The 66,534-nt window shown below is 34.7% G+C and overlaps 8 protein-coding genes across 17 annotated transcripts in view; 5 read left to right on the forward strand and 3 right to left on the reverse strand.

The window, feature by feature from the left end:
* The first annotated feature begins 333 nt into the window (after positions 1–333).
* Positions 334–10,432, forward strand: LOC18046070 (signal peptide peptidase-like 5). 5 transcript variants are annotated; one of them, XM_006443083.2, is made up of 14 exons: positions 335–660; positions 2,119–2,274; positions 2,668–2,779; positions 2,871–2,990; positions 3,603–3,757; positions 4,875–5,054; positions 5,770–5,804; positions 5,942–6,098; positions 7,180–7,233; positions 7,309–7,401; positions 8,215–8,357; positions 8,872–8,942; positions 9,687–9,770; positions 9,876–10,432. In XM_006443083.2, exons 1-14 carry the CDS (start codon positions 523–525, stop codon positions 9,974–9,976), a joined length of 1,599 nt encoding a protein of 532 aa, XP_006443146.1. In that variant the 5' UTR covers positions 335–522; the 3' UTR covers positions 9,977–10,432. The 5 variants fall into 5 exon arrangements, with proteins under 5 accessions (XP_024044232.1, XP_006443146.1, XP_024044229.1 ...); XM_024188461.1 differs by lacking the exon at positions 7,309–7,401 and having other exon boundaries at positions 336–660; XM_024188462.1 differs by lacking the exons at positions 5,770–5,804; positions 5,942–6,098 and having other exon boundaries at positions 337–660.
* A 7,824-nt stretch (positions 10,433–18,256) lies between these two features.
* LOC18046073 (chitinase-like protein 1) lies at positions 18,257–20,768 on the forward strand. The gene is made up of 3 exons (XM_006443085.2): positions 18,257–18,825; positions 19,399–19,558; positions 20,006–20,768. The coding sequence occupies exons 1-3, from the start codon at positions 18,438–18,440 to the stop codon at positions 20,421–20,423; spliced, it is 966 nt and encodes a 321-aa protein (XP_006443148.1). The 5' UTR covers positions 18,257–18,437; the 3' UTR covers positions 20,424–20,768.
* A 718-nt stretch (positions 20,769–21,486) lies between these two features.
* On the forward strand, positions 21,487–26,742 carry LOC18046074 (pentatricopeptide repeat-containing protein At4g18975, chloroplastic). Of its 3 annotated transcripts, XM_024189435.1 has the most exons (8): positions 21,488–21,832; positions 22,002–22,097; positions 22,218–22,337; positions 22,691–22,834; positions 23,416–23,628; positions 24,815–25,009; positions 25,108–25,112; positions 25,479–25,974. In XM_024189435.1, exons 1-8 carry the CDS (start codon positions 21,803–21,805, stop codon positions 25,540–25,542), a joined length of 867 nt encoding a protein of 288 aa, XP_024045203.1. In that variant the 5' UTR covers positions 21,488–21,802; the 3' UTR covers positions 25,543–25,974. The 3 variants fall into 3 exon arrangements, with proteins under 3 accessions (XP_024045204.1, XP_024045203.1, XP_006443149.1); XM_024189436.1 differs by lacking the exons at positions 25,108–25,112; positions 25,479–25,974 and adding an exon at positions 26,686–26,742 and having other exon boundaries at positions 21,487–21,832; positions 24,815–25,013; XM_006443086.2 differs by lacking the exon at positions 25,108–25,112 and having other exon boundaries at positions 24,815–25,013; positions 25,481–25,973.
* Positions 26,743–26,915: 173 nt separating this feature from the next.
* Positions 26,916–27,617, forward strand: LOC18046075 (uncharacterized protein At1g05835). Its single transcript, XM_006443087.2, has 2 exons — positions 26,916–27,037; positions 27,139–27,617. Exons 1-2 carry the CDS (start codon positions 26,932–26,934, stop codon positions 27,444–27,446), a joined length of 414 nt encoding a protein of 137 aa, XP_006443150.1. The 5' UTR covers positions 26,916–26,931; the 3' UTR covers positions 27,447–27,617.
* An 838-nt stretch (positions 27,618–28,455) lies between these two features.
* LOC18046076 (aspartic proteinase-like protein 2) lies at positions 28,456–34,831 on the reverse strand. 3 transcript variants are annotated; one of them, XM_024188431.1, is made up of 9 exons: positions 34,481–34,831; positions 33,973–34,350; positions 33,107–33,334; positions 32,017–32,170; positions 31,854–31,927; positions 30,843–30,930; positions 29,845–29,920; positions 29,097–29,168; positions 28,456–28,933 (listed from the first exon to the last, which is right to left on the reverse strand). In XM_024188431.1, exons 1-9 carry the CDS (start codon positions 34,699–34,701, stop codon positions 28,779–28,781), a joined length of 1,446 nt encoding a protein of 481 aa, XP_024044199.1. In that variant the 5' UTR covers positions 34,702–34,831; the 3' UTR covers positions 28,456–28,778. The 3 variants fall into 3 exon arrangements, with proteins under 3 accessions (XP_024044199.1, XP_006443152.1, XP_024044200.1); XM_006443089.2 differs by having other exon boundaries at positions 32,008–32,170; XM_024188432.1 differs by lacking the exons at positions 31,854–31,927; positions 32,017–32,170.
* Positions 34,832–38,897: 4,066 nt separating this feature from the next.
* LOC18046077 (histone-lysine N-methyltransferase ATX2) lies at positions 38,898–49,419 on the forward strand. 2 transcript variants are annotated; one of them, XM_006443092.2, is made up of 24 exons: positions 38,898–39,827; positions 39,934–39,985; positions 40,074–40,148; positions 40,260–40,479; positions 41,175–41,298; positions 41,411–41,515; positions 41,984–42,189; positions 42,370–42,462; positions 42,564–42,661; positions 42,919–43,089; positions 43,316–43,456; positions 43,639–43,686; positions 43,896–44,013; positions 44,094–44,159; positions 44,246–44,307; positions 44,505–44,561; positions 44,889–44,957; positions 45,069–45,267; positions 45,880–46,143; positions 47,506–47,567; positions 47,647–47,724; positions 47,866–47,961; positions 48,957–49,060; positions 49,133–49,419. In XM_006443092.2, exons 1-24 carry the CDS (start codon positions 39,139–39,141, stop codon positions 49,272–49,274), a joined length of 3,339 nt encoding a protein of 1,112 aa, XP_006443155.1. In that variant the 5' UTR covers positions 38,898–39,138; the 3' UTR covers positions 49,275–49,419. The 2 variants fall into 2 exon arrangements, with proteins under 2 accessions (XP_006443155.1, XP_024043801.1); XM_024188033.1 differs by lacking the exon at positions 48,957–49,060 and having other exon boundaries at positions 49,133–49,238.
* A 3,741-nt stretch (positions 49,420–53,160) lies between these two features.
* LOC18046078 (15-cis-zeta-carotene isomerase, chloroplastic) lies at positions 53,161–56,823 on the reverse strand. Its single transcript, XM_006443093.2, has 4 exons — positions 56,051–56,823; positions 54,786–54,932; positions 54,419–54,628; positions 53,161–53,622 (listed from the first exon to the last, which is right to left on the reverse strand). Exons 1-4 carry the CDS (start codon positions 56,480–56,482, stop codon positions 53,287–53,289), a joined length of 1,125 nt encoding a protein of 374 aa, XP_006443156.1. The 5' UTR covers positions 56,483–56,823; the 3' UTR covers positions 53,161–53,286.
* Positions 56,824–57,415: 592 nt separating this feature from the next.
* The window catches only part of LOC18050271 (importin beta-like SAD2), a 10,563-nt gene continuing 1,444 nt past the window's right edge, over positions 57,416–66,534 (reverse strand). Inside the window, exons 5-22 of the mRNA XM_006443095.2 lie at positions 65,591–65,753; positions 64,725–64,909; positions 64,440–64,613; positions 63,155–63,300; positions 62,949–63,072; positions 62,660–62,840; positions 62,368–62,527; positions 62,233–62,274; positions 61,975–62,093; positions 61,691–61,889; positions 61,257–61,388; positions 60,486–60,589; positions 60,130–60,309; positions 59,346–59,485; positions 59,101–59,240; positions 58,830–58,990; positions 58,371–58,497; positions 57,416–58,282 (exon numbers count right to left, since the gene is read on the reverse strand). Of these exons, the coding sequence (XP_006443158.2) occupies positions 58,122–58,282; positions 58,371–58,497; positions 58,830–58,990; positions 59,101–59,240; positions 59,346–59,485; positions 60,130–60,309; positions 60,486–60,589; positions 61,257–61,388; positions 61,691–61,889; positions 61,975–62,093; positions 62,233–62,274; positions 62,368–62,527; positions 62,660–62,840; positions 62,949–63,072; positions 63,155–63,300; positions 64,440–64,613; positions 64,725–64,909; positions 65,591–65,753 (2,638 nt within the window). The 3' untranslated portion in view covers positions 57,416–58,121. The remainder of the gene's footprint in view (positions 58,283–58,370; positions 58,498–58,829; positions 58,991–59,100; positions 59,241–59,345; positions 59,486–60,129; positions 60,310–60,485; positions 60,590–61,256; positions 61,389–61,690; positions 61,890–61,974; positions 62,094–62,232; positions 62,275–62,367; positions 62,528–62,659; positions 62,841–62,948; positions 63,073–63,154; positions 63,301–64,439; positions 64,614–64,724; positions 64,910–65,590; positions 65,754–66,534) is intronic.

Here is a 66,534-nt window from a genome sequence, read left to right on the forward strand (position 1 = left end):
GTGTATTCAAATCATTTGGACAATTGAGATGGAGTTATGATTACACTTCGAAACATCCCGCCCTAAACTTTTGCCATGTCCCCACGTGTCATTAAGTAGTACTAACCCCTGCCATCCCTACACTCTAACAGAGTTTAAATTTGTCTATTCAATGATCAAGTGGATTGAAATTGACCTGCGTGTCACCCAAAAGTTGGAAATATTGTAGATACTGCATTTCATCCGGAGTAAAATGAAATTAACCTAATTTTTTAAGATCAACTAAATTAAAATAAAATTGTTTTCTTTGAAATTAATAAAATAAAATTATTATTCTGAAAAATAAAATAAAATTATTGACAACGTCGAAGCAGCCAAGCCACTGAAGCCAGCATCTCGCTCTATCCAATCGCAGTCTTTTAACTTTTTTATTTTTTGTTCAGTTCCAACTTCCGACGTGTCCTGACGAATTAAATTAGATCACTCATCGAGTATTTATCAGATTTGTTCGTCGGCAAAAGAAAAAATAATCATTTGATCGGGATGGCGATGGCGCGTCGCATGGCGACTTTCATTTGCTTGTTTGTGGTTGGTCTGTCGTTTGCGGCCGCCGGCGATGTGACACTTGACGATGACGATTCCTCTCCTAATATCCCTGGCTGTAACAATAAGCTCCAATTGGTAACCTTCCTTTTCCTCAAATCAGGGCAGTCAATTTCAATTGTGCTTAATGAATTGCCGATCTGATTGTTAATTACAAAATTTGTTCAAATTGAGTTGAAAAACTGCTCTTGTTTACTGTGATGTTTGGTACAAAGGGACCGTATTATTAGTTTTTTATGCACCAATTTGATGATTGACTTCGAGAATAACAAAAAGGCAAAATGCTTGCTTAAACAGTCTCTCACTGATTGAAAAATACTAAGAAGTTAGCTTAACAACTCAAGTCTGTGTTTGATGACTACTGCATTGTTGAAATATCAACAAGCGTGTTGAGAGTTCTGTTTTCTTTCTTCTTGTCAATGAATAGAAGATGTATATTTCGAATTGAATCTTGAGTTCAAACATAGAAATTATTTACTTTTTAAATTGTAAATATGGGAAATGCATATAAAATAATGGTAACTTGGAGCATTTTTCAAAAAGTTACTATTTATATTAGAGTTCGGCAATGATGCATATAAGACTTTAAGGTTTCTTTTCTTTCCCTTTTTTTTTTAAACCAATCAATAATACATCTATCCACAGACAACAGTTGTAAACTAGCAAAGCACTTCATCAGATATCTTGAGAATTCATATTTCTTGGTTTGTAGTAAATTAAAGGGGGGGGGACATGAGAGTAGAATAAAGTTACAGTATCATGATTGTGTTTATTAGAGCTCAAATCCTATTTGAGGAGGGAGTTTAAACCATATTGTTGGTACTTACCTATGAGATTAAAACTTTTCAGTGAAGTGATTACCCAACGTGGTAATAGAGCTTATTTGACCAAGTGGTCATGTGCCAGAATTCCCTTTTTGTATTACTTAGTTCACAATTAGTTGTATGTGATTTTTTTGATATGTTTGTGGTTATGGATCTTAAATACTTTTGGTTAAATGCTAACCAAGATGTTAAACTTTGGGCTAAAGATGTAACGCCAATAAGATAATAAACATGTAAAAGCAAAAATCTCTAAATCTTTCTCTTTGATTTCTTCCATTAATGTGGTGGAGTTTTTATCAAAATCAAGCCAATCAAAATTGAGATAGGGAAATAAATTAATGAGGAAATAAAAAAGTGACTTTTAGAGAGACAAGGATTAATGAGGAAATAAAAAGGTGAATTTTAGAAAGACAATGACAAATATAAATAAATCAAGGTAATGAAGTATTAACAGGCGAGGAGTGTGGGTGTGCGTGCATGTGTGAAGCAATTTAAAGGGTCATTCAGTGACTCCCTCTCAATCGCGTATGTGAGGAAACATTATATTTACTTGAGAAAATAAAATTATGTCCACTTTTGTGCTTTACATATAGTTTGTCATGCATTTTACATCTGAACTTCCAGCACAAACTCCTTTTCCCAGTTTCTTTATTTTGTTTTTGAAATAAAACATCCGTTTGGTTGGACAGAATCTAAATTTCCTAATTGACAGGTCAAGGTTAAGAATTGGGTTGATAATGTTGAAGGTGAAAGCTTTGCAGGGTTAACTGCAAGATTTGGATTGCCTTTGCCTTCTGATGCTGCAAAGGCTTTTAAACTGCCTGCTGTTTTATCAAATCCTTTAAACTGCTGTTCCACTGCTTCGAAGGTTTGGCTTGGCATTTGTTTTACTTGATTGAACTTGCCACATTTACTCAGCATATAACAATCCAACATTAAGTTTTCTTCTATAGCTTCTCTCCTTCTCTCTGTTTTCTTGTTTCAAAGAATCTTTTTCCCTCCTTTCAGAAAAAAAGAGACTCTTATCCGTTGTCTGGAATTTGGATTATAAAGCATTGTTTTAAAATTTAAAGTTGGTGGAGACTGAAAGACCATTTCCTTCCTCAGTTTCCTGAACTTGGTGGATAATTTTGAGAACGTGGAAAATTATGAGAAACATCGTACTTCGAATTTCTGTTTAAAAAATGGACAACAAGAAAATTCACCTTAATAGTATTTCAAATTCAATTTCTGAATCATGTGCTCTCTTGCCGTTGTGTAGCTATCTGGCTCTATTGCTTTGTCTATGCGTGGTGATTGTGCCTTCACGACTAAGGCAGAAGTAGCTCAAGCTGCAGGTGCTGCAGCTCTGGTTGTGATAAATGACGAAGAAGGTTTAAACTTTTAGTTATCATGTGAATATGAATAAATTTTTTGATAAAACTAAATTGTTGACTTTTCTGGCTTTTTTCTGCACTTTTTCAGATCTTTACAAGATGGTTTGTTCTGAAAATGATACTTCTTTAAACATCTCGATACCTGTATTGATGATTCCAAAGTCAAGAGGAGATGCTCTTAACAAATCTATTGCAGATAAACAGAGAGGTGAGGTCCTCGATTTTTTCTACAATGTCAAACTTTGATTTCATTTTTTTTCAAACAAATCTACTGTATCATTTTTCAGATCACATTTCCTTCTTCTTAAATTTAAAACAATTGAAGAATTTTGTAAATGTCTTATCAGTAATATCTTGCTGTATGCAGTCAATATATTAGTTATTAAAGGTGAAAAAATGTTATCATTTTGTTCAAAGGGCAGGATCACGTAATAGAAAATCTGGTATGAATTCAAACTTTTACAAACTATAGTTCTGCTTTATATTTTAAGCTCGGGACTCTTAGTTGTTATCTTAGTCTTAGAAGTTTCATAGATGTCTGGTATTTCTGCATTTTCAGCGGTAGAAATCAGGCAGTCAGATAAGCCAAATTTCAGCTAGTATGCATCCCGTACATACTTGATCATGAGTATGTCTGATACAAAGGTTATCAAATAGTGTCTGCGTATGTGCACTTTGTAAATCATGCTCATAGTTGTCATAATAAACTTGGTTTCTAACGACATTTGCATTTATCCCTAGCGTGATTGTACTCTTAAATTGTTGGGTTTATTTTTCTTTTATGATCTTTTATGGCTGAGCATATAATTTTCCAATGCAGTGGAACTTTTACTATATGCGCCAAATCGTCCAGATGTGGACTTTGCAGTTATATTCCTCTGGATGATGGCTGTCGGAACAATTATCGCTGCTGCACTTTGGTCACTTTTAACTAGTGAGCAGACTGATGAGCGCTATAATGAATTATCACCAAAGGTTTATAACACATCTCTCCACCTTCCTTCTATTTTTTCTTACTTTCTTATTTATTTCTTCTTGTTGTTGTTGTTGGGGGGTGTGTGTGTGCATGTGGATAATCCAGTTCTTTGGTTGGATTGCCTATCTCATTGATATGTTGACATAAGCTACAGCGATATTTCTTGTGTGCAAAACACTTATTTGGTTGTGCAGTAGTTAGATCTGACCTGCAAATGAGAGCAAATGGACCCAGGCTAACCTTTGCCTAGTACACTTCACCAGCTCCTAAAGAGCTTTAGAGCACCGCCCAGTGAATAATGGCAGCCTAAAATGACGTGGCGGGGATGAAAGAGGGCAACTATATCTTGATATGAATGAATAACCTGTAGGGGCTTCAGTATAAATGAAATTGTTGATTGCACCGTTCGTATTTGGTTTCAAACTGCCCTGATGAACATTGCCTCACCTACCATTTCCTTACTTGACACTTTTGTTGATGCACTGTCTAATTGCTCTCTTGATTCAACCAAGAGCTCAGGGTTAAAACCCTTTGAATCACCTACCTGGTAGTATCCAACCAATTTCTATCAAGGTTGTAGGGTCTTGCAGTAGGAAACTGTAGGGGTTATAACCATATTTCACATCAAGATCAACATTATAATTTGAGGAACCACTTAGGACTTGTTTAGGTAAAAGGATTGAAGACGTGGTGCCACCTCCTGAAATCAGTTTAGGCATGTTGTAGATGGTAATGTTGCATTCTAGATTTTGCCAGAATTGAGACTTAGTTGACCTTGCTCTAAGATTTGTTCAACCATGCCCAGAGCTTTGAGGGCATTGATACCATTTATGTTCGTGATATCAGGAATCAGTAATGGTTCACTAAGAAATAAGGGCTGCTATCACTGGACTATTGTTGGAAATATATAGATGTCCATAACCTGTAAAACCACCTGTGCTTGTATTTACATTTCATTTTGATATGCTTGCTTTCTTAGGTGTCACATGCTGACTCTTTTCATTTACTGATTAACTTGGAATTTATTTGAATTCCCCCCCCCCTTCAATTGTTATATATGCACTTTGATCATAAGAAGCAATTTCTAAGTTTAGGCTTTCTTTTTTCTTTGTCTAGGAATCTTCCAATCTTGAAGCAGTCAAAGATGATTCTGAGAAGGAAGTCCTTGATATCACTGCAAAGGGTGCTATAGTTTTTGTTATAGTAGCATCCACTTTTCTGGTGCTGCTTTACTTCTTCATGTCATCTTGGTTTGTGTGGCTACTGGTTGTTCTCTTCTGTATTGGCGGCATTGAGGTAGAACACTTGTTTTGTAGTATATCTTTTTTACTTTTGTGCTGCCAGAATAAGATAATGACTGCATGATATTCTGAATGAACATTATTAAATGCATGATCTCATCTGTAGTCAAAAACATGTGTTATTTTGTTTTTAGCATGTGGAATAGCTTATTTGAGGAGAAGTGATAAAATAATCTTGTCCTGCAGCCTTTTGTTTTTTGATCATTGGTACAGTTCTTGACCTTTCAGGTTTTTGAATGTTATCATTCATTTCTTTTTCCTTGGTTCTAGAATAGCTAATTCAAAATTTTTGTTAGCAACGCTAAATTTATATGAAAAGATAACTTTCTTCATTGGTATATGTACTTGTCAAACAAGCTGTGTGGATTTTGGATATTCAGTTTGTGGCAGGCCTACAAATTATTTTAAATTTCTTTCCAAAGTATGATATGAGTGTGCTACATTTTTTTTTATGTGTATTGTTGAAAATGTGAGTACCTTTATTTGAAAATTTACTGGTGGGATGTAATTATTTTCTAGACGATAATTATATTAGGGCACTAGCAAGCATTTTTTGCTGTTGTAATATCTAGCTTGTGGTCCATTTTTGTGAAACGCGCATCTAAACATTATAGAATAACATTGTTTATTTTTTCTCATTGTTGCAATTTTCTTTTTGCTGATGATATGTTGTACCAATTAACTTGTTATGCTTATTAATTACTTTTCAGGGAATGCATAATATTATTGTAACACTAGTGTTGAGGTATGTGCAGTTTTTTTGCTTTTGATCCATCAAGTTGCTGATTTGTATTAGTAGTTCTCCTTTGCTCCGACCATTGAAAAGAAAACAAGTTTTCTGGTCATTCTTATTTATACGTAAACATTTTATTTGCTGTTCAGTAAATGTAGAAATTGTGGGCGGAAGACTGTGCATTTGCCTCTCTTGGATGAGGTTTCTGTTCTTTCGCTTGTGGTGTTGCTCTTCTGTGTTGTGTTTGCTGTTGTCTGGGCTGTACGGAGGCAGGCATCATATTCTTGGGTTGGTCAAGATATTCTTGTAAGTCTTAGCTATGTGTCTGCTCATTAGATTTTTAGGTATTGTCTATTGTTGCAGAGATATATGCCAATTAACCATATAATAGCTTTATTTAAAACATCTTTGAATATAATTTTTCCTTTTTAAAAAGCTAGCTTTTTAAATGATGCTCATCAACTTTGGAAATTGACAGGAGTTTGAAAACAAGTTGTTTTCCCCTCTAGTGGTCTCATTTGAGTCATAGCAATACAGTATCAAACCATAATGTTCATGTTTACACATCTTTCCCGAAACATGAGAGCAATTTCTTTAGTGATCATGGTCCAATCTGAAATGATATAGGTCATTAAAAAGGTTTTCTTCTGTTTTTTGATGTATTTGCTGAGGTATATATGCAGAAGGGGTGGAGGAGAAGATTTTAACATTGTCACATTCTAATTATACCACTGTGTTATTACACTAAAAACACGAATGGTTTTGGTTGGCAATCATACTCATTGTGATACTAGAGTTGAATTAAAAACTTAGTATCTTCATGCATTATGAGGTATTTGGTACTTCAAGCACGTTTTTCTTACAATGAAAGCACAAAAATGGATTCACAAAATTACGCGGGTCTTTTTCTCCTGTAGAGGGAATTTCTTGTCCATTTTCCCTTTCGAACTTTTCAGGTTTTTAAGTCTGTCCCTTCTAAACTGTCCCTTCTTGATTTCCTTTGGGGGTAAGGTTGTCCGTTAAGACCCGTGTTCTTGAGCTTTTGCCCTTCTAAGCAAGAAAAAAGTTTTAATCTAGGGAGACCCTTGAAGTGAAAAGTCAAAAAAATTCTATCATCTTCTTTCTCTTTTAATGTGTCACTTGTACATGCATCTGCAGGGATGCAGGGAAACAGTCCTGAAACTGTCTTGTCTCATAGTTTGGATCATTCAGTTTGTCTTCCATAACCTTAATTTGAAATGATTATTAAAATTAATACTTTTACTGCTAGTGTTGCTTTTATTACATTTTCTTTCTATTGGCTGTCTCATGGCCTGGTTGAAATATTATCAAAAATCTTCCACTTCCCTCCCATTGACTACCCTAATAATGGAACTTTTGTTGACAGGGCATCTGTTTGATGATAACAGTTTTGCAAATGGCTCGATTACCTAATATCAAGGTACCTTAGTACTGTTGGTTTTCTAATAAGGACTCATCTCCTGTACCTATGCTCTGATTGAGAATCATAATTCAGGTTGCTTCGGTGCTTTTGTGCTGCGCATTTGTTTATGACATCTTTTGGGTCTTCGTCTCACCACTAATTTTCCATGAAAGCGTTATGATTGCAGTAAGTTTTAACGTTAATTTTGTTTCTCCTTTTTTTCCCCCTTCACAAGAGAAAAAAAAAAGGAATCATGCTAATTTCTGCTTCTTTTTCCTACCTGCAAATAAGATTACATTAATTATCTTGTTGTCATTACTAAAACACACTTCCTTTTATACCAGGCATGAAAAGGGCAAAAAAAAATGGTTACGTTGGTTTGAAATTGGATCTAGTGCCTATTTTGTTATATTATTTTATTTGCTGATTACAGCATTGAGGGTTAGAAATTGGATCTAGGGCCTATAATGGTGTCTATGTAGGAAATCCTGCCAGTAGACTGTTTTGGGTTGATGACAAGTGTTTGATTTGTGATGCATCAGAGAAGACCTAGGTTTTAATTTACTATGGGTGCCCTATTCCCATCTCTATTGACCATAGGGAAGGTGTGACCCATCAGGGTGGGCCAGACATGATGAGGGTGTCATATGATTGGGTTAGGGGAATGGCACAGTCCCACACATAGAAACTGGGTTAATCCGAAGGATATAAGGATGGATATGTAGTCTCAACTAATAGTCTTATTTTTTGGGTGACAGCAAGCTTTCTGCACGAGTAAAAACAATTGAGTTGATATTAGTAAATTGATTCATCTGAATTTCTTTTTTTTTAAAAAAAAAAATGTCTAGACTTGCTTTATTTGTATGCTTTTAGTTTTTTGTATTATTTACATCCTATTAGACTGGTAGATTGTATTTACATATCAACAAAGGATAAAAAACTTTAGCTGAGTGAAAGTGCTGTAAGAAATTTTCTTATGGGTTTATTCTATTGATGTAGGTTGCTCGAGGTGACAACAGTAGTGGAGAATCTATTCCCATGCTTTTAAGAATCCCTCGACTTTTTGACCCTTGGGGTGGTTATGATATGATTGGCTTTGGGGACATTCTCTTTCCTGGTTTGCTAATTTGTTTTGCATTCAGGTACTCAATGTTAAAATGCATTCAGGATCCATGATATGATGCCTTCTTCCTGAAAAGAGTGGAATTACAGGAGATATCCATAAATTTTTTGTGTATAGTTTGCCGTGTAATCTGGGAGAACAGGGATCCTTTTAGTTCAACCAATAGCCTATCTTTAGAGTTTTATCATCAGCATCAAAGTTTTATTATCTTAGTATTATTAAAATTATTATTATTATTATTACTACTAGTACTTTTTGGTGCCCTCTCATAATGCTAGGATTTGGAAGTTGTTGTGGGCAATGACTTCGATCAAGAAGTTGCTTCAAGATCTTATATGAATTGGCACCAGATTCCAGGCAGAAAATTTTGACTTTATTTGTGGGTTTTTTTTTTTTTTTGGGTTCACATTGTGTCTGGGTTTTATTTCTTGGTTTTTGAGTTTTTGATTAGGCTGGTGTCAGAAGGATGTTGCCCTTGTTTTGACTTTGGGTTTTTTTTTTCCTGTTTCTCTTTCTGTGTTTGATTGTCTCAGATATGACAAGGAAAACAAGAAAGGTGTGGTAAAAGGATATTTTCTCTGGTTGATAATTGGCTATGGTTTTGGTAAGTACCTTAGCATAGTGGTTTACATTATTATTATTCCTTTATATATTACTTCATTGTTATTTCTTACTTATTTTGTGCTCAATCACAAGCTTTTTAACTTTAGGATATATAGGCTGTTTTAAATGAATGTTAACCCAAGTTAACTCAATTATACTTGTTTTCAATGTTTCTTGTAATGATCTTTTGTTTTGATCCATAACTTGTGCTTTGAAGTGTCTGGAATTTTCTTTCTAACGCAAATGTGTATGTTCTCAAAATTTGCTTGGGTCACATTTGATTATCACCTTCACTTCATTGTCTTTTGATTGATGAGCTTATTACATATGACAAATATTAGAATCTATAAAATGTCCCAGACAAGTAATGATGACAAACTTGTATCATCTTGTCCTGCTGCAATATAAAATTCTTGGTAACCTGAAAGCGTATTTTTATTATATGTATGTCAAAATGGAGGTCCAAATTTTTGTTTCTTTTCATAGTAGTTGTTTAGCTTCTATTCAAGGTAGCTGCAATCAGGGATAGAACTCATGCACATATCTGTGAAGTTCTCAAAAGATTATGTTAGATATCACCACTTCCATTTCCTCTCCTTTTAATAATTTGGCATGTGGCACACTGAAGCTCAATTTTCTATTCATTTTTTATCTTACTGTATGTGCCCTGGTGGCAATTAGTTGCAAGTGTACATGAAGAAGTCTTCTTGCCGTCGTATTTCTTTAAATTGCTTTTGCACTGCAGGTCTCTTCCTTACATACCTAGGGTTATATCTAATGAACGGGCACGGCCAGCCAGCACTTCTATATCTTGTTCCCTGTACGCTAGGTAATAATATTGTGTGATTCTAGTTGGACAGGGAGTAGTAGTACATCATCCCTGTATAAATAAAAAGAAGTTCTTTTCACTTACCTCTTGATTTTGCATTACCAGGACTTACTGTAATACTGGGTTTGGCGAGAGGGGAGCTGAAACATCTTTGGGATTATAGTAGGGAACCATCTTCAGATATGAATCGTCCAGTAGAAGCATGAAGAATCAGAATTGGTTTTTAATCACTCTTAACAGAAATCAAAACCCAGCCCACTCTGCAAAAAGCTGGGCATGCAATGGGGTTTGTTGTTGACTCAAGGTTTTCTTTTGGTTCAACTTGGGATGAAGGATACAGTGATAAAAGAAGTGGTAGCCATATAAGGTCTACAGACAATTTGCCATTAGGATTTATTTTATGCCTGTGTATATTCTCGTTGCTTATATCTATTGACTGTAGCTCAATTCTTGTCACAGCATTATATTCTTGGAATATATTGCAACATGTGCAAGTTCTTTTCTTTTCTTTTTTTAATTTCATTTTTTTGCATTGTTAATCAAACATTGTGGCTGAAACTTCATGATTATGATGTTTATGCATTTTTTGTGCCTGCCTATATCGTGATAGGCTGGAACGATATATGTGATTTCTGTGGAGTAAATTTAAGAAAACAGTTTTTCTTAAAACTAGGCGTCATCTAAAACTACTATAGACTATAGGCCTATTATCCAATTTCAATAATTACCAGATCTGGAAAATAGAAACTAAATGAGAGGTACACGTCGAGTATCTTGCATGCAGGTTGTTAATAGAAAATTTTTGCATGGAAAATGGATACTTTTCAGTTGTACCAACAACAATCCGCATGCGGGTTGTTGATAGAAAATGATTACTTGCGTTCTTACTTAAATCTTTATTATTGATATACTAAGAAACACACACAAAGACTCAAGGAGAGGCAATGTTACATCATTTTTTTTTAAGTTTGAATGGGGATGAGAAATTTCACCCATTAAACATCAAACTTTGTATTTACATTATTATTCAAACTTAGGTAAAGCGGAAGTGCACCGACGACTAGTCGACCTACACCCGGCTTAAGGGCAAAGAAACTTCTAGCAATTAGCGGGATGAGGAAGCTTGCACTTATCCGGGAGCTGCATCGCAAGTTTAGGGTCTATACCAAGAGAAGGCAGCAGCTTAGAGTTCTTGTACTTGCAAAAGCATTCCAAGTCAGCATGTGAGAGCGCGGTACAACAAGCAGTCGTCGGCCGAGTTGGGTTTGGAGGCGTAACAGACGGCTTGCATGCCATCAAACCAGCACCAGTCATGTTGCATATCACTGTACCCTGAGCATGGCTGCTGCCAATGCTCATCCCTACGCCTATGCCCACCACCATTATCACTTTTACGACCAAAGCTATAATCTTTTTTAGGCTCCCCATTTCTTCTCCTAGTTAACTCCTTTGCTTTTTCTGCTCTCACAAAAATCAACATATATGGGCAAGCGTTTATATAGAGAAAAATGGATGCGGTCGTTAGTTGTACCACCATAATCCCCCCCGTGAATCAACAGAGAGCATTATTGCGGTTTCCACTCATACTCCCACTCCTACACTGTGCTGTCACGGGTTCTAGATTAGTTTTTTGCGGGTGTCCTTGTCAGGTGGTTAACCATCCATCGTAATGATCATTTACAGTAATAATATAATCTGCGCTTATTAGGAGTTTGAATTCATATAGTTATGGTACAATTCAGAAGTTTTTGAGTAGTATTCAAAAATTTATAATTATAGCTACATTTGGAAAGGGACATATAGCATCCTAAGTTTTCTGTGGGAGAACTCTAATAGTGCTACCAAGAATAGGTAACGAAGCTTAGTGGCAATAATTTGGTCTTTTCGATGTCTAAAGCAGCTAAAGTCGGAGACTGACAGATGGAATGAAAAGGAGAATAAAGTTGCAATAATATTGGGAAATTTATAAAAGAAACCATAAAACTTTTATTATTTTCATAATTAATCCTTTAAATTTTTTTCTATCAACACTAGCCAAACACAAGTTTTTCTCCCCAAATTATCCTTGTTTACAAACCAAAAACAACTTTCTTTCTCCCCTTTTATCAAACCAAACGCAACTTTGCACTCTTGAATCATCACCGGCGACGGCAAAAGGTAACGGCAAACTTCAACGACGAATGGTAAAAGTGAAATCCGATCATAATCCATCCGGATCCAACACCAATCCGCATCACTGAGTGATATGAGTTATTTTCTGAACTTGCGATAAAGTTTCAGTGCGATTGCTCGGTGCGACATGCACCTGTCGCACAAAGACAATCTACCTTTTGGTACGACAGGCACCCTGTCGCATCAAGAGGCAGATTCACCGACTCTGCCTGCCTGTCGCACCAAAAGACAGATTCATTGCAACTAGGGATGGCAAAATCTGGGTCTAGGTCCGGGTTCAACCTTTCCGGATCCAGACCCGGACGAATATTTTTCTGTACCGGACCCGGACATAACCCGCATTTTTCCAAATGGAAATTCAAATCTAGGATTTCAGCAAATTAAATACAAATCCATGGCCTAAACAAACCAAATACAAATCATCTTGGTTCGAACCCTGCAGGAACTCACGATTCGGCATTCACGAACTTGAAGGTTTGGCATCCGGTGAGACAACGAACGGTGAAGGCAAGCTCGTTACTTCTGATTGTATCGGAGCTAGTTATTGTTCGTGACGGCGGCTGATACAAGCGACAACGACGATGATTTGATGATGAACAGCCGCGAAGTTGGCAAGACGAGCTGATGATGATGATGAACAGTCGCGACGCGAAGGTGGGCAAGACGCCAAGACAAGCTGATGATGATGATGAACAGCCGCGAAGGTGGGCAAGTGAGTGTGACGACAATGATGATTTGATTTGATTTGATGAAGACGAGCTAAAGAGGGAGAGGAAATGTGTTGCTGCGGTTGTGAAAGTGTAAATGAATGAAGCTCTAGGGCACCTTTGGGTTCTTTTTTTTTTCTATTTATATTAAAAATATTTTTTTTAATTTAATATTAAAATTAATAAATATCCGGGTCCAGATTCCGGACATCCGAGTTCGCCTAAAATCGGAACCGGACCCGGACCCGGACATGTGCGGGTTTCTAAAATGGGTTCCGAATTCCGCATTTTTATACATCTGGTCCGGGTTCAACCCGGACCGGATCATCGGGTTTATCCGGGTCCGGGCCGAGTCCGAAAAAATTTGCCATCCCTAATTGCAACTGACTCTTTATTAATTTGATAGTACACAATTAATTTTTTTTTTTATAATTCAAGGCTTAATGGATTCAGTTGTGCTTGAATTATGTTATGATGGTTGGTGCTGTAGAAAATAACATTTAAAATAAGTAAATAAAAAGTCAAAAATTTTGATTAAATAAATAATATTACTTATAGGATACCGACCTTATGAACTCAACCTGGAATACGTGGTATAGAGTTCTTCACAGTGAGCCAATATTTTTTGTGACTCTCCTTTGCATCCGGCTTAAGGGTTTGCAAAACGTTTCCCTGCCATGAATTCAGCCCAAAATTTTAAGTAAGTGTACAGAACTCAAATTTAGTAATGTCAAAGATAGTATTATACGTCGACCAATACATATTACTTACAAGACGAAATTTGTCATTGAAGAACGAATAAACCTCAGCAAAGTTTATTTTAGAAGACGTCATGGTCTTCCATTGCACGATGCGAGGAATCTTCTTCTTCGTTTTCACGACCCATGCTGGTGACAAACCTCCGATCGCTTCGTAAATCCAAGCCTGCAACAACCAAAGTGAGAAAGCAATTAAAACTACCATTAAATATTTAATGTTACAGAACTTATTACTAAAAAAAAACACCTGAACCACGGACATAAAGCCGTAAAGATTGTACTTTTCTATTTTATGGTTTGGATTTTTCAACCGAATCGTCTTAAATTTCTCGTCTTTCTCATATAGTGCATTGTTAAGACTATCGTATATCGTTTCCCACGATAAACGACCGCATGGACGATTTCAAAAGTAATTTATATCATCTTCTTCGTTCAGTCAATCGAAATTGATTTGACAATGACCCTTTCTTCCATTTAGAACTCTGTTCGCAAAATAAAAGAGCGCGATCTTTAATGCGTCAATGTCGTCCATAGCCTCAAAATTCAACTTCTCAAATAATGCATCAAATTGCTTAAGATTGATGTTGCGAAATAAATCACAACCAAAATATGTTTTCAGTATCTTATGGCCCGATTTATTATTTGTTAGTGCGGTATCTACGACATAGGAAAGTCTAGTAATAGACACCATTCTCCAATTGACAAGCGTATCAAATGCTCACCAATTTGAAATCATAATTGATCCTCCTCTCTGTATTCTCCATGAGCCACTTGCCTAAGCAAAATATTGTGCAAAATTACACCATTAAACGGAAAGTTTCGGCACTCCAAAAAATACCCAAATATGTCTTTCTTCAACAGATGCAGCTGTCGTTTTGTTAATTTTCGATCGATGGCTTTTACGACCGTAGATAAGTTACACATACTCGAAATTTACCCCGGGAAGTGATCGGCATAAGCTAATATCATCTTGCCTAATTCGTTTCTTGACACTTCTGATTTCGCCATGTATCTATAATATTTTTAATATTATTAGATTGTATTTATAATACAATAACAGGAAAATTAATTTTTGGTAAAAAAAATTTAAAACTGTAATTTGGTGCGATAGGCACGCGCGCTCGCGCAAGCGCGTGCGCTCTAGCTCCCGTCGCTGGGCAGCAGTTCCCTCGCTGGGTAGGCACCATTCTCCCCAAAACAACACAATCACAAATCACGTCCAAAACAACAACCACTACTACAAGCACCACCACCACCACCACCATTATTCTCAAAGTACAACCACTCTTATTCTAAAATTTTATTTTAAATTAATGAAATATAAATAAAATGGCTAACTTTGGTTTTGTTGAAGGCCGTAGAAGATAGATCTGACGCCGATGATGGGTGGAGTCGCTGCCGACGAGGGCTGAAGTTGCCGCCGACTATGGGTGTTTCTTGACTTTGGGAGAGATTACGTGAAAGAGAGATTGTTGGGGGAGAGATGTGATAGGGGCATTTTGGTCTAAAATTTGTTTTTGGCTAATATTGATAGAAATTAGTTTATGGGGTTAAAAAAAAACATAAAAATTTATGATTATTTGTGTAAATTTCCCAATAATATTTGATTGTCGGCCGAGAGTTGCACCTTTTGTCGTCCAGATCAAAACAAATGGCCACTCGCACATGTTATGAAATTTCCGTCGGTTACTCACTCATTGATTGCATTCCATCACTTTACAATTTATATCATCTACTACGTGTCACTCAATATCTTAATTTATTTGACAAGTGTGACTTAAAAATTATAAAGGTAACCCACTTTAATCATTCAAATATTATATATATATATATATATTTTAATGTTGAGAACTACCTTAATAACTAAATTTATTTTATAAGAAAATTGATAAGCACTTAGTCATATTTATTGAGCCAAACTAAAATTCTTTCACCTCTCAGTCACACAAAATAATAAACTAGTCAATAGTGATTCTAGCGAGAACCCTTAAGTTAGTTGTTTCGTATATAAGAAATGGGAAATAAACTAATAAATAAGGTTCCAATCAAAGTTTCCAAATAGAGGTTTATGGTGATATTATTGTAAATCATGTAGCAAGGTAATAGAATGGTTGATTTTTGCCTAACCTCTTTCTTTAACGCAGTCTTTTACTTAAATAGGCTCTTATTTGTGAGTAGGGTTGGTAATATGTGGGTTTGGGTCGGGCTTTTTCCAGCTCAGACCTAAGCCTATATAATTAATATTAGGTCTGGGCCTTGCGAAATCTCATCCAACTTGAATGGGCTTGGGCTTGGGCCGGGCTCGGGCCGGGCTCGGGTTGGGCTTAGGCCTTCAATAATTTTGTTAAATAAATTTTTAATTAAGCTATAAGTTAAAAAAATCTTAAATTAAGATTATTATTATTATTATTAAACAAAAAAATTAATTGCTTCCTTGAATGGGGTTGGATCGGTGACCTCTAAGTAAATATTTGTATTTCTTTTTCTTCATTCCTTTTTTCTCTTCTTCTTCTTCTTATTAATTATTGTAAGTTAAATTATTTTTTTAGATATTACAAATTATTTTTTTTAGATATTACTTATGTTTATGCATTGTAATTTATGCAAAAACTCAAGACTCATATTTATTAAAAAGTATGTTAATTTGGAATGGAATAAGGGATTTAATTCTTTCAATTAAAAATGATTTTTTAATTTATAAATTAAAGCCCCGGCTTAGGCCCAATCTTTTTGCAAAAGCCCTTAACCAGGTCCCTCGGAGCGGGTTCAAACCCGCAGAGCTGGGGCCGACCTGAGGTTTTTTACCAACCCTATTGGTGAGTAGTTTTCTCCTTGGCCGTAGCCTAATATATCCTCTAGTGGTGAGCAATTTTCATCAATCCGTTTTATTTCTAGCCGACCTCATGTGGTTGGACTACTCTGGCATGCCATTTGCTTGTTGGCATCATCTGTACTATTGTTAGCTGAGCTTGAAAAAATATTCGACCTCAACATAACTCTTCTAGATGCATTTCCTAACAAGAGTAGAGATATTTTCATAATTTCCGACTTCTTGTTGTGAAAAATATGAATCCCCCGTTAATTGTAAGGGTTTCTTTTTAACCACTTGTCTTTTTAGTGTGGGGCCCAAATCAGGGCGATCTATGATCTGGGCTTCCAAAAAAAAGTTTGTGTATGGATGTAGGGATGACAAAATTCGGATCTGGATCTGGATCTGGATGTAGGTGCACTCGAATGACAAAATTTGGATTTGGATCACATTGAACATTTGGCATCCGGATTTGTAAAAAAATATGCGGATCTAGATGTAGGAAATATTCGCACAGATTGTAGGCAGATTTATCGGATATCCAGATCCGCAAAATAATAAAATTTAAATATAATTTTAAATTTAATAATTAGCTAATAATATCAAATAAAATTTAATTATAATTTAACAATCAACAATTCAACATAAATAACATACAACAATACCATAAATTCACAAACGATAATTTCACAACATCAATCAAACATTAAAAAAAAAAACTGAGGTAAATCGATTCATTACAATATTATATAATTATTATTACTTTTTTTAACATATTTTTTCATAGTCAATGAAGATTATAGAGTTAATTATGTTTATACATATTAAATAAATAATTTAATTTATACATTTTCAATTGAAATTTAATTAATTAAATAATTTAATTGTAAAATAATGTGGATCCGGATATCCGATTTTTCGAATGCACTTGCATTCGGATTCGGATCCAAATTCGCACGGATCTTGGTTTTTAAGATCCATATCTGCATTTTTTAACATGCTTTTCTGTATGAGTGGAGCTATTGGCACCCCTACATCATTCTTACAAAACCCCACTTAAAAAAAATTACAATTAAGGACAATTGAAAATTAAACATATATAAATTTTTTCCAGCAAATTACCTAATTCATAATCAATCATTTTCCCAAAAAAAAAATCTATATGTTACTTCCTATTTAGCTAAAATAAATTGTACAAATTTAGAATAATCTATTGTTCTCTTTTGATTTTTTATTGATTAAATATTTTTATACTTAAAATTGCTTTGAAATTATAATTTTAAAAAATGTGTTATTTTAGCCAATGATTAATACTAAAAAACTTATCACCCATATAACTTTTTAATTTGTGTGTAGATTAATAATAAAATTAAAAATAATTAAAAAATAACACAATAATACTTTGAGTTTTAATAATAAATCAAATCAAATGAAAATTAAGAACTTAGAAAAATGTATCTAAAAGAAGGGGCATTTTCAAAAATAAAATGAATATAAATAAAAATGATGTTTTATGAGGAGATGAGAGGGGTGCCAATAGTCCAACTCTTTCTGTATTTTTTCTGATTCTAAGTTTATTGCCATCCCTCTTTGGATCATACATCCGATTACTTAGTTCACCCCCCGATCTCTCTATCTACCCACAACGTTCACACTGCACTCACTAAATTTCTTCGTTCACTCTAGTAGGTTTCTTTAAGGACCCAACTTAGAAAATTCCAATCTTCCCCTCGATCTCAAGCCCGGATCGATCAAGACGGGACAGAGCTGTTAAAGGCCTAAACTTCCCAAGAAAAGGCCTGGGCTTGGGTTGGTCTTTAACTGACTCAGTCCGACCCGTCCCTTTTGCCAACCCGGTAACATCACGTTTTTACAACTTTCCATTTTCCATTTACCGAAGTGAAGTGGAAGTGTGCAAGTGTCACATTTTTGCTCCGCTGGTTAGTTGTCGGTGGAGTTGTGTGGGTCCCGTCCCTCTGTAAGGTACCTTCCTCCAAATCCAGCCTGTAATCGCTTTAAATCTCCAACACTTTTCTCAACCTAACGCAAAATCCACCGTTGATTTCTCCAAACAGTGTTCGACATTTAAACAACTCGTCTTACGGAACCTGAAAAAGACGCTGCATCCGCCTTGTCAAATCCTTTGCTTCCCATTTCTCTCATCTTCCCCCAAGTGAATCTCGAAACAACAGGTAGATCTGGTGAGAACGAGAAAATAAAGATGAAGAATGGCAGTGTGGCAATGACACTGACAGTGGCACTAGTACTGGCACTGGCAGTGAGTTTGGCAAATGGAGATGAATCAGAGAAGGTGATAGTGAAGAAGGTGAAGGGGAAAAAAGTTTGCATAAAAGGGTGGGAGTGCCCAACATGGTCGAAATTCTGCTGTAACGAGACGATATCAGACTATTTCCAGGTTTACCAGTTTGAGAATTTCTTCTCGAAAAGGAACACGCCGGTGGCACATGCCGTGGGCTTCTGGGATTATCAGTCTTTCATTACTGCCACCGTCAAATATCAGCCCCTCGGCTTCGGTACCACCGGTACTAAGCTTGATAAGATGAAGGAGATTTGCGCTTTTCTTGCCCACGTCGGCTGCAAGACCTCTTGTAAGTATACATCTGTGTTTCCTTTTTTCAATATTATTAACTCCTAACTATTGAAGCTCGAACCTAAAGACCTGAGCCTTAGGAAGACCGTTCCTTACCAATGGAGCTAAACCTTGGCTTCGACTTTTTTGTTTCTTATTTATTTATTGCAAATGCAGTATTAGAACTTGGACAGTTGTTTGTTTGTGAAAAATAAAGCTGGCCCCCTGTGGTTTTGGCGACGGTCGTGGAGACCCTCTTGTGTTCTTGTCACTGTAGTCGAAGGCCATAATTTTCTGAATAGGGTCTTTGAGACTGTTTCGGAGAAGAAGGGGTCACTGTTTGTTTTTATTTGGTTGAAATTTGATTCAACAGCGAGTTCAGTTGGTGCTAAAATGTTTTGGGTTGAAACAAGAGCTGTGCAGCTGGAACTGAACCCACTCACATGGGTGTTGAGATGAGATTTAATTGACAGTATGCTGCTATTATCTTTTATGCTATGTTTATGCTTAGAATGAAAAAGAAAAAAAATGGAAGTAAAATAAAAGGCTTATATTGAAACGGCTGTAATGTTTGTATTGTATGCTTAATTAGGTGGATATGGGGTGGCCACTGGAGGACCATTGGCCTGGGGACTTTGCTACAACCATGAAATGAGCCCCAGTCAGTCATATTGTGATGATTCCTACAAATACACATATCCCTGCACCCCTGGAGCTGAGTACTACGGCCGAGGTGCTATACCTATATACTGGTATGCGTGTACTTTTTACATTTTCATCATAGTTCTTTTATTCAAATTTCAGTTGCTGGATATGAATCTTCCTTGTAACTTTTATTGTTGATATTGATTGATTTACCTAAGCTGAGCTGGAAAAAAATTAGTGATAGTGCAGATGATAGACTTGTTTCAAAGCTTTTGTTTGTCATATCATTATCAGGCAGCGTGATTGATTAACTGTATGGTCCACAGAGCAAATGCTACGATCTCTATATTCCGATTTTGGGGGTCAAGAAGCAATGTGTTCGATTCACATGAATCTATATTTTTCGATAGATTTGATGTTCTTTCTTCTTTTACTTTAAATGCCTATTATTAGTTTCTATTATAAAATAGAAACAACAGCCAATATGAATTGAGTTCATTTCTTTCAAACACAATGTCAATGATAGTTTTTTTTCCTGTTGTTGTCATTTGTAGGAACTATAACTATGGAGCTACTGGGGAAGCATTGAGGGCGGATCTGTTGAGTCATCCTGAATACATTGAGCAGAATGCTACCCTTGCCTTTGAGGCTGCAATTTGGAAGTGGATGACCCCGGTCAAGAAATCCCAGCCTTCAGCCCATGATGCCTTTGTTGGCAACTGGAAGCCCACCAAGAATGATACTTTGTCCAAACGGGGACCTAACTTTGGTACCACAATGAATATTCTCTATGGTGAGAGCGTATGCGGTCAGGGTGATATTGATGCTATGAACAACATTGTCTCTCATTACTTGTATTACCTTGATCTGTTGGGTGTTGGTCGAGAGCAGGCAGGACCTAATGAAGAACTCTCTTGTGCTGAGCAGAAAGCCTTCAACCCAAACACCGCGCCTTCAGCTGCATCTTCTTGAGGACGTTTATTGTAGCCAAGCTATTATTGTGGGAGTGACTCTCTCTCTAGGTGGGTACCATTACAATAAGACTGGGGTTAATTAAACTATTTGTTGTAAGTTTTTTTTTTTTTTCCATCTTTTCATATATTGCGCAAGGTCAATTAGTGTGTGGATTGGTCTGCCCCTCTTCATTGCCGTTGTAGATTTGAGATTCATTTGGTTTGTAAAATCTTTGTTGTATCTGGTTACATGATATATGTAATGCTGAACCGCATGAACCACTCGTGTGTTTCAATAGCAGAATTGTAAAGTATATGCTTATATTTTATTTATTCCGGGATATCGTCTCCTAGTTTCGTTTAACCTCTGGTTTCTTAGTCGCAATAATGATTCATGCTCTCATTTGAAATGTTGTTTTGGCTTGGGTATTTGTTGCATACCTACAAATGTCATGGATCACGTGCTATTTATCATTTCTCATCCTGTTAATCGAAAGGTGTATTGGAAGCCTGACGATAGAGTTTTGTTATGCTTCTTGCCGGTTTGATCCGTACGAGGACCGTTCGGTGCCACCTTTGTTGCACGGTTGCAGGACTTATTGACAGGTTTACCAGAACATTCTGGTGAAAATTGATGTGCTGCGCAAAAACCGGTATCCATTCCAGAACCGGAAGACTCCGGCAATCCGGACCAATCCAGATGCGGATTGAAACCAGTGGTCGGGTTACTGATTACAATTTTTTTTTTTTATAAATTTATAATAAAAAGTATAAATATATAAACCTTTTTTTTCAAAAAAAAAAAAAGTCCATTTAGACCCCGCCTTTCAATGATCAGATATTTTTGTTGTACGTGAAAGTAGGAGGTATCCGAATAATTTTCTATTCAATTTTTGCAGAATTAATTGTGAATAAATGCTTGTAGTGGCTAATATCTTGAAGAAAATGTAACCTGAATTCTTAAACCACAAAATTAAGAACTGTGAATTTTGAACTCTGAATTAAAAACTCATTATATACAAAATCCGGGTACGGATGGTTCGGGTTTAGAACAAATTCAAAACTAGTTCTGGGTAAAACGATCCGAACTGAACCCGGCCCGCACCGTCCCTTAAACCCGTGTACCCTGATTTTCAGGGTTGAACTACCCGGACGATCCGCACCCGGATTTTCCCGCTCCTTAGCCCTCATCATTCACCAGCACAGCAGTTTGTCTGATGATTGTTTTTGTAAGACGTATAATAATAGTAATAATAACCCCACTCTTCGAAAAGCATTTTGAGTGCAACTTGCACGGCGCTAACAGCTGCTCTGGTCATCGACGGCCGCGGATTTTGCCGCGAATTTTTTATTTATTCGATTTTTAAACTACAAATAAGTTTGAAGCTGCAACTGCAAATGTGGAGGTCACCTGCAACATCTTACCTGGTCAGTTTCTCTTCCTTTACAATTTTATTTATTTATTTATTTTTTGAACGTATTAGGTTTTCTTCTATTGCAGTTATTGATCGAGTCTGTTTCATGGCTGAATTCATTAAAATAGAATATTTATTTATAGCTTACTTTTTAAATGTCATATATATATTTTTTTCTATAGGTTGGCCGAACCCTGAATTCCATTTACAAATCGGCGGAAAAAATTCAAATATCTAATCAAATCATTGGAAAAGCTATGTCTATGTCATCATTAGAGGTGAATGATCTTTATTTTTGCATTTATTTGAATGGCTTTTGTTATAATTTTATGTGATGAGTGTGTTTTAATGGACGTGGTGTCGGTCAAAGTATCCATTAATTTGCAACAATCATCCAGGGTCAACGCACCAACCAATCCGTAGATCAGTATCCGGAGAGAAATGCTGCAAGTACACGGAATTTTCGAATTGGGGAGAATGTCCCGAGAAAGGATAAGATTAATTTCCTTGTAAACACTGTAAGTAGAATCAATACAAAGAGTTTCTACTGTTATTATTACTCTGCTTCTAATTTTCTGTACCTATGAGCTTTAAGAGGGTGAAAGAGAATCAAACCTCACATCCATTTCTTCTCATTTGAACTTGTCAAAGTAAATGTAGGGGCATATGTATTATTTATTTCTCAAGATGCAGTGGCGCCTGCTGATATATTTTTTTTCATTTTCCTTTCGTTTTTATCTATAATATTAGGATAGCTTGTCATGTTTATGAATAAGATCAATCAACATTCAAGCAAAATTTGTATGCTAAAATTTCTGATCTTCATTTACTGCTGTTAGTCCTTTCTGAATGACTAAGCTTGTGTGTGCAGCTTCTTGACCTCAAGAACAGTAAAGAAGATGTTTATGGCACTCTTGATGCTTGGGTTGCATGGGAGCAAAACTTTCCTGTTGGGTCACTTAAGAAGGCATTGCTTGCTCTTGAGAAGGAACAACAGTGGCACAGAGTAGTTCAGGTGTGATTAAAAATCTCTCTTACAACGCAATTTTGCATGAGTTTATGTGTATCTTTTTATGCGCTGATCTTAAAATTTGCCAATCTGCTAAGATCATAACTTAGCAATGTACAAACCCAGTGCGAAGTGAGATCATGGTAGGAACAAATCTCTTTTTAATTGATTGAATACCTTATTAGCACCCTTACCTGATGTGTATCTTTTTATGTGCTGATCTTAAAATTTGCCAATCTGCTAAGATCATAACTTAGCAATGTACAAACCCAGTGCGAAGTGAGATCATGGTAGGAACAAATCTCTTTTTAATTGTTTGAATACCTTATTAGCACCCTTACCTGATGAGTTTGACTTGTGTAATATGTATTCATATGTTCACGTGAAATTTGAAAGTTTAAACTTAGACAAGTTATACCATTTGCCTCAACAGTTGCTTAAATTTGAACTCTTCATTAACTGGTAAAATCTGATTACTTTATTATCTATCAAAGTTTGGTCTTCATGTAGAAAGAATGTTTAAAATAGTACTGGGACATTATGTTTCTTTAATGATTCATAAGTTTCATTTCTTCAAAAATTTCTAGGTAATCAAATGGATGTTAAGCAAGGGGCAGGGATCTACAATGGGCACATGTGGACAATTAATACGGGCTTTAGATATGGACCACAGAGCAGAAGAAGCACACAAGTTTTGGGAGAAGAGAATTGGTATAGACCTCCATTCTGTCCCTTGGCAATTATGCAAAAGCATGATCGCTATTTATTATCGAAACAATATGCTGGAGAGGCTCATAAAGGTACACTTTTGACTCATGTGCTTACAAGAACTGCAAAGATATATATCCATTTCATTAATCTGCCCACGTTGATCAAGCATGAAATATTTATCTAAATTTGATCTTGACAATTGAACTTTTTCATCATCTCAGTTACATGTTACATATATATATGTAAATTATTTTTTGCTTTTTTCACACGGGCCTTGCAAACAAGAAAAGAAAAGCGACGCTTCGCCTGCAGAAAAAAGAAAGAGGGGGGGGGGGGGGGAATTGGAGAAAGGAGAGAAACAATCATTTTTGCTTTTTACAATTTTTTATGTGGACCCCACAGACAGGAAAAGCAGTTGATTGTCAGAATTTTTTAAATTGACTAATTGATTTAGGCAGATGCCGAAATCAGACAATTGGATGTTTCTCAAAATCCAGACTGTGCATATGAGAAGTGTGCGTGCAGTAATAATAATGATTATTTCTATAATTTGGTTGGAGAAATGAAGCGAACTTTGAAATTCATTCTAAATTTGGATATGCTTTCTTCCCAAAATCCAGACTTTACATTTGAGATGTGTGTGTGTGTGTGTGTGTGTGTGAGTAGTAGTAGTAAGTAAACACAAGTTAGAATTTCATGATGATGATGAGTTGCAGGCTATTAGTGCGATATCTAATATTTGGCCTTATGTATATGCACACTAAAGTAATTTGGTTGAAGAAAAAAACACAGCTTAGAATTTCATGATGATGATGATGAGGAGGAGGAGGAGGAGGAGGAGTTGCAGGCTATTAATGCGATATGTAATATTTGGCCTTATGTATATGTACGCTAAAGTAATTTGGCCGAAGAAATAAACACAACTTATAATTTCATGATGATGATGCAAAGTTGCAGGCTATCAGTGTGATATCCCAGTCTTTGGACCATATTTATATGCACGGTAAAGTGTTCTGGTTGGAGAAGTAAACACAAATTAGAATTTCATTGACATGTTTTTTTACCCTTTAACAAGGACATCCAGTAAGTTGCCCCTTATTGATGATGTCTTTTGATTTTGCTAGCTTCTCTGTTATATGCAATCTTTTAGGCAATAGGTGTGTTATTCAATTGTTGGACTAAATTGCTGCTAAGTCATGGTCGATTTTCCTTTTCATACTTGTCATCTTGGTTACTAACCTATGTATGTGATCTTGTCATAATTGTGTCTCAAAGCTTTTCAAGGGTCTTGAAGCTTTTGATCGTAAACCTCCAGAGAAATCAATAGTGCAGAGAGTTGCAGATGCATACGAGGTGTTGGGCTTATTAGAAGAGAAAGAAAGGGTCTTGGAGAAGTACAAGGATCTCTTCACTGAGAAAGAGAAACGGTCCAATAAAAAATCTAAGTCATCATCTATGAAAGGCAAGAAATCAGGTAAGCCTTTTCAGATCAATGTTATTGATGTTTTTCTGTTGATAAAAGTTCTGCAAAACAAGACAGCTTTGGATCAAAAGTCAGAATTTGCATGAAAAAAAAAAAATAAAAGTTATTTTCATAGATTCACTAATGTTTCACACCTGAAGAATAATTATGCAAACAGTAATTTGACTAGTTTAGTGAATAATGAAATGATAATTTGGGTTGTGGCAAGAAGAGAAGGAATCAGAAAGATTAATGGCTATCTTTGGGTCTAAACAAAAGAATATTTGAAGATTGGTTATCCCTTTTGGTATAAAAGTGAGGTGTTGGGCCTCTCTTTATGCTTGGATAACATTTGAGTTCAAATATGTGTCTTTCTATTTCACCTCTCTGAATTGGGGACCAGCATTACAGTGATTGGAGATACTATTTTGTGTAATATGTATTTCTAATTGCTTTTGAATGGTATTTGGTGGTTTCAGGGCGTATAAGAGACACGCCAGTTTCTGATGGTGTTACCAATGCCATAGAGGACATACAATAATGTCTAAAAGACTTGTGAATGCTTTTTCCTTATTATTGGAAGCACGGGTAGGGCCTATTTTCTCAACTAGCTGTGGTATTGCGAAATTTTCTTTTTGAAACTTTCTGCCTGTAATAACAGCAATGTTATTAAAGAAGCTTCAGTTCTAGAGGATTTGGGAGGCAGGAAAAAGCAGACAAAAGGTTTTTAAATACGTGTGCCATTCAGCGTTTATAAATTATTCTAGAGGACCCTTATATACTGTTTGGCTTTTTTTTTTTCAAATTTTTGGTGGTGATAAATAGATAGTGTAAATTTATCAGCTACATAACAATGATTATTTACTTTCTTTTCTCTAAGAGCTACATGAAAGTCAGAAAGTTTACAGTTTTCCCCCATTTTATCTTGCTTCTGTTCAAATATCATTTCGCGAATTCTTGTTATATCGCTGGGGAATTTGAATTCTAAGATGGACTTGGTTTTTAATTCAAAAGAAATTAAAAATTAAAATTTCATAATAGGTTTAAGTCTAGTATTTTTATATAGCTAGGTTGGTCCTCGTAATAGGTTTAAGTGTAGTATTTTTGTATAGCTAGGTTGGTCCTCTCAAATCTCAAACAAACACGTAGTAGACATGGTGGCCCGTATCTTTGGTGTGGCTGCCGCAACAAGCTTAACTCTGAGAATTTATCCTCTTCTACAGGGATATATGATAAGAAAATGTGCAATAAACCACTTTATTAGAATGAGCCTTTTTTTTTTTTAATTAATTGTTACAATTTACAATATATTACGATCTGGAGTCTACCGAAACTCTAGATACATATATTTATAGTACAGTCTAAAAATCTAAAACAAGACATTATTGACGCCACCAGATGTTGCGACGAACCTAATGACAATTATAAATTTAGAATAAGCCTTAAAACTTGTGATCGGAAAAGAACCAGTTGGATAGATCCAGAGTCCTTTGGTATATATGAAGCAGTTCCTCGATTTCCAATTATCTTGTTTGAACTTTCATGTTAAATATGCAACCATTTGCTGATGCAGCCACATAAAATTCTTAAGAATGTAACAATTTCATTTTCTTTCGTCTTGGTGACTTACTGTTAATGTTAACATGGCTTTTGCGTCACGTGTTGCGCGTACGAACCAATAAAGTGAGCAACCTAGCAAAGCAAAGCATGTGATTTGAAAGGACTCAGCTGCTGCTGCTGCTGACTCTGGCCATGTGACTGTGAAGAAGGTTATTTGGTAGCTAGTGAAGCATCAAGAAGTTACAAGCATGTGACTCTTGATAAATGATAATTGTTCATTCTTTCCACAGCCACCACAAACCACACAATATTAGTTTCCTTTTAGTGCCTATATATAATCAATCTACAGACATACATACACTCACAGGCAATGCACAATTGTATGCAGATCAATTGTGTAAATATGCAGAGCCACAAAGCTTTCAAATTACTTCTGTGGTGTGGTTGCCTCACATTTGCTTCTCTCCTAGGCCAAGGTTTCTCTCTCTCTCTCTATAGCCACATTGCTAACATACATATAAATCTTCAGTAACAGCTCATCAGCTGACTTGACTGATTGACTTTCTATTGCTTGCAGGTAAGGGAGAGAAATGCAGCAAATATTCTCCAACACTGCAACAAACTCAGGTGGGTTTCGGCAGTCCTCCAACATTTACGGCTCGAGTGCATAACAACTGCCCTATGTGTCCAGTTATTAATATCCACTTGAAGTGTGGGAACTTTTCTCAGGCTCTAGTCAATCCCAGACTGCTCAAGGTGATTTCATACAACAATTGTGTTGTTAACAGTGGCTTCCCTCTGTCACCACTGCAAACATTTTCTTTCAATTATTCACATCCCAAGTATGTCATGCAACCCGCTACTTGGTCCTTCCAGTGCGAGTGATGCCTCATACTCTTCTGTATTTTCTTATGTTTAATTTGCCTCTAGTTTGAACCAAGCTTAATGCAAAAAGGGTATCTACTTTCCTGTTAATTTTTTTTTTATTTTTTTTCAATATCCATATCAGCTAAATCTCCGCTAAACCCATTAAATACAAGTTCAGGTATTATGCTATTTATCCTTGATTAGCAATTTGTAAGCTGAGGAGATTACGAGTGATGGTTGTCTTAATTTCAATTATGGTGATTTCTCACTGTGGAGTTGTCCTTGATAACACAGAAACACACCCCACAAAGCTCTCAAAAATAAAACTCTTATTTCTCTAGGTATAACCATCAATGATCAATATGCTTGTCAATGGTGAGTGTAATGATCCACGTGGGGGATGAAATCACGGATGTAGTTGATGGTGCCGAGAAACTGTTGAATTTGCCTTTTGGATTTCGTGATCCTTGTATACTTCTAAAGTAGGTTACGCCTTCGGTTCGACCAAATAGTTCAAAAACTGTGAACCAATTGATTTTTTTGTACGAACCAAATCGAATCAAACAAAAAAACCAATCAATCCAATGGTAAAATTGAAAATACACACACACTCGCACTCAAAATATTACTTAATTATTATTAAATAATTTTATCTTATTATTTTTTTGCACAAAGCAAGAATTGTTAATGGTTCCAATTGAATTAGATTTAAAAAAAAAAGTCAAATTTAGGTAAAAAGTCTAAATATTTTTAAAAATATATTAAATTTCTTGAACCAAATACTATTAAACCGATTTTTGGTTCGATTCTAAAATTTAGTTCCTATTCAGTTTTAGCTTTCAAGAACCAATCGGTTCCGGACCAAATAGTGCCCAACCCTATTTAAAAGTTTAAAACAAATCACATGCACTTAAGCTCACAGGTAATTAAGGGTTAGAAATTCCAAATTCTCATCAGCCCTAGTAAATATGATTTAGTCAAAGAACTACCCAGAAAATACTGTGCCCCAGAATATAATACATCATTAAAATAAATTTACAACTTCATTCAAAATTGTTGTAAACAATTAATTACAATTCCAGCGCTACCTAGCCAATATGTAAAAATCAAAGTCTAAATCCAACTACTTAAAGCTGGTTGTATGCTTTCACAAATGTCCACTGATTCAATATAACAGTAAAATTAAGCTTGGTGAATGTCTAACACAACTTCATCCTAGGTGTTTTCTTAGGTATAAACCTATATACACAAGTCAAGAAATCACTCAAATGTACTAACTTATGAATTGACCCTTTTGAATTTCCTTTTATATTCAACTTCTTTTATCTTGGTTGACTGTTGAATTTTGTATTAACTCTGGTGTATCAGTAAGTGCAGCAGCAAACTCAACAGAAGTAAGATTATACACCATTGGGTATTCAAACTGCAATCAGAAGTAAGATAGTGGGATCCAACTAAATGAACTGTTCCAGTCCGTTCATCCCGCACTTTAATGCTTGAAGAGCCTGAAATAAACCATAGATATCATTGATAAGGTTGAGGTTTTTCACTTTTGTGAGAAAACTATCTGAAATTTTAAGATCAGAACCAAAAAAGAAGATAGTATAGAAATAGAAGACAACAAACCGAAACACTTTATAACGTAATAACAAAATAATATACACTCACAGTTATACTCCGTCCATCCAATGACTTGATTTTCAAGATCGTACAATACTAGCTTATTTGAAAGAACTAAATCTGCAAGGGAAAAAAGTAACAGATAAGGCTAGTAAGAATGTTCTGAAATAGTTATTTTGTACTTACGGAAAGATTACTCTTCATCCGGTCCTATAAAAGTGAAAGAATCATAATTCATAATGACTATAGTTACAACTTTGCTTTCAAGAATCTTTAAGATGCTGCTAGCTTGGTAACTAGATGATGCCAATTTGCAGCATGAATAAGCTTAAATGAGCAAGGAGTGTTAAATATTAACTTCTGGAAAAATGTAATGTGAACACTGCAGCTGAGCGTACCATGCACCCAAAACAATCTTTATTTAAGAAAATTATGTTACTAGAATTAGAATTTTCCATCCATTTTCACCATTCACCCTTGTCATGCAGTCATACATTTTGGATATTTCTCTCTTCATGTGCATCAAATGCTTACAAATGATAGGTGTATGTGAATAACAATGTAGGCAAGGTGAAAAGGTCAATATTTACTTTGACAAGGACTTAGGTAAATATGCCTCTGAAGGACATGGATGAATCAACTGGGCTGTGCTTTAAAGGAGAGTGACGTCTGAGTGTGTGGTTAAAAGTGTGCTAAATAAATAAAAAACATGAAAATAATTTATGTTCTATGGAGTTTACTCAGAAAGTAAATCATTTGAGTTTAACATCATGATGTCAAAGTTCTCGGAGTATACCTCCCAAAAGAGTCATGTTCTTCCTATCCCTAGATTGCATTCCACTGTTTTGCCAACCTATGCACCACAAATCCTCCTGCAAAAACAAGTATCATTAAATAAGATTATTCACAGAAATGGCCAGTGGAAAAATAATATTGCAACAGAAGCAGATAAATAGTAAATGTTATGCAAGAACCACAGCTTCGACAAGGAATAACAAAATCAGAAGCTTAAGCTGTTTGACCATCTTCAGAAAAAGGGGAATCCCACATCACCAAGGAGTGATAAGTTCTAGAGGAAGACAGAAAGCAGTGTGCGATATCTTAGGCAGTTATCTAAACTTAAAGCCCTGGAATAACCAAGAAACTGATGGCTGGTCCAAACATTTTGAAGCAAAATATGTACATATCCGTCCAATGTATGAAATATCAAGTTTTCAAAAGTAAATCAGAGGGATACATAGCATATACTATTACAGAAACTGGAAATACTATCTAAATGTCTCGAATCCAAATAAAGTGATAAAACCAACCTTATTGATAACCTGCCGGTAAGCCAAAGAAATAAGATGTAACAAGCATCAATACAGACACATTTGAAGAAGGAAATTTAAGGTAATTGGCTACAATAAGGCTAGTGCTCAAATCAAGAAACTAGTTGGGAGAACAAAAAGCACAGGACAACTGGTAAAAGCTAATGATTTCACTACATTCAAAATATTTTCCAGGCCTAATATACCCCTCCATTTTGATAAATTTGTATCTTGACCCCAGCTATGCCACTGTTAGTGCCTTATCTTTCAAGATCACAAGTGCAGGGAAGGCATATGCTACAGTTAAAGCGATGATAACTTTGTAAAAACTGAGTTTGAGTTGTTTATACAGAAATATAAGTTTGATAAATTCTTCCCATGCGCAATACTTGAGAGAAAAATAAAATGGAGCAAGCAAGAATACCAATGAAAACATCGATAAAAAAAAGAGTTTTCATAAATATCTATAGTTCAAAATACTTACAAAGGGGAATAGATACTCATGTGGATAAACCTTCAGAGAAACTGAGTTTTCAAAATGAAAAGTGACATTTGGAAATCCCTCATCAACACTGCATGGAAAACAAAATGTGTACCTGTAAAACTACTGTTTGACCCATTACCTGGAACTAATATTGAATAAATTCAGTGTCACTGCAATGTATAATTCAGTACGTCAATTACACATCCAAACACGTCTAGCAAAAAGAAAATAAAGAGTTAAATTAACAAAAGAATTATGAATTAGAATCCAGAGATTGATCATAATTTGTGATACTCGTAGAATACTAATAAAGATAAGAAAGCTCCACCAACAAAATCAAATACCAATCACTTAGTAATCATATAGAACTGAGCATCTGATACAGAACATTCTTTCCAAAGATTGAAAAAAGAAAAATACTGATAAAAATGAACAAAGCGGAGTCACAAATAAAAGAATGAGCAGTTATACGAGTTTTTTTTTCCTTTGTTTTTTAAAGAAGCGGGCCAAATTCTGTTGGAAGAACTCTTGTACCTGCTCAAGAGATCTTACTGGTTAAAACAACTAGTATCTAACCAGTGTGCAGTTATACTGATAAAATTATTAAAATCTGGCATTGTCTTTCCAAAAGGGTAGTCTAGCATTCAATGCTAAAGTCATTCAAATATAATAATAAAAAAGTCCTTGTGTGATCCTTTTTAAATGATTTTCACTCATCAACTGAAAGAAAGAAAAGGAATTCTACCAAGCAACTAGTAATTGCACACTAAGCACCTAACATTTTATTAAAATAAATATCTAAAAAATACAATAGCCACACAAATAAGTCTCCAAGTGATACTTGGTATCAAAGATGTTCTGAGATAAATTGCACAATCCAAAGAGAAAAAGGAAAACAATAACAGTCACATTTTTCTGCTAGTATCTTTTGAGATTTTCACATGAAAAAGAATTTTCAGTGTCAACATTCATGTTGATTTCATAATATAATACCGCATGTACAGTGCATACCTTTCAGAATACTGAAAGCATGTATATTCATCATGAACAGTATGGACTTTCAAATCAGGCTGCTGAGATATTATCTGAAGTGAAATATATAAAATTGTAAGGAGGCTTATTCCACTGAACTTCTCCAAAATATATATTCTATTACATCACATACCTTACTTACTAATGGCTCATAAACCATTTCTGGAAGGTAGGCCAAGGTTGTACCACTGTCTATTATCGTACCTTTATTGTCTCCTACTCCAAATACATCGGTGGGAAGATTTAGGAAATCAAGACCAACTTGAACTGCCGTCATGTTGATGCTGTAATGTGGCCTACAATTTTTTTAATAATAGCATATAGCTTAATAGGTGAAATCTTCATGCCCCAAGATTTTAGAGGATTAGGACGAAAATTTAAGTGCTGAATAATGAACAATTTTTCTACAATGTCAATACAATGAATAAAGGGAAATTTCAATAAAATAAGTATGTCTTCAAGGGAGAAAAAAAAAAGAGGAAAAAAAAACTTTGCCTTTCTCAAGAAGCTGAGACCATAAACAAGAATTTATGTTCTTTATATGACGTTACGCAGTTGATTCCATGGTTGGAGTATCTCATTACAACCACTAACAATTCATAACAAAAGCAGATTTCAAAATTGATGATTTCCATAATTCCATCTCCATAGAAATGGTACCATGCATGCTTGACTTGCATACAATAACTTTAACATTCTACAAGATATATCAAAACTTGAAATTTTTATTTATACCATGAAGCATTGAATCCTAGTAAATAAAAACTCATTATTTCATCCTTTTATAGCGAACAAAGATAAACAAGACTTTTTTGTTTCAAAGAAGATGTCCTTAGTTGTTCTTGGGTCCCTACAAGCTGGTTTTTTCAGTTTTAAGTATCATTTTTCAGGTCCATGGGTATATTGGTATTTGCCAGATTTGTGGGGATGTCCCATACTTCTGCCCCAATCTTTTTCATTTTCCTTTTGGTTAAATATGCCTTCTACAAGTTATGATCAATATAGCCTCTGGAGGTTTCATCCAAAAGAAACAATTAGGATAATCGAATAGCGGAACCTATTATGTTAAAAAAAAAATTAAAACAATAATTTTTCTTATCAAAATAAATTAATAAATAATAAACAAACAAAATCTGGCCAGAGGAAAATTAAAAAAGAAAAAGAAAAAGAAAAAGAAAAAGAAAAGAAATAAAAAAGCACTCAAAAACCTTAAATTGAAACATTACACTTACTGATTGGGAACCAATGGAGTCTTGTTAACTTCTGGTTGGACAACATGCCCAATAGCAAAGATACCACCTCCATTTATTCCATCTAAGCAGTGAGCAAACATCTTTCTTACCCCTCCAGATGAAGCAAGTTGTGAAATCATAGATGAATTAGATTTTCCAAATCCAATTATCCCATCAAGTGCTTCTTCATTAGTTGAATCTAGATTCCCAGATTGTCTAGCACCACAACTTCAAAAAAGAATAATAAATCAATAAATAATTAATATTATGGCATTAATATGAGCACATGAATGATTAAATATAAGATGTGAAATCTCACAATCTCCCATAGAAAAAAACATAGTTACAGAATCGATAAAATTTAAAGTTAACCAAATCTCCGAGACAATCATTTATAGTACCTTCTCTACCGCACCACGAGCCTTTTTCTTAAAGAAAAAACTCCAAGAATTTAAGAAAATTACAATTTAAGACATGCAAAGAAGAAACTAAGAATCAAAATACAATGCAAAAGATTTGTGGAAAAGGAGAAAGTGAAACAAAAAGAGAAGGATCTGAAAAATTAAAATATAAGTTCAAATGTGTGTAATAGGTCATTATTTGATGCAGATTGCAACTAGAAAGCCTCAACGGCTCGACCTAAACAAAGAAACTAGCATAATAGATCATAAAACTTTAAAAATGGTTATGCTAATAAGTTGCAATGGTCAAGAGATTAAGCCTAGAGCACTTTGATAACTGGAAAGAATCCTCAAAAAAGAAAAAAAAAAGAAAAATATTTATGTAAATAGCTATTACAGAAATACCAAACATATAAATATGCAACAGAATTAGCGAGCATTCAAAAGTGTAGACGGACAACACACCCAAAAATGAGGCTTCCATTTGTTGATGTAGTTTGGAGATCCCCAGACACTTTATCATATTGTACAACATCCTGTACAAAGTATCCAGTAGTGGAGCTTCCATCTCCGTATATCTCAAGATACGGACAGGATGTATTAGCCATGCAATCAGTCAACGGACCTCCGTAGACCCCATGGCAAAACTCCTGATCACAAGTAACGAACTTCCCAGTGGACGAGTCCTTTATATCGTACAACGTTAGCTCAATACCAAGAGAGCTCCTTCTTGGGCATTCTTTGCATTGAATGCAATTCACCCACATTATATCACTCCCGGTATCTACTTGCACGTAATAGTCCTTTGGAGGTGTTCCAATTCCAATTTTCGCATAATAAAGCCTAACAAAATAAAATAAAATAAAATACAATTCATAATGATCATACAGTCTTTGGTCTAACAAATCATAATTTAATTTTTTTTTAAGTCAAAGTCGATAATAATAGTAAGAACATAAAAAATGAAACGAACCCGACACCGTCAGGGCGGCTGGTGCCGCCTAATGGAAGATCGACGCCGGCGAGAATACGAAGCTGGCGGCGGGCGTCGTGTTCTTTGAGGAGACTGAGGGAGCGCTCGCGGCCAGCGTATCTGTACTTGACGCTGAACACTCCATGATTTGAGGAGACGCCACCAACAGCCGCCGTCGCAATTAGAACGATACAGAGGCAATTACGAAGACAAAGACCCATCACTTTTCACTATTCAACTTCGCCTTTGCTTCGCTTAATTTTTTTTTTTTAATTTTTTTCCCTATTTTTCGGTAGGAGGCAGGCAGGAAGGATTACTGGATTAGGAGGAACAGAATGTCAGCCGGCCCGCCTTGGGTCCACTCCCAGTTCCATCCTGTAACCAATCACTTCACATCATATTTAACCTTTTTTTAAATGTCAGTTTAATTAATTAAAAATGAAGTTATCAAAAACTAACACCACAAATCTCGTTAAAAAAAAAATGCTATGATGCCAATAAATTTCATGATAATTCAACATATTAGACCTGAAAACTGTTAAATCATAAACACCAAAAAATAAAACTACAAAAAAAAAAAAAATGTTATGTTTTGAGACACGTCAATTGTCATATCTATGCAATTATACATCTTAGGTATGCCATCCTATATTAAATTAAATTAAAATAAAAAATTTAAAATTAATTTTTTAACTCCTACCTTTTTGGGTATTTGAGCTCGCCTGGTCAATCAAATAAAATTAACAAACTTTATTTAACATGTTTATTATTGTTTTGTGTTTAAATAGTACATAATTGCACTCGACTAATTGAATAAACTTAAAAAATAAATATGTTAATATAATTTATTAATTATCATATATTTGAAGTATTTAATTTTTAATAGTAACTTAATATATAATTTATATTATCAAATGAATATTCATATTATTAACGTATTGAATTATAAAAATACAGATAATTTATGTTTATTTATATAAATTAGTAAGTTTTAATAAAGAAGATATATCTTTAAAAAAAGAAAAAAATAATGGTAAGGGTGAAATGAAATTATTAAAGCATATATAAAAATGAAGTGAAGAGGTGCCCACTCCTCCAACAATGAGTAGCTTGCTAATTTATATTAAGTAGAAAATGACAAAAAGAAAAATAAAGAAATTTTTTGTCTTTCATGTATCACATATAATTTATAACTACACTAAGGATGTGTTTGGAGGCGCACACTAGTTAGATGTTACATTCTAAGAACATTTCCAAAAATATCTTTAAATAAGATTTTATTACTTATTTAAAAAGCTACATCAGCATTTAAAATTTCAAAAGATACTTTAATTAAAATTCTTCAAATAATAAATAATTATTTCTCTTCAATTTTGTAAAGTTGATTTCTTACTCTTCAATTCTTATTTTTATTACTTTTTATTAGGGAGAAAGAGAAAAGTGATTTAATTATCATTTATTTTTTCTTTGAAAAAATATTTATTTAATTAAAGTAAATTAACTTATTTTTATTTAAAAAATAACATATTTTTTCATTATTTTTTTACCACATAAATAAGTAAATAAATATTTAAAAATTAAAATTAATAGAGACTTTTGAAAATACTTTAACATAATAACTGTCGAGTAAAACATATAGAAGACTTATCGTTTGGATTTTTTAAATTTCTCATCCATAAAGTCAAATTGACAATATAAATAATGATGAATTATTTTTTATTTTTGCGATGGATTGGTTGTAAGACTACTCTTATATTCTGTCTTTTTATGAGTTTGTGTGTTTATTCTCATAGGACTGGGCACAAATCAATCCGGTTGGTTTTTTAAAAATGAGAGCTTGCCAAGTACGGAGCGAGTAATGATTGGGTTCAACATAACAGAGCATTTAATAGGTGGGGCTATTTAAACCTATTATATTTTTTTTTTCTACACTTTTTTTTTTAATTAAGAGCTTTATTATTAAAATATTTTTAATAAAATTACTTAATTTAACTTTTTTTTCTTTTTTAATTCCTCAATTCTCATCAATTATCTCACATATTTTCTTTTAACTGCAAACTACAAATAATTGGTTTCGTTATAAGCTATCATAAATTTAAAAGATCAAAATCCATAATTCAAAAATTAAGGAATATAAAAAAAACTTATATACAGAAAATATGAAATAGAGATTATAATTTTCTAAGAAAAAAAATAAAAAAGAGGGTAAAATTGAAAGTTTAATTTGCAAAAAGTAGAGAGATACTATGTAAATTGTGAGATAGAGAAAAATTTTAAATTTTTAAATTTTTCAATAATTAATTTATTTTTATTGTGGATGTAGAGATCAATTTAGCAGATTCAAATAACTCCTTCCTTAACTGAAACAATTTTAAAAGTTTATTTTACTCCTAGAGATAGCAAGACAATTTTTATGCTATCAAATGAAAGAAATTACAAAAGAAATAATCTACAAAAAGTACCAATTCGATTACAAAAAGGGCTACTTATCTAATTGCTTAAGCTGTAGCACTCAAAAGATCAATTCCAACCCAGCACTACAATTACAACCCTTTTTTGTGCATCCAAAGATCAATTACAAGCCAAACACTCAAATTTCAACACAACCATTCAACAAGAGCAACTCCAAGCCACTTAAAAGCACTACAATTACAAGCCATTTTATCATCAACAAGAAGCCGCCCCCATACATTTTCCTATAAGTGCAGACAATATTCGTGTTAGTAATTAGCAAGAGGATTTACAAAATCTATGAAGCAAAAAAAAAAAAAAAAAGAAGCAAGATTATCAATTGATTTTTATTACTGAGGATATTTTATATGCGGTTGCTGGAGTATCTATCAAAGTCTTTGGTAAAGTAGTGCAACCTTTATTGAAGATGAAAATTAAAAAAAAAAAGTGTAAGCTATAACCTAAAAATCAGAGATCATTAAGAGCAGACATGCAGACCCAGATCAATATTTATGTACGTAACCATGCCACCTTCATCTCTATTAATTCCAAAACATCGGCTTATTGTGCACAGACTTTATCAAAATAACTAAATAAAATAAATAAATAGATAAAATAACAATAATAATAATAACAACCACGGCACATATCTTGAAAGATGTAAGTCGCAACACAAAGCCCCTGAATTAGAGCAGCTTCATTGAGAGTACGAGTTGAGTCGGATGCGACCATATCAGCACTAATGCGTTGGATTCTATTAGAATTCTACTTGAGTGAGAGATATATAATATGAGTAACATGTTAAAAAGTCTTTAGCGTTGCACCCGTTTAAACTATTGGAGTATTTATGCTAATAGCTAAACACATAATGATTTTTATTCTCAAATTGATAGGTATAAGATTTTTTATATAATTATACTTTGCGATCTTTTATTATTACAAAAATATCGAAAGCAGAATTATAGATTTCTATCAATAATTAAAATTTTTTCATGCACCTATAAATGAAGCAATTCGAGATGTTATTTTTACTTTATACAAATAAATTTCACCATATTAAACTCAATTATGACGAATCACCCAAAACAATTGATATAAATTAACATTACCAAATATGTTAACTTAATAGGATTTTCACGATTAAGTGCAAAATCATCAAGCACTATCATTTTCATACCCATAATAGTTCAAAATTCAAATAAATTTTGATGAACTTACATCAAAGCAATAAACCCACAACTAAGCTTCAATTTCTTCGCCTTGATCTCTTTATCTCATCATAGGAAGGAGCCGTTTCGTGGCTTCACCTCACTGATCTCATGATCACAATGTTTGGTAAAGTTGATGATCTTGTTATTGAAAATGGTGGATTTTGTGAAAGGAAAGGGAGAGAAAGAGTGTGTAGGAGCTGTTAACTGAAATTGTTTAATGGAAAGCAAACAATTTTTGTTTATCATGCTTTTGATGAAGCAATGTCATTTTGATTTTATATATTTAAAAATCCTCTTACACCTTGATGATTTCATTAACTTTTTAACAGTGTTAAAAATTTAGTGGTGAAATGATAACAACTAAAATATTATATTATAAAATATATTTGTTAAAAAATTTGAATGATCAGAAAATATCTTATAAATATTTAATAATATCTTAAATTAAAGGCAACTGCTACGTTAGAGTATGCAGTTGAATGTGAAAGAATTGTAACAATATGCATGTAACAGTTTTGGGAGCTGCTCTACATTCAAGATGATCCAATGTAGCGAACCCCAAATTAAAAACGGAGGGGGAGTTTAGTCTGAAAGGACATTTTTGTCTTTTCGTTAAAGAAGTGTCATATTTTTTAAAACTTACCGAGTATGGTGTGATGATTTGGAGAAATAAAGCCACCTTCATGTCATAACATGAACGGAAACGGTGCAGTGTCCACGTGGGCATGCGGGATAAGAGAAAGCGAGATGTGGAAACTTCGTACGGATTAATTAAAAAAATAAAAAATAATAAAATAACAGGTATCCCTGGTGAGAGATGCAAAGGTTTCTTCTGAACACGGCGGGAAAGCGATGATTTAGGGAAAGCTCACTCCCTCCAAAATACAACATGTCTCTCTTTCACTTTTCTTTTAAACCCTAACAACCCCGAGAAAAAAGAAAAAAAGAAAAAAAGAAAAAAATCCGTAGCGCCCTGACGAAAATCCCCAAATCCAAATGGCGTTTCCTCAGTCGCTTCTTCACCTTAAACAACAACGACAGCACCACGAAGAAGAAGAACACCTCGAAGAAGAAGAAGAAGACGACGATGACGACGACGTTCTTCACAAGAACGCCGGGACTCCCATTCGCTACGCGTCTTTGGATCGCGTCTATTCGGCCTGCGTCACCGCCACTTCTTCAACTGCGAACGGCGGTTCGTCGAACGTCATGTCTAAAAAGATCAAAGCTTCTCGAAAGCTCTGCAGGCCGCCCATCGTCAATGTTTACACTCGTCGCGCCAAAAGACCTCGCCGCCGACAACAGCATTCTTCGTTTCTGGAGTCTCTGCTGGGGGCGCGTGAGGCCGAGGCCGAGCGCGTGGACCGTTCTTTTGCTGTTAAAGATGAAATTTGTGAATTTGAGAATACAATTGTCGCTAATGATAATCACCACGACGACCATCATGATTTGAGGGTTCTGAAGAAAAGGAAGAGGTTTGGGAGCAGTGAGTTGGTCAAATTGGGGATTGATTCTATTTCTAGCGTTTTCAGCTCATTTGACCGTCCACGATTGAGGGATTGTAGAAATAATAATGGTAGTAGTAATAATAATAAAATTAACAATATTAATTTGAAGAGAAAGAAGACTGATTCTAATTCTAAGAAAATTTTGTCAGTTTCGCCTACTGCCAAGCGATGGGTGAGGTTAGTCTCTCAATTGCAGATTTCATTTATGCCCGTCAAAGCTGTAATTCTTATTTTTGTTTGGTTGAATTTTCATTATCATGAACTATAAATTGTGCATTAACAGGTTGTGCTGTGATGGTGTTGATCCCAAAGCATTTATTGGGTTGCAATGCAAGGCAAGCATTTGTTTATTTTATTTAGTTTTTAAACACAAAAGTTAGTTTCGTGCTTCACACAAATCAAATCTAAACTAGTTGAGTTCAGGTTTATTGGCCGTTGGATGCAGATTGGTATTCTGGTTTTGTTGTTGGGTATGATTCAGAGAGTAATCGACATCATGTAAACCTTTCCTATCTTTTCTTTGGTTATTTAAACTGCTTACAATTTTCCAAGCTATATTTTTTAATTTGTTGGGCCTTTTTTTTTTTTTTGCCCTAAAATACTATACAGGTGAAGTATGTGGATGGAGATGAGGAAGATTTGATTCTCTCAAATGAGAGGATCAAATTTTATATATCTCAGGAGGAAATGGACTGCTTGAAACTGAGTTTCAGCATTAATAATGTGGATAATGATGGCTATGATTATGATGAAATGGTTGTGTTGGCTGCCAGTTTAGATGACTGCCAAGAACTCGAGCCTGGGGATATTATTTGGGCAAAACTTACTGGTGTGCTCCAAATCTATTTATTTCTTTTTATTCTCATTCACGCGTTGTTTCTTCACAAAAACTGAAGTTAGTACAAGAATGAATCATTTAAATATTAGTTGAAAGAATTTAACACGAAAAGGCTTTTATATCTTAAGATATGAATTGTATGCTCAGTTTTCCATATGGTTAGTGGCTTGTGCAGTTAGGATATCTGAAAACTAAAATCTGTGGCCATCAATAGTGCAAGGGCACCAAAAAGTATTTAATATTATTTGGCCTGAAGTTTACATATTTATTGTAACCTTTGGTACAGAATCTTTTAAATTAATATGTTTTCCACTTGTATGTTTTGTCTATGCATTAGTAATCTGATTTTCAGTTGAAAATGCATAGTTTGAATTATGCTTATCCTCATGCTTGGAAAATTTCTTGCCTTTGGCTGCATATATATGAAGTATTGCTGTCAAAACTCAAACTTGATGTGCCACTGAAAAGAAATTAGTATTCCTATAGGAATATTTGAATCCTAGCTCATGCAGACATTACTTGGGGAAGAAAATGTTGTTTAATTGTTGGTCCTTATTTGGTGATGGCTTCATTTGCAATTTTTCTTTTTTTCCTATCTGTGTATTATGTATCATGTGAATATGATTTTATTAATTTACTTATATTTTTTGGTGCACCAACTATATCTCTTAATTGCTATAGTGCAGGTCATGCTATGTGGCCAGCAATCGTAGTGGATGAATCACTTATTGGTGATTACAAAGGTTTAAATAAGATCTCGGGAGGAAGGTCGATTCCTGTGCAATTTTTTGGTACGCATGATTTTGCAAGGTTTGTGGTCCTTTTGAATTTGTATTGTGTGCAAATAATTTTGTAAGTGTTCAGAGTTACTATATTCATATCTTTTAGGGGCTGACATTACTATTCTTTTGTAATTATCCAGAATAAATGTGAAACAGGTAATCTCATTTCTCAAAGGACTTCTTTCTTCCTTCCACCTGAAGTGCAAGAAACCTCGGTTCACTCAAAGCTTGGAAGAAGCAAAAGTGTAAGTTTATTTATCTGAGCCCATTTATCTTGAAAATATTATGTATCGTGAATTGGCATTTTGCTTCCATCGGTAATTATGCATTTTCAGTTTTTTGTTTTGTGCTCCTCTTATTCTTCCAATTAATTGGCTTCTATGGGCTTGGATGAATCACCTCAAGTGCTGATTTTCTGTCCACCCATTAAATGACTTTACTAATTGACTTGCTTTTTTGTCATCAGAGCTGATGCTTGTTTATCCTCTAGGAAGAATGACACTAATATTTGAGGTTATGAAGAACATTGTTGGATGGGTGTACTTTTTAATTTGTTACAGACTTCACCATCTCGGATTCCTATTCTTTTCTTCCTCTTCAGATGGAATTTCACTAAACATTCTTAATGTTGTCAAGTATATATTAAATTTTCAGATTGCCTTTATTTCAGCACTACCAAGATGATAATTATATCTATTACCTCATTTTATTAGGTATTTGAGTGAACAAAAGCTTCCAAGAAGAATGCTACAGCTGCAAAATGCAATTCGTGCAGATGATGGTGAAAATTCTTGGAGTCAGGATGAAGGAAGTTTAGGTTCAGGTGAAAATTGCTTTAAAGACGAAAGGCTTCAGGGAACACTAGGAAGTATTGGAATTTCTCCATATGTCTTTGGGGATTTGCAAATACTAAGCCTTGGTAATTTTTTTTCCTTTAAATTTCTTGGGATTTACCAATCTTCCTCCTTCTCTCTTGCCTTCTCTTTTCATTGTGGATTTCTTCTGCTCTTGTAAGGGGTAGGCCATTGCTTGAACATGTTGCACATTTGGCCTTTTTCCCAGTGATTTTACTTCTGGGCGTATAAAATTTTCCTTGCAGGAAAGATTGTCAAGGACTCAGAGTATTTTCAGGATGATAGATTCATCTGGCCTGAAGGATATACAGCCGTTAGGAAGTTCACTTCATTAGCAGGTGGAGTAATTCTCAAAGGCTCTCCAAAATCTTCATAATTTGTTTACTGTGTTTCTTTGAGTATCTGATTTTAGTGATAGATAACATTCTATTGGGTACAGATCCACGTGTTTGTAACTCTTACAAGATGGAAGTGTTGAGGGATACTGAGTCAAAGATTCGACCTCTATTTAGAGTCACATTGGATAATGGAGAGCAGGTTAGTTGTGATCTGCTTTGAAACTATCCAAATCACAGGTTTCATCGGCTACCCTGTTTCACATTGTATTTCTTATGCCTTTCCTTTAGTTTTTTCCATTAGTTCATCTTGTATCTCAATATGATATTGCTCATCACGCATCATGGACAAATCTAAATATTCTTAAACATGTTATTTTGTTTTACAAGTGTTGATCCTACCTGATGCAATATTAGTTGCAAAAAAAAAATTTCTTTACTTTTCTTTCTCTTGTGCAGTTCACTGGATCTACTCCATCTACTTGCTGGAGTAAGATATGCATGAAAATAAGGGAGAGACAAAATAATACTTCTGATGATTTCAGCGCTGAAGGTGCCGCAGAGAAAATCTCTGAGTCTGGTTCTGACATGTTTGGTTTCTCCAATCCTGAAGTGATGAAACTTATACAGGTATAACGTTTAATGCGTCTTAATCCTGGAATTTGAAATACTGCATTTAGCTTATTCAAATGTCAATTTTTATTATTCAACATCCATGTTGAACCTTTTTCGATCAGATGCCTTTTCCATTAATCTTTTTTCCCTAATGTGGTGTGGGCGGGATCAGCTTGAATACCTCTATTTGAGGTACATTGTGATATGAATGTGAACCTATAACTGCCACTGTTACTGACAGGGGTTAACAAAATCCAGACCTACTTCAAAATCCTCTTTGTGCAAATTAACCTCAAAATATCGAGATCTCCCTGGTGGCTATAGACCTGTTCGTGTTGACTGGAAAGACCTTGATAAGTGCAGTGTCTGCCACATGGATGAGGTAATAGCTGTATCTTTTTCATTTGTCCATAGGTGGCGCTGTGTAAAACTTTTGGCTTTTTTGTTCTCTTCACGTGTTTTTTCCTTTTAATATCTTTACATTTTCCACAAGCTTCCAATATTATTTACGTTTTTTGGCATTCAATGGTTTAGTTTTGCTGATTCTGTTTTTTTAACTACTAGGAGTATCAAAACAATCTATTCCTGCAATGTGATAAATGCAGAATGATGGTAAGCACTCTTTACTTGCAACTGTGACAGATCTTCAAATGAGTTTAAGTACAGTTTTCAACATCTTCTGTTGGTCAATTAAGCTCGGTATTTATTGTTGACAAAGAGCATTCCTCTGCATATCGAAGGACAAAGCTCTCTCGTTTTCTTTTTTCTGAAAGATTTTAGTCACATCAATAGTTTCTTCAGAAGAATTAATGTTTTGTCAGGTTCATGCTAGATGCTATGGGGAGTTAGAACCTGTTAATGGTGTGCTATGGCTATGCAACTTATGTCGCCCAGGAGCTCCTGAACCTCCCCCTCCTTGCTGCCTTTGTCCTGTTGTAGGTAAGTTGATGTTAGAATGACTCTTTTTGTGTAACGGCATGAATTATGCTTTTATGAACCTCTTTTTGATTTTCCTTTAGGGGGTGCAATGAAACCTACAACTGATGGACGCTGGGCTCATTTAGCTTGTGCCATATGGATACCTGGTTTGTTACCATATAACCTACTGATTGTTCTTTGGTCGTTTTCTTTGTAATAAGTAGATGTATTAACTTGACTAAATATGCTTCAGAAACTTGCTTAACTGATGTCAAGAGAATGGAACCCATAGATGGGCTAAACAGAGTCAGTAAGGTACCTGCCTGTTGTTGTTTATCTTATACTGTTATGTTAAGCATACCATTATTATTACTATTTTCTTAATTTTAAAAATAGTTCTATAACTTTTTTAATTAAGGAGGTTGCTGCTAGAAGAAGTACCTCGAAAATTGTAAAATAGTGCTCTTCAAGGTTTAAAGTTTTCTTGCCTCTCATCCTGCTTTATATGACAGGATCGTTGGAAGCTGTTATGTAGCATTTGTGGTGTATCTTATGGTGCTTGCATCCAAGTAAGCTTATAATTAATCTAATTGTTTTCAATTCAAAGTGATGGTTTATTTTCTTTCTAGTACTTACAATCACTGTGAGTTTATTTTTCTTTCAAGGTTAGTATATAGGTCTTACTTAGCAAAGTGGTCATTCTGTTTTAGTGGCTCAGTCTGACTAACGAGTCGAAATAAATGCATTTAGCCAAAAGCATATTTCTGTATGACACAGTCCAAATATAATCTCAGTTATTAAAAGTGTACTAGGGTAATGTGCAGTAGGTTGTCAATAAAAGTGCTTGCTGATCCAAAGCCATTTGTATATCATTTCTTATAAGTCAATTGTTACAGTGTTCAAACACTACTTGTCGGGTCGCATATCATCCGCTTTGTGCACGTGCTGCTGGCCTTTGTGTTGAGGTATTTTTCCTTGTTACATGCTACTTATATTGCCAGATGTTGTAGTTGTTGAGCGTATGATTCTTGTTTTCTAATTCATTAATTTGCATTTTCTTTTTTATGATTTCGTAGCTCGAGGATGAGGATCGACTCAATCTTCTCTCTCTAGATGAAGATGATGAAGATCAGTGCATTCGTCTACTTTCCTTCTGCAAGAAGCATAAGCAGCCACTGAATGACCGTTTAGCTGTTGATGAACGTCTAGTGCAAGTTACTCGTCGATGTTGTGACTACATCCCACCATCTAATCCATCTGGCTGTGCTCGTAGTGGTAAATAACTCTTGTATTGTGTTATTAATATGATCAATCCCTTCTCAGAGATCCATATAATTTAAATAAATCCATCCGGAATTGAGGGCCAAAGGGTCAATGGCCTAAAAAATGAGTGTTGTAGCCCATCTATAGGATCTGCTGATCTGGATGAAAGCACTCAGCCAATAGAGTTCAAATGACATGCTATATTTAGTCATAAGACATTCTGTGGCTTAATGTTATGGCATATTTAAGAGCTAGACGTTAATTTGACCGGTGAAAGTTGATATTTTGAGCAAGCATTGTCGGTAATGCTTGTTTGTCCATGCAAGTCTTCCACTCACCCTAGTTGTCAACCCAAGGTCATTGAACTGTCACATATTAAACAGTTCTCCCTGAACCTTGCCATGAACTTAATCTTGGCATGTTTAACTGTTATATTTTGGCATTTAACATGCTTCCACAAATTCTGCATGTTATCAAGATGCCATGTGAGAAATTTCACTTTAGCTCTGGTAGTTGATTATCTTGAATGAGGGATGCTGACATGTGGCAGGAAAATATCTCTGTGTTGTTAGATCAAATACTGAATATGACCTTAATTAGGATCTTTCTTTCTATCATTAACAGAGCCTTACAATTATTTTGGAAGAAGAGGGCGGAAGGAACCAGAAGCTCTTGCTGCTGCATCCTTGAAGCGTTTGTTTGTAGAGAATCAACCTTACTTGGTTGGTGGTTACTGCCAAAATGGATTGTCAGGCAACACATTGCCGTCTATTAGAGTCATTGGCTCTAAGTTCTCCTTTAGTCTACACAGAGATGCTCCTAACTTTCTTTCCATGGCTGATAAATACAAGCATATGAAGGAGACCTTCAGAAAGAGATTAGCATTTGGTAAGTGGATATCAATATCAATGAATTCCTATGAGTTGATGATTTATTATTACGAGCAACAGCTTGGTATCTCAGACCGCTAGTTTGCCCAATGTCATGCTTTCATGCTTATTGCAAAACTGCAACATGTGTTTCAATTCCTGGAATACATTACACTTTTATGATGTCAATTTTCAGTATCAACTTTTTTATGATTGTTTTCATATGTACGTAGTACTATTTTTACTAACTATAATAGTACTGGAGAGTCTACCAGCTGAATTTCTTCTAAATTGTGTCTCCTTAGGTCCTTTGGAAACTAATGGTGAATATGACAGTTTGTGAAAGCGAAATTGTTGTACTAGTCGGGAGTAAAAGTCAGTTGTGCAATTGTGAGATATTATGCTATGGGGGAAAAAAGTACCATAAATACAGTGTCTTTACAAAATGAAGCACTAAATGGTTCCTCAGTTATTATCCTGTTTGTCAATAATTTTTCTTCTGAAAATTGATGTTTTTGGGACATCCTACCATGGTCGTCAAAAGCAGCTAGTTATGTCTATCTAAAATGCTGAATAAAATCTATTAGTTGTAATAAAACTTGTAAATGTGAGGATCAGATAGTAAAGTTTATGGGGTAAGAATGTGAACAAAAGTATCAGCTACTCGTCAAAAAACATTGGACCAAATATATTATATATATTCAAAATGTGTCACCATATTCTGTATTTTCTCCACTGATTCCACATTAGGTTGATATTTTTTCAAGTTTTTCAGATGCATCCAAATATGAAGGGACTTTTTTTTTGATGATGAAATTGTAGTGACTAGAGAAGAGTTAAAAAACTTTTATATAATCCTTTGTTGCAGAATGACATGCTTGTGAAATTATGTGGGCCCAGTTTTACTATATGTGATTGTGTTACACTGTTAGTCATCATGCACAGGTTTTTCTACTGAATTTTGTGAGGAATTAATGGTTGTTGATTGAAGTTTTGTATACTCTTAAAGCTTTTCTAGTAGAAGCTTGGAAAATGAGGTACTTGTTTCTTTTTTGAAGGATAGAAGAACTTAACTAATAGTTGGAATGTTATAGAAAAACTCCTACATGAACACTCTGTTCTAGTTTTCTATTCCCAAACTTAGAAAATTCTTGAAAAGAGATCACGGTCTGTGATGTTATTGTCTTCTTTTATTATAACTTATGAATTTTCATGAACAGGAATTACATTTGTAGATCAAGAAAATAATTGCATTTGTAGATCGAGAAAATAAATAACATGCATTGGCCCTTGACATTATCTATGTTATATCTTGCTTATATTCAGAATTTTAAGTGGTCGTTAATTCTTCTTTTTTGTCCTTGCAATTTCAATGCTCTAGGGAAATCAGGAATTCATGGATTTGGCATATTTGCTAAGCATCCACATAGAGCAGGGGACATGGTGAACTGATTCTCTCTTTAAGTTTGGTATAATTGTTTAGGAAAATATATTGGGAATAATCTAAATTTCCAAATTCTAGGTGATTGAATATACTGGAGAACTTGTTCGTCCTTCTATAGCTGATCGGAGAGAGCACTTCATATACAATTCATTGGTGGTATGTATTTAGAATGCATGCATTTGGTTTGCTTATTTTTAGTGCAGTATCATGGTACGACTGTCACCTATAATAGCAATATGATAGTACTTTAAAGTGAGTTAAATCACTAAGTTCCTGAATTTTATGATAATGTTGCAGGGTGCTGGAACTTACATGTTTCGAATTGATGATGAACGAGTCATTGATGCAACAAGGGCTGGAAGCATCGCTCATCTGATTAATCACTCATGTGAAGTACGAATCATCTTTTCTTGCTTGCTCATTCTGTTGCTGAAATTCCATTCATGTCTTACAGAATGCCTCTCTAACTAAGCAGTTGGGAGATGATAGGTTTACTTAGCCATTACTCTAGTCTTAAAGGGCCTGTAGCTAGATGGATGGTTGTTCGTATTCACCCTTTGAACCTTGGGACCGTAGCTCATAGTAAACCTAACACTAGTGTTTAAATCCAACAAAGAAGACCAAATATGTTGCTGACTCCTATTTGGTTTGTGATTTGTGGGGTTGGAGAATTCTGATAGTTTGTTTCTACATTATCCTATCACGCTGAGCTTGTGAATAAGTTGTTTACACGTGGTTTAATCTAACAAAGCAGACCAAAAATCTGTCTCCTTATTGGCATGTAATTTGTACGAAGGGTTGGAGGATTCTGATAGTTTGTTTCTTTACTGTTGTAATGCTCTGAACTTCTCTATGGATATTTTCCAGGCTGTAGATTGTCTCAAGTGACCTCAGCTTAATGTCCTGATTTATTTATAGGAGATGTTTAACTTTGTGAAGGAGGGAGAAAGGCAAGGGTGTTATGGAATTGATGTGTTTTAGCTGTTTTTTGGGTTCTTTAGATGAAAAGAAATGGGAGGATTTTTGGGAGAGGTTAGGAAGGTTCTGATTTCAATTTTCTCATGGGAATAAGATTTTGCTTTCTTTTTAATTTTATTTTCTTACTCTAATGAGGAAAAAGAAGTATTTTATTGAAATGAAGGAGAACATGATATAAGTCGACCCTGTTATATCCTTTTTTCCTTTTTAAATTCTAGGTTAAATAAAAAAAATTTAAAAGACGGTATTACTTGAAGCAGGATGCTATGTGCTATTAACAGTGGTACAGTTGGTTTTAAATGGCTTTTTCTATTGCAAACTGCTGATAATCATTGGTAACATCATCATTCTGCTTATATATGGTTATTGCCGGACATCAAGAATTTTCATCTTAATTTTATTTGCTGCAGCCAAATTGTTATTCAAGAGTTATAAGTGTCAATGGTGACGAGCACATCATTATATTTGCGAAAAGAGATATTAAGCAGTGGGAGGAACTGACATATGATTATAGGTCACCTTCAAGTCCTCTGTGTTTATGTTTATTCCTAAATTTGTTGGGGGTTCTGACTTATCAATGTTGCAGGTTCTTTTCAATTGATGAACAACTAGCATGCTATTGCGGCTTTCCAAGATGCCGGGGTGTAGTTAATGATACCGAAGCAGAAGAGCAAGTGGCAAAGCTATATGCACCTCGGAGTGAGTTAATAGATTGGAGAGGAGATTGAGAGTGGTAAGCAGTTTTAAGACCCATTTGTTGGGTCACATGATTTATTGTCTCTGGAATTCAATCATTTTTCACTTCAAGAACTAAAATATATATCCTGCAATGGTTATTAAGTCATGATATCTCATCACAAAAGTGTGGTAGTATTGGATGTGTCATGTCTGCATCAGAGTAGTGTCAGTTTCGACTAAAATGCGTTTTTAGGGTTTATTCAACGTTCTTAAATGCCAACAACCATACGGAAGGAATACGTCTGTAAACGAGGGAGGTAGGGAGATTTTAAGATCTGTATGTTCGTTATATTTCATTTTTACACATTTTTGAATAAATTATCCAAAAAAAATTGAATAAACAAGAGAGTTTCGAATGCATGAATGGGAACTTTTTAATACTCTTTACCTCGTAATTTACTTTAGGAATGAGATCGGATAGCCTTTGGTTCTTTGTTCAAATTTGGTCCGGAGAAAAACAATAGGTGTTTTTCATCAAAATCTTACTTGCGACATAAAAAAGCCTTTCAAAGAATTTTACATTAATTCGGCAAGTACTCTTAATTTTTTAAAATTCTTAAAAATAATTTGGGGATTTCAAATTCTCTATTTTTTTCTTTCATCAATATTTACGTGCATGTAAAAAAATAACTTAAAATCCCGTTCTTTAAAGGTTTTATATAGTGCGTTATATAATTTTTAAATTAGGAAAATTAGCTGAAAATTTAACACCATCGCCCTTTATGGGTAAAATGCTAAAATCACTCTCTAAAGGCCTAAAATCGTGTGTTAATGTGTTATAGCCTTTGATGCTAAGCTTAAATTAGATTTTAAAAAAAAAAAAATGGCCCTTTAGAAGTCCAAAACCGTGCGCCATATACCCTTTGATTTTCCCCCCAAACTAGACCAAAAAAAATAAAATGAAAATCAGGTTCTTTTCACAGGAAATCTATATGGGCCGAAAGAGTTTCATAAAAATCGAACAAGTTCTCTTAATTTTTTGAGTATGCTTTCAATTTTTTGGAAAAAAATTTGAAAATTGTTAAAAACTATTTTGGCTCTCAATTTTTTCAATAGCCTAGTGTAGTTATATCTACGTTCATGCCCCAAAAAAAAAAAAGTCCAAAATTCAACTCCATTGCCCTTTAAACCAAAATCGAGTAGGGATAGCAAAATCTAGATTGGGATCCACATTGATATTTTTATATTTGGATTTGCATCTAGATTCGCAAAAAATATGCGGATCCATATACAAGTAATATTTACATGGATTGCGGGTGGATATCTTGAATATCCGAATCCGCATAAATTAAAGTTTAACAATTTAAAATATAATTTTGAATTTAATAATTCACCTAATAATATCAAATAATATTCAATCATAATTCAACAATTAGCAATTAGATAATATATAACACTATAAATTCACAAATAAAATTATAAAAATGCCACAAATCCACTTAAAATAATGGGATTACTATATATATCTTCATTTAATTGAACTTATATATTTTTAATTAATCCTATTATGCTTTTTTCATTTAAATTATATGTTTTTATTTTATTTTAATTTAATAAATAATTTAATTAAAAAATAATGCCGATACGGATATTCAATTTTCTAGATGCAATTTAAATTCGGATCTACACAGGTTCTAAGTTTTAGCATCTGAATCCTCATTTTTAAAATTTGTGAATCCAAATTTTTCTGGATTTAGATCTTCTGAATCTTTGTAGATTCGAGCGGGACCCAAATTTTTTCGCCATGCTTAAAATTGAGTGTTATAATCTTGGTTTTGGGCTCAAATAAGGCTAAAAAATAAATTAGGCATTTTCTATCAAAATCGTATTTGCGCTATTAAAAGGTCTTAAAGAGTTTCACATCAATCCGACAAATTCATTTTTTTTTTAGAACTTTTGTCATAAATTCCAAAAATTATTAGAAATTATTTTAGACCTCCAAACCGGCTTTTGTTTCTCCTTACTATCTAGTTTTACTAATATCTACGTGTGTATAAAAAAGGCAACTTGCAATTCAACACCATCGCCCTTTAAAGACCTAAAATTATGTCCTATATCCTTTGAGTTTAGGCCCAATGCTAATTTTTTTTTTTCCACCAAAATCTTATTTGGATCATAAAAATTCTTGCGAAAGAGTTTCACATCAATTCAATGATTTCCATAAATTTTTAGATTTTTTTTTTTGGAAAAGAATTCAAAATTCTTAAAAATTATGTTGGGCTTCCAAGTCAATTTTCTTTTTTCTACGGTCTATTTTCACCATATCTATGTATGCATGTAAAAAATCAGCTCGAAATTTATCATCATCTCCCTTTAGAGGCAAAATCGCTATTTAAAAATTTAAAATCATGTGCTATGGGCTTCAAAATTTTTGAGATTTTTTTTATTATTCAGTTTTTTTTTTGAAAATTCACAAATATTAGCTTGGGTCTCCAAATCGACTCTCATTTTTTTTCGGTATTATTTGGTTTCACTAATACTATATGCACGAGAAAATGAGCTTGAAGTTGAACACTATCGCCCTTTGTTTGCTATTGCCTTTGGTTCTAGTCCCAAACTAGGTCTGAAAAAATTTTAGTTTTTCTTTTTCAAACCCTATCCTTCTAAAGAGTTTCACAACAATTCGACAAGTTTTCTTTTTTTAAGATTTTTTTTTTTTATTTTTTGAAAAAATTTAAAAATTCTTAAAAATTATTTTGGGTCTCCAATTAGACTTATGTTTTTTTTTCCTATGGTCTAATTTCACCATCTACATGTATGCAAAAAGATCAGGTCAAAATTCAACACTATCTCTCTTTATAGATAAAATCACCTATTAAAGATTCAAAACTGTGTGCGATTGTTTGGTTTTAGACCCAAACTGATATTTGTAGATTTACATTTGGGCATGTATGTTTCCTAAGTAGAGCATCTTGAGTTACATATACATTGCCTTTTTCTAAGCTATTTTCTTTAATTTTTTACAACAAGCATATAAAGACTTTGTGTTTGGGAAATTGTACAAAGATATCCGCTTCTAACATCAAGAAATCTCTCTATAGTTATAATGTTGGGACCAAATTAATTTTTCTATTATTAAGAGATTATAACTTAATAGAGGTATAATAATTATTGTTTTAACTTAGCTATTCTTAATGCAAGTAAGATAAAAGTAAAATATGTACTACATTAACCACTAATTAATGGAGCATGTCAAATTCAATAGATATTGATAAAAGAGATAAAAATAGTTTTAAAATACTAGTATATAAATTATATAATTATGTTGTGTTGTGAATATGCACAATCAAAATTTCTCATTTTCTTTACTATTTTTTTAAAAATAAATCATTATCTTAAATAAATTTAAAAAATATTTGTTCTGTCTTAAACCTTTAATGTAATATGACATTTATTTCTTGCAATTACAGAATTATTATTGGCAGATTTTTTGGGATGAGATCTAGAAAAATTGTAATATGTTACAATATCATATTTATTCTTATTTATAACTGTTCTAAATTGAAAGCATAACTACATGAAAATTATTCTTGTATACAATAACCACATAAAGAGATTTTACTGTATATGAAAAAGATGCACGTTGATGCAAAGAGTAGCTAAAAGCCACATATTTCATAGTTCTTCTAGCTTTACGATTTTTAAGCAAACCATCCGTGGCTACAAAATGAAGCTACCGCAAAACCTTTCTTTCAACTTAAAGAGTTAGTTTTCTTTGAAAAACCTGGCTATAGCAACATTGAAGATATCAATAGCTCGGCTTAAGTTTAGTTTGTAATATTAGCTTCTTTAATTCAAAGTTTGGGTTGCTTCATTCTTGTATCCGAGCACAGCAAGGATTTGAGAAGCCAGTTAAGTGGTTTTTGAGATGAATCAGAGATGAATCAGAGATGAACTTGACAATGATCCCAGGAACATTGCTCAACTCAGTACTCAAGTTGCCAGACCTTTTAATTAAAACATTCAAAACAATTTTGCCAACTAAAAACTCTGACTTGAAACCTACCAATGAAGCAGGAAACTGGCAGACTGCATAAGTGGATGTGCAATGTATGCACCCAGTGTCAAAGCAGTAATGGTCAAATATGGAAGTCGAATAAATTCTTTATAGTAGTCTTTGGGCAATATTTGACGGCCGGTGATTATAGCTGCAAATGGAATTACACTAGTTCGCCTCTTCACAGCTTCAAAAGCCTCCCCATATCTTGTAGCCAATCTCTTGTCCCCATTCCAAACACCAAACAAATGGTGTCCAATTAAACCCAGTGACGCTGCCGCTGCTACTGAATTTCCGATCCATAAAGTGTGAGCTAAGCACCAGATTACCTGCCCAACCATCTGCAAAGTAAATGTAATTTGTAACTTGAACATGATCTGAAAATGGCCCTATTCTCTAAACAAGCACATATAAATTATCATTTATTTAGAAGCAAATGATGACAGTAGTAGAAGTTTAACGGTTTTCATTTGTATCAATTGTCAGTATTTTAACCTAAACCAATTGCCTGCCTCCAACTACCGCATAAATCTGATAGAATGTTTCTTTCAAGCAAACTGTTCTTTTTTCTTCAAAAATACAATACCAAAAATGCCCAAGAAATCTTCTTAAACTATAGTCAGTGAAACTACTAACTATGGTCAACCCAGCAAACAAGATGGTGACCCCGGATTTTAATTTATCTGCAATCTCTAGGTAGCTGAATTCCCGGCCACCATTAACTTCATTTGGCACATGCAGTCAAAAAGGGGTTGCCAACGATGACGCACTACTTAGCAAGTCAGCAAGATCTCATTGGAATGACATTAACATGAGCTCTCATCTGAATGATATCAACGATGGCTTTTTCAGAAACCTCGTGAAGGTTAAACTGTGCCGGTTGATTTTTTATTTTACCAAAATGTTTAAAGTAAATAATTGATTATATAGAACAAATGTAATAACAATCCGATATAATTTATATACAATAAAATAAAATACCAGACATTAATAATACCAAATATAATGCAAGAGTATCAGTATCTAACCAGTCCAACTTAATGCCAGCCTCAGTCTATCAAACACATGTAAATAATTCCAGCCTGAGTCTATCAAACACAAACGTAAACACTGATAATCATAAAATTGATATCATACCTGTGGGTGTCGGGTGATTCTCATGACCCCAGTTTCCCAAAGGTGCATTTTAGGCTCATCAACAGCTGCCACTTCCAATAGATTAAAGGTAGAAGGGTAGAGGAAAAAGAAGGAAACAAAACTAGAAAGCCACACAATTTGATGGACTCCAGGGGCACCTTGAAGTTGCCATAACTGCATCCCATCGTATCTATGGTTGATGAAGTATACCTGAATCAAATCACTCCAAAAGTTAAGAAGTCTGCTACTGCTAGAATATATTTCTATCATGCCTAACAAGGCTAAGAACTTAGAACAAGAACTGCAACAATAAAATTCAGTTTCGCTAAGAGAATTTCATACTTTGTATTAGAAGATTGGAACTCACAATAGTACTAACAGCTAATGGAAGAGATACTCCTGCGAACAGAACACGATAAGCACGTGCACCAATAACTTTCTCACCCATGTCTCGAAGACTAGCCAAGCCACTGTGGACAGTGGCAAAAATGAGAATGAGGACCAACATTACAACCTGCAGTTGGAAAACCACTGTTTTATACTGCATCATTATTACAGTCTACACTAGCAAAATTTCAGAATGGTAGAAAAAGAAAAAAAATGAAAATTATAACAGCACATATTTATTATGCAACATAAAACAATTATTTGTGGTCCAGAAGAGCCTTAGAAATTAATTTAAAAAAAAAAGGAAGGCAATAGTTTGGAATATAGGTTCTTTCCCCCTTTCAAGTTTCTTTTTCATCAATTACGTACTTTCATACCGTCTACGAAAAAAATGGAAACATCGAAAATGATATAACATTAGTTCACTAAAACAGAGTTCTATACTCTACTAATGATTTTACACACCCATCAAATTTCTGCAAATGCTATAAATACTGCTGCTTATACAACTGCCTATTCCGTCCACCTTGAAGGGCAAGGAGGAATCAAAATTCCTCTTTTACTGAGTACGCTTTAAGATCCCAGCTCTACGAAAATCAGGATTCCATTTCAGACAATACATAGCAACAATCCAAGCCACATTATCAAACTGATTAATGCGTTAAAAAAAGTGCATGATATAGCTAGCAGTTGGGCATTTCTCAGAAGAGCAACATGAAGATCCATTCTTAAAGTAGGGGATATTATAATACCAACAAATACTCACCTATATAAGTCACCCTTAATGCCAGTCTACATAACCATCCATGTTAGTTTCACATCATACAACGTTCAATTCTTTCTAAGGCATTGGGTACTTTTCCTCGAGTGGAATAAACTAAGTTAAGTTAATCAGATTAAGCTATCATGTTCCTATCTCCAATGCTGATACGCAATTATCACTACCCAATTGTCCTTCTTGTTTTCTTTTTCCAGCTCCATCGCACTTCAAACAGATGCGGACATCCTTCTTCTAAAATAAAAATAACTATTGATGCAAGCAAATATATAAGTAGGTGGCAATCTTCAGAGAAACACTATTTCAAACATCCTCCAATAGGAATCCACTGCAAAGCTTATCGAGTAGCAAAAGTTTATTAATGAATATGTATGAACAATTGGCGACTGTAGAGTACAGACATACATGCAAATCAAATCATTATAAAATAATTGAAAGCAAGAATCAAAGAAGAAATTTTAACTTACCTCATGACTGTCTGAAAGGGAGGAGACGGAGTCGATAAAAGCTTTGCCGTAACCAGTGGAGTTATCAATCCAAAGCAGCTGAAGCAGAAAGAGAACCACTCCCAAAATCACGCTGAAATACACCCATGAAGTTAATTTCTGGTTCTTCAAATCGAAAGCCGCCGAGTCTTCGCCCGCCAAAGTGGCCAAGTCCGTGTCCGAGTCCGTGCCAGAGCCTGTCTCTGTGCGACTGCGAACCAGCACGATTTTTTGTTTTGCAGGATTTGAGTTGAAGAACAAGGTTAAGGGACAGGGTGGTGCTGGCTTTAATTTACAAGAGATTGAGACTGAGGCTGAAGTTGAAGCGTCTCTTTTTGTACGAATATTTGCAAACGCTTCCTTCTTGATTCTGGGAACCGACGACGAGAGAAGAAGACAACTACTGCTGCTCATATTTTTTCTTTTTTCTTCTTTTAATTTAATTTTATGTTAAGACTTAAATTTTGATTTTGTGTTTAGAAATTAGTAGTAGAAGAAGAAGAAGAATATTTATGGTAACCTTATGTCCTTGTCCACCAGAGACAGCCAAAGAGACATGCATTTGGCATCTGCAGAAACTGTGTATAATTTGTGCTCCATGACACCATCGTATAATTTTCAACTATTTTATTTATGAATAAAATACCATATTTGAGGCTGGGGAGTGGGGACAGTTTCAAGCTTGTGCTTCTCTGCGTCGTTTGCTCTACAAACGATGCTAATAACCCTGGCTAACGGCGATTATTATCCTTTTTGACTGATTTGAATTTGAAGAAATAACTATATATATATATATATAAATTCGTCTTGTGACTCGATTTTGTTCAAGGTATGTCCTGTAAATATCTTTTATATATATATAGCCTAACTCGATGCAGCCATAAACCGTTAGGGAACAAGCCCAAGTCCTTTTCCATCCGGCCCAAACCAGACCTAATTATGTCAAGATCATCGCCAGCTGATTGACGGCGCACACGTGGAACGGTGGAAATCCCACCCCAACAAACACATACATACAATCATGCAAGTCTCTTGATTATCAAATGATAAAACGATCACTTTAACACCACATCAATGTGTATTTCTCACTTAAACCAAGATATTTTGTAGCTAAAGGAAAGTCTAAATGGGACGTGATTCGCACAAACCAATGAAAGTTCACACAAGCTAATGCTACAGAAACAAGCATGACCACACGAGACTGGAATACACTGCTGCAAAAATAGCAACCACGTACAGATCTATCCAATCTCTTGGATTATTAAAATACAGATCAGAAAATATATATATATATATATATATATGAAAAAGCAAGAGGGGGCTACTAACAATAACAGAGAAAGACAAAAAAAAAAAAACTCTCATTGATCATATTATACAAAGAATAAGCATAACCGTTTTACAATCAGCAGTGAAGCTAAACTTGCTAGCAAGCTTTTTTGCAATGACCCCAAAACCTCTGACCCAGAAAAAACAGTACTCCATGATATTCGACTGTACCCGCAAAATGTGGGGGGAAAAAAATGTAGCCTACCCTTTATAAGAAAATATCAATACAGCAAACCTTCCAATTACAAGCAGATGATATATATATATATACCCTCCCTGCACTCAACCAATGAGGCAGATCCATGGGTTCTAAACCAATAAACGAAAAATTTAGACCCAAACAAATGACCAACCAAAATGGGGTAAACCTGAAGAAAAAAAGAGGGACCCAAAAAAAAAAAAAAGATGTAAGAGAATACAGGCGTCTTCTGCTATAGAATTGCCAGACTGAAAACAATTACCATCCCCAACTGCAACCCCAACAAGCGGCAGTTCCAGTGTTGTGCCTTACCAAAGGGATCTTGGATACACAAAGCTCCAAGCACTTGCAAACTGGAAAATCTCTTGCGACTGACAGGCTCTCCCTAACCATTGAACCAACAAAAATACTCTGAACACGGCCAGCAATTGATTTCTCTAAATCATCACCGAATGGATAGAATAAGCAATAAACTCAGAATGCAAATCAAAATTTTTTAACAGCCATATCCATTGAGTTCTTAAGTCATTGAGTGGCGGCAGCAGATGCTTTCTCCACTTTTTCCTTCTCAATCTCTACTCTCCTCTGGTCAGCATGCTGGGCAACTCCATTTGCAAGTGCCTGATACTGGAACTCCAGTGTCTGGGTAAGGTTTTGAAATCTCAATGGATCTGATGCCTGCATGACTGTGATTCATGGAGCAGTAGCATGTAAGTCAAGTAATACAAAAATAAAATTCGATTCAAAAACATCAAATTTCAAAGTTTGCCGTACCTTTAATCGTATCCACAAAGAATACAAATGGATCCACCTCATCAATAGGTGATTGTAACTCTTCATCATCACTGAAGTCATCATCTGAGTCATCGTCATCCTCATCATGCGGACGGAAAGCCCTTGCCTGAAATTCCAAACGACAGATAATGATCAGATGACAACTTTCCATCCATGGAACATCAACTGCTGGATCGTGAGAGATAATGATCAAATACCATTACCATTTCATCATTCATCGGATCCTAAAAATGGAACATTCCCCATATTTTGGGAATACTGTTACCATTTTAAGGGAGTGGCCAAACCTCTTAATCCTATGTATGTATTGCAAAGTTTTTGCGTTCCATTTTAGGATTCAACAAATGATGAAATTGGCATTTCATAAATATCTGCTCATTTAATACCTTGTTTCCAAATTAAAACTACCTTGGGAAAAAATTATCAATAACTACGCACCTGTGCAGCTAACTTTTGAAGTCTGATGCTGTCAGCTTCATCTCCATCCTCAGCATCAACACCCATTTCCTTGTCAGAACCATCACCATCATCATCCTCATCATCCGTTTGGAAGCCATCCATATCATCATCATCTTCGGCCTCTTCATCCTTCGCAGCTTCTGTAAAATTTTACACAAGTATCCCAATACATAAATAAACAGTAAATATAATCACACAAATAGTAAGGTACAAGGATTAGAGAGAGAGAGAGAGAGAGAGAGAGAGAGACCTGCAACTTGCTCCTTGTATGCAACTAGGAGATCAAGAGTAGCCCTGAAAACACGGCCCAACGCCTCCCCTGGTAATTGATCCGCAGGAAGTGCAAGTAGAGATGTCAATCCCAAGCAGCAAACTTTCTTATCATGTTCCCTTCACAAAAATCATTTCCATACACATTCAAACTTTTGCCAACATGAAAAATAAATGAGGCATGAGCGGGATGGAGGAGGAGAACACAACAAATCTAACAATCACCTTTTAAAATTAACCCGTAAACCATTCTTTTTTACTTGTTGCAACATCTGGAACCAAAGATTAAAAACTTCTGTTGCAACACCAAGCTTGTGCAATATGCTAAGCGTCAAAGATGAGTTGTAGTAAAGAGCATCAGCTATCTGCTCAAAAGAAACAGAACAACTTCCTTGAGGAAAATTTTCAACTGATAAATCAGTATAACCAAACGTCAAAACCACTAATATAAAAAAGAGATATGATTTCAATAACATCCTTAACAAGTATGCATAATCTAGGGGATAACATGTCCTCCCTTTCATGCTAACTACTTTACATTCTCACTCAAAATTACCCAGAAAAACCAGGTAAAACATTCTCCAGAACATTTTCTAATTTGAATGACCTGAACTGAATTATTAGCATTCATGATTGCTCAGGAATGTCATCCCATGGCTGGATATGCATAGTTTTGTAGATAAGAAGTCCAAAGTCCGATAGATGCATTGTTCATGAATACACTTGCAGAACTATATCTAAGAACAAGTGCATATTTTACTCAATCAAGTCACTCATAGACTTATAAAACAAACTGAAATTTACATCTCATCAAAATAGTGTAGTGCTGAGGGGAAAACAAGTAATCGCTTCACGTCAAAGGTATCTAACTTAAAAACAGAAGAAAGGGACACCAGAAATGAAAGCGCTAACACCTTGCAAGAGAAGACAATCCTCATGATCAAAAGCCATTTATTTAGAGGATGACAATAATACTCAGATCAGAATTAGCTCTCTCATGAAAACTTACCACTTGCACAAGAAGACATTTCAAATATGACTTCTCAGCTCGACGCAACCGCTCAACTGTGATTCTCAAATATGGCTCAACCCAATGATCCACCTGCCCTTTACAGTTCTGGAAAACTACTTCAATGAGCTTTGGAGCTGGTTCAATATCCCCATCCTCCAAATTTTTATCTGCCATGATCTACATGGTAGAAAAGGAAGCACAAGTAATGTAACTGAAAGGAATAATTAGGGAAATTAAGAGAATCTTACCTTTAAAAAAAAAATTCATATTTTTGGAATAAACAAATAAGTCCTTTCTGATTCATTTCAACAAAGTAGAATCTAAAAGCAATCTTGTCAGCAGAAATGACTCACAGATGAAATCATACTCCAAAGGCTTTGCTGATAATCTGGTTCCTTGCAAGTGAGGAAGTGTGCAGTGCCCCTAGATATATAGTTGTCCAAAGGAACCAAAATATCTGCATATAAGTGAAAAGCTGTTAGCACCCAAGTGTAGAAGAACCACATTATTCAACTTCAGAAAAAGTGCCAACATATTTGGCAATGAAGATGGGAAGAATGCAGCAAAATCCTGAAATTGCATGAATCATGACCATACATTCAGGCTAGGAGACACATAAGTATTCCACAAACTATGGCCTGGATCCCTACATTCAGAAATTACAAGCAGTCCATACAGCAGAAAATGTGACAATAAAATCTAGTGTTTATCGTACCACACTTACTTGAGAAAAGCTTCTCCGTACTTTTTCTAAGACAGCCAAGATTAATTATTGATCCCAGGGCATTGCATTACATTATCAAACAGGAAAGAGAAAGAAGCATTACGTTTGCTCCAAGGAAAGCAGATCAAATGCATGATATAATAAAATTCCAATAATATACATTACAATCTCTTACATTACATAATAACTTTGATGCATGAAATATGTAGATACTGTTTATTGTTCTACTAGTACTATTTTGGAAAAATTATTGAAACCTAATACAAAATAAAATCTTTAGCTAACAGTCTAAAAAGAGAAGATTAACACATGCCCTATCACACATGATAACAGTGATTAGCAAGTACTATAAGAATATTCAAAAGCAAACAAAAACTGCTGCAACGAAAGCTCATATTACTTGGAAAGAAATCAATAGCCCAATCTGCCAAAGCTTCCATCATCAAAGGCCAAAGACTCCACATCTCTAAGGATATTGTAGGAGAGAAAAAGGTCATATATGACACAATCTCTAAAACTTCTTCAAAAACCTCTGCAGAGATCAAGAAAAAAGTAATTTAATGAGAGAGAATTGCGCCAAATATCCTGCAATAACAAGAAAATTATGTGGATAAACCTTGAGTTTGTTGACAATCTATAGGTACTAACCATTAAAAGAGTTGAGAAAATACAAAAAATCCCTTAGTTATAATTACTAACGATTACCATGATCCACAATTAGCTAAAGCCGCAAACTACGGTTGGCAGATACATCCACACATGACACAGGAGAAATTAAAAAAAAAAAAATGTAAAACAGTTGCACTAGATGCCAGCTAGATGTAATATGCTTACCTTGGCCATCAGTTGTCAACATTCTGCGCATTATTGGAAGCAGAGTTGGCTCAATTTGGACAAAAAGGTGAGGAAGCCTGCTAACTGATTCAAGAATTGTGCTAATAGCACGCAAACAACCAACTGCAGCCAAAGCACCAGGATCATCAGCATCCTCATCAGCTTCAGCAGTGTTCATACACCTCCAAAATGCAGCTGCCTGAAAATAAAGCCGAAACGGAAAGTTCCAACAGAAATAATATGACCAGCAGTAAACCATTCCAAGAAATGAAAGTACGCCATACCAAATTCTGGCATAAACCAAGAGCATAAGGCGCCATTTCCTCCCCAAATTTGTCCACTATGGTCTCTAAAGTGAAGACAAGGTCCTCATTCTCAACCTCATTCATAAGTTTGAAAAATTCTGCAGGAAGAAATAGTATAAGTCGATGTAAGCAAATAATCAAGGAACTGGTAACAGACAAGTAGTCCACGAGATTTTGCAATAATAAATAATAAGAAGAAGCTTGTCTAGTCCATAACAAACTTTTAATGCAACTCACCATCAAGTAGTTGAGGAAGGATTGGACGAATCTCATTCAAATCTAAATGGTGAACAAAGATTTCCGTCAGGCACCACCTTCAAGTTAGAACCAGAAAAGGATAAAAAAATTAAAAAAAAATTAGTCGCAACATACCTCTGCAAGCTTCAACAAATGATCGTAAAGCAAACACGGAATCAACACGAACAGGAAGTTCTGGATCCCGCAACCCAGAAACCACACTGTGCAGCGCTTTACGAAAATTGTTCTGATCTGAGAAGTTGATATGGGCATACTGTCCTGCAACCCATGCCGCCTAACAACCAGGCCAGAAAAGTATATGAATGTAGCTAACTCACATAAAAGTTTCAGCAAAAGAGCTAGTAAAAAGGTTTTTCTCATCTAAAAGTCCAAATAACAAACATCCCAGCATAATGCTTCAACAAACCTTGGCTCTAAGATGACCAACAGGACTACTAAACTCAGGGAAGACATGTTGCACTAACATGCGCTCCAGTTCAGATTTGTAGGGTTCAGTTTGTTTCAATTTATCACAAAGAGCTCCAATAGCAAGCAATGCGCCATCTTTCTGTCGGTATGGTTTATATTCCACCGGTGTTTCATCATATCTGGATTGAGAACAACAATCCAGAAGAAAGAAAAAGAGAATAATTTATTAAAGAAAAAATTAGCAATCAATTATACAGCCACATGGAACCTGAAATGCAAAAAAATACCTCTTAAAAATTCCAACAATGAATTGAATGAACTTTTGAAGGTTCTCTTTCCCACGTTTTCTGACCAGCTCACTGACAAAATCCATGGAAGCGGTTCGGGGACTATATAAATCTTCAATGATATCTGCAGCAGGGCAATGGAATACATATACTACCTTTCCCAAGCCAGGTTTTCAAACACAAAAAGACAGAAGTCAAGAACTCACCATAGCCCTTTCTCACGTACTCATGCGGGTCTTCATCCCAAAGCTTTTGGTCATTGTCATTGAAGCACATAAGAGGGAAAACTATTTCAAAGAGAAGGACATCAAGCCGTGGTTGCAGCAAATTGTACATACTATTCTTAGAAATACTGCAAAGAAATTAACATTAACGGTCAAAAACATCCTTCAGCAGTAAGAGATTATTTGTTACAAATACTGCAAAGAAATTAATATTAATAGTCAAGAACATCCTTCTGCATTAAGAGATTACTGCAACACTACAATAGCAAGAGCAACTCATTAGGAAATAAAAGGACTTAATGAACAGCTTCAAAAAGTTTTTGAGCTTGGAGGAAAGATTTGTGAGTTGTGAAATAGCATCTTGAATTCATAAATTAAGCAAACCCTTTTTCCCCCCTTTTTTCCCCTTGTTAACTTGAGGTTCATGTTTTGAATTACTTATAGAGCCAGAGCAAAGGAAAAATACTTATATAATCATTAACCCTTCTCAAAAAAAGATCACCACACAGGTCAATCCCCCATACTCTAATAGAAAAGACAAGAAGATTTCTCTTATGAAAAGCATAGAGAAAAAATGAAGTCCAAAAAGAAATAGAAGAGAGAATAGTTGAACCAACCTGGCACGGACAGATTTTATAGAAATATGATAATGGGCAAATTTTACAGAAATATGATAAAACGAGGCTTTAGCAAGGTCACAAAACTGTGAAGATTCCATCCTATTTAGTATACTCAAGACTTTTCATTACAAAGAAGCAGAAATAAATGTAGGCTCAGAATACATACAGGTGTTTAGAACTAGACAAAGTCCTGAAACCCCATATTCAGATGTGGTTTTTCCAATTTTTTTTTTCTTTTTAACTACTCCTGATCATTGTCTAGCGACTTATGTGCTGGAAATAGCTACCCGACACCTCTACCATTCAAATCTTTCCAGTCCAATGTCAATTAGGCGTTAGTTAGGCCTTCAACATTGCAAAGACTTGCAACTAAAGCATAGGCCGCCATTTTCCACCTACTTTTGGCTAAACATTGCAGAGTTCCAACTAAAGCATATGCCTCATAACAATACTCACTTCATCACCTAATTACCTAGGCTTCATAGCATTGAATTGTGGCTAAATGGTGATATTGATCAATGTAAATACATACTCATTCTTATAAAAATAGCACAATTCACAGATAAATAATGTTTCTAAGAATGATTGAATTGAAAAACAGGAAGTAGACAAAATACATGATAAATTCTTGATACAATAGAATGTACCTGTTGCTTAGATATTGAAGGATAAGATTGGTTACTCTATCAGGTAAATAACCGCCAACACGAATCCTATTCAACAGATTTAAGTGGCACTCCAAGATCTTCCCAGCATAATTCTTCTGAAACATTTGGGCAAAAGCTCTGTTTTCTGGATTTTGAAGTTTCAGATCTCCAAACCTAAAGCACGAAATAGGTATTTAATTGAACATGACTGGTCCACGAAAAAAAAAATGGCTGACGCAAGGCTTACACTAACTACTCAAAATTCATTCCAAAATAAGAACTTACCTAGTGTACAGCCTGTTCAATATGTGAACCGTCCATTTCTTCACCTTCCACCAGCCCCATGATTTTCTTTGCTCCGGATCAGCAGGTTCGCCTTCTGAGGGTACTGGCCTCTCCAGAACATTCAAGAAAAGAATCATCCAAGCATTAAACACATTTGGATCTAAAAGCTGCTTTGGTATCTCCAACTGAAAAGAAAAAAAGAGCAAACCAAAAAATATAAGTAGATTTTAATATATTTCTCATTGCTAAACAGACCAGAGTTGTTGAATAGGATAAAACTGCAGTTTTCACTCTAAAATGGATATATTGCCACTACCTCAAAGCAAAAATATAAACAACCTATGTCAACAGAACATTACTGCTCAGGCCACACTAACAGAAGCAAAGGCTTGTTTTACATCAGCAAGGGTAAACAATTGCCATAACTTTCATCGTATGGTTAATTAATTTAACACAAGGAAAATTTATGAAGATATTTATTAGATGCACTATTAATCTAGTAAGGATGCTTGAAGAGCAAGTGCAATACTTCTTCCAAAAATGTTGAGCAGTTAAAAATAACGGAATGGTGTACTTTCAAAAAGTACATGCATAAACAGAATGATGCAGCTTAACCATAGCAATATATTCAAGTTATCAAACGATTTCTATCACAGATAAAGTTAAGTTTTATCTTCAAAAAACAAAAGTCGCAAAATGAAATGGAAGGATTATTTGAACATATAATACATGTAAGAATGCGACCTAGATAAAAGAAACATCAGAAAGGAAAGGAGTTTCAAGTAAGCAAAGAATATAACTTCTCAGTACAACGTTAAAGCACTAACAAAACTTAGAATCAAAAACAAAACTTAGAATCAACTCACATATATAGATGACCAGAATATTTTGCAAATAAGCTTGATCAAATCAGCTACTTCCAGTGATGGGTTGACAATCTGGACGAGTCTGTTAAAGATATTGAGAAGGTGATGAAATGTTTCCTCGACAATACGGTAAACTGGTGTCCTCTCCTCATCTGACTTGAACCTAAAATAAAAAAGAATTGGTTGAAATCAGTATATTACAAAATCAGTTTACAGCTATCTTCTGCAAATTAGAAAGAAGAATTTAAGGGCTTCCAATATAAAATAATTAGTTTCTTTTGCAAATAAAAAAGAAAGCTTCAAAGCCTTTAAATGTGAAATAAAGCTTGGATCAGATAATTTATTACTGAATAAGTGGGGCTAATAGCATGGTTATGCATGTACAATCAAATTATCCTATTTTTGAGCAAGCTTACTCTGACATAGTTATTAACCTGAACAGATTCTTTCATCAGTTCCACCAAATAGAAGTAGACAGAAATAGTACAAGGAAAATGAAGAAAACAGAATATCAATATACTCTCAGCTTATAAGCTAACATTAAGGAAGTGTGTAAGAAGCAAAATCAGAACTCTCATAACCATTCTCAGGAAGGAATTCTACATTCTCTTTTCCTCAGTAAAAAAGTTCTCAGTAAATCCTAAGTTAGATGGATACTGGATCGCGATTTTAAGCAGTGTCCCAAGATTGCAGAGGAAGCTGGGAACCATAAACTGAAATGCCTAAGACTTGGAAGATCATATTTTGTGCATTGCCAATGCAACAAACAAATGAATGATAGTTATTAAATCTTAGCAGACTCCAGCATGTAAGACAATTTTTATTCAATTAAAAGTGCCAGTCCAAAAATGTTAAGCATAATAAATATTATCACTGATTGGAGCACAATAAACTATATGAGAGACACATTTCAGTAAATAATAAGAGACGATAACACATAAAAT

Source organism: Citrus clementina, unplaced genomic scaffold (genome assembly GCF_000493195.1).
Source record: "Citrus clementina cultivar Clemenules unplaced genomic scaffold, Citrus_clementina_v1.0 scaffold_3, whole genome shotgun sequence".
Lineage (NCBI taxonomy): Eukaryota > Viridiplantae > Streptophyta > Magnoliopsida > Sapindales > Rutaceae > Citrus > Citrus x clementina.

Bases quoted from the DNA above. Each gene is read 5' to 3' on its own strand.
- LOC18046070 (XM_006443083.2), top strand. From the start codon at position 523: ATGGCGATGGCGCGTCGCATGGCGACTTTCATTTGCTTGTTTGTGGTT. The intron at 6,099-7,179 runs GTAAGTCTTAGC...TTTTGTTGACAG, and splicing joins GGGTTGGTCAAGATATTCTT to GGCATCTGTTTGATGATAAC. The intron at 7,234-7,308 runs GTACCTTAGTAC...ATCATAATTCAG, and splicing joins CTCGATTACCTAATATCAAG to GTTGCTTCGGTGCTTTTGTG.
- LOC18046073 (XM_006443085.2), top strand. From the start codon at position 18,438: ATGAAGAATGGCAGTGTGGCAATGACACTGACAGTGGCACTAGTACTG. The intron at 18,826-19,398 runs GTAAGTATACAT...ATGCTTAATTAG, and splicing joins CGTCGGCTGCAAGACCTCTT to GTGGATATGGGGTGGCCACT. The intron at 19,559-20,005 runs GTATGCGTGTAC...TGTCATTTGTAG, and splicing joins GGTGCTATACCTATATACTG to GAACTATAACTATGGAGCTA.
- LOC18046074 (XM_024189435.1), top strand. From the start codon at position 21,803: ATGTGGAGGTCACCTGCAACATCTTACCTG. The intron at 22,098-22,217 runs GTGAATGATCTT...ACAATCATCCAG, and splicing joins TGTCTATGTCATCATTAGAG to GGTCAACGCACCAACCAATC. The intron at 23,629-24,814 runs GTACACTTTTGA...TGTGTCTCAAAG, and splicing joins TGCTGGAGAGGCTCATAAAG to CTTTTCAAGGGTCTTGAAGC.
- LOC18046075 (XM_006443087.2), top strand. From the start codon at position 26,932: ATGCACAATTGTATGCAGATCAATTGTGTAAATATGCAGAGCCACAAA. The intron at 27,038-27,138 runs GTTTCTCTCTCT...TATTGCTTGCAG, and splicing joins TGCTTCTCTCCTAGGCCAAG to GTAAGGGAGAGAAATGCAGC.
- LOC18046076 (XM_006443089.2), bottom strand. From the start codon at position 34,701: ATGGGTCTTTGTCTTCGTAATTGCCTCTGTATCGTTCTAATTGCGACG. The intron at 29,169-29,844 runs GTATACTCCGAG...TTTCCCTTGCAG, and splicing joins GAACATGACTCTTTTGGGAG to ATTTAGTTCTTTCAAATAAG. The intron at 28,934-29,096 runs GTGAGTGTATAT...GGTTTATTTCAG, and splicing joins TGGATGGACGGAGTATAACT to GCTCTTCAAGCATTAAAGTG.
- LOC18046077 (XM_006443092.2), top strand. From the start codon at position 39,139: ATGGCGTTTCCTCAGTCGCTTCTTCACCTTAAACAACAACGACAGCAC. The intron at 40,149-40,259 runs GTAAACCTTTCC...AATACTATACAG, and splicing joins CAGAGAGTAATCGACATCAT to GTGAAGTATGTGGATGGAGA. The intron at 43,090-43,315 runs GTATAACGTTTA...TGTTACTGACAG, and splicing joins AAGTGATGAAACTTATACAG to GGGTTAACAAAATCCAGACC.
- LOC18046078 (XM_006443093.2), bottom strand. From the start codon at position 56,482: ATGAGCAGCAGTAGTTGTCTTCTTCTCTCGTCGTCGGTTCCCAGAATC. The intron at 54,629-54,785 runs GTGAGTTCCAAT...GATTTGATTCAG, and splicing joins CATTAGCTGTTAGTACTATT to GTATACTTCATCAACCATAG. The intron at 53,623-54,418 runs GTATGATATCAA...TTTACTTTGCAG, and splicing joins GAATCACCCGACACCCACAG to ATGGTTGGGCAGGTAATCTG.